The sequence below is a fragment of the Leopardus geoffroyi genome, chromosome B1, assembly GCF_018350155.1.
Source record: "Leopardus geoffroyi isolate Oge1 chromosome B1, O.geoffroyi_Oge1_pat1.0, whole genome shotgun sequence".
Taxonomy (NCBI): Eukaryota; Metazoa; Chordata; class Mammalia; order Carnivora; family Felidae; genus Leopardus; species Leopardus geoffroyi.
This window is the reverse complement of record NC_059327.1, coordinates 170,372,190-170,435,352: the sequence shown is the minus strand read 5'-3', so window position 1 is coordinate 170,435,352 and position 63,163 is coordinate 170,372,190. Positions and strand designations below refer to the sequence as shown.

The window sequence follows — 63,163 nt, the reverse complement described above, 5'->3', positions numbered from 1 at the left end:
GCTGCCTGCCATGCTGATTGATTTTGTGCTTCGGGGACACAATGTAGCCAGGCAGTGCTCTGCGGGTCCGGTCTTTCTTGGCATTCCCTCAAAGGGGTGCTTCGTGCTGGAATAGTGCCCCTGTGTCTGGAAAAGTGAGCCAGCATGCGCATGCGTATTGGTTCTCTGCAGTTTGACCCCTCCCCAGGTAACTTGCCTCCTACACTCTTCACACTTTCCTAACCATCCACCTCTTTGACCATCTTCCACCTTTTAATTTAAAGTCTTTACTTGTGCAGTCAGTGCCCAGTTGTAACCGTGGCCTCACCTCTTGAGACTGAGAGTTTTCGCATGTGGGAGCATCAACAGTTGGAGGAATTGGCTTTGAGCTCCAGCTTCACACATTCTCACCATGGATAGAGAAGAGGAAGAAATCTCTTATGTGACACCCTGATTTAATTTGACTGGTTTCCAATCTGTGCCTCAGTACTTTTTACAACTCACCAGGCATTCTGGCGTGCAGCAAAGGTTAAAAATATCTGCTCATCGGGGTGCCTGGCTGGCTCAGTCCTTGGAGTTGTTGTGTGACTCTTGATCTTGGGGTGGTGAGTTCAAGCCCCACGTTGGGTGTGGAGCCTATTTAAAAAAAATAGAATAAAAACCTCTGCTCGCACCTTGAACTTACACAGTGTTATATGTCAATTATATCTCAATAAAGCTGGAAGAAGAAGAAAAAGAACCTCTGCTCTATGCTGATGCATTGACAGAGTACTTGGGGTATATGAAGCCACAAGGCCAGGACCAGGAGGGTGGGAAGGCCAGTGGTGAATCATCTGACTTGGGCTCTCAGTTTGTTATAGTCTTCAAAAAAAAAAAAAAAAAACCCAAACCCTCTTTATGGTACCATTCATGTTTATTTTGAATAGTGTCTAGGAGCATGCACTAAAAGAGGAGAAAAGATGTGTGAGCTCAAATCCAGGCTCTGACATTTCAGTTTTGTGACCTCGGAGAAATCACTTTATCTCTCCTGGACCTCAGATTTTCGAAATCCAGCAATGGGAAGATGGTGACCTCTACTGCACAAGATTGTTGGAGAATCAAGTTATAATAATAACAGCTGCCATTCATTGTCTCTGTCCCTGGAGCTCAACAACCTCCGAGTACTTTGTGTGAACTATCTCATTTATGTCTTCCAAGATCCCATCTGAAGAAAGTCTTATGGGGAGACAGTGCATTGTAAAGTGCTTTGTAACTGGAAAATCTTTATGAATATATGGTATGATTATGTTGCACATGGTAGAAATACATATACGTCTGATTTGACTTTATTTCTTCCTTATGCCCTAAATTATTAGCTATTCACAGTTTTCCAAAACTCTCTTACATACATATTTCCCAAGGCTACATAACTGGAAAGTAGAGATACTAGAATTTGCATTTGACTCTTTTAACACTGAGATCATTGATCTTTCTGTTGTTATACCTGACTAGCTCCTGGTAAATGGCAAAGCATCGCATGCTTGAACCCAACTGTCCCTTAATTGCTTGTTACACAAAGTGTGATTCCTGGACTTGCAGCTAGGATCTAAAATCCAGAGAAGTTTCAAAGTTTACAATGTTTTATTTCATTCTGTCACTAAATATGGTTTCTATATTCTGGCAGTGGTGCACATCTATTCTAAGTCTAAATATCAATTTGGGGTATATGAAACAGGACCATTTATCTGAATGTGAAGTCCTTCAGACTCGCCAAATTGTGTAGCAGTAATTCTGAATTTAGAGACGTATTTCTTAACCAAGAAGCTGAGAGTTGTTCTGCTTTTACAGCTACTCTTTCTCTCACCACATTTTATTTTTTATTTTATTTTATTTTTTTTAAATGTTTATTTATCTTTGACAGAGACAGAGACAGGGGCAGAATGCGAGTGGGTTAGGGGCAGAGAGAGAGGGAGACACAGAAGCAGAAGCAGGCCCCAGGCTCTGAGCTGTCAGCACAGAGCCCAATGCGGGGCTCGAACTCACGAGCCGTGAGATCATGACCTGAGCCGAAGTCGGACGCTCAACCAACTGAGCCACCCAGGCGCCCCTCTCTCACCACATTTTAGAGGAGGCAGGAGATGGCACCTAGATGGCTCAGTTGGTTAAGTATCTGTCTTTGACTCAGGTCATGATCTCACAGTTTGTGGGTTTGAGCCCTGTATCAGGCCATCTGCTGTCACGGCAGAGCCTGCTTGGGATTTTCTGTCTTCCTCGCTCTCTGCTCCTCCCGACTCGTGTGTGTGTGTGTGTGTGTGTGTGTGTGTGTGTGTGTGCGCGCGCGCGCGCACATTCTCTCTCTCAAAAATAAACATTAAAAAAAAAAACCACTCTTGGTTATTATGTATGTACTGTGTACTTAAAGCCTTAGTTGTCCAACTAATTATCACTAGCTTTCTTGCACTTAAATCCTGTCCTGTACAGTGAATTCCACCTTCGTCCATTTCACTTCCTGGGGTACACTGGCCCCACATGTATCTGCCTGGTTTTAAGGCTGGATTATGACTGATACTTCCTCTTGCTTTCTCCTGTCTCTTGATCCATCTATCAAAGACAAGGAACAAGGACCAGGATTGCTATGTGGTTGTAGCCCTGGTAAAAGATTTATTGAAACTGAAACTAATTTAAAAGGAGATTTCTTTTTAAATTACGAATTGTATTTGTTCTTATTTCTGTCCTTGTTTTAAATGAACGGACTGCCCCCTGGTGGACAAGAACAGTTAGCTCACTCGAAAACTAGTGCTTTTGCTATTTCAGATGTCTGAATTATTTTCCTTCAGTTAATATGAATTATGTTCACATAAACAGTGGGAATTGAATTCATAATATGTCAAATGCAATAAAATACAGAATTCTAAGATTCTTCTAGGTAGTCTTGGAACATCCTCGAGTACAAGGATGGGCTCTTAGTCTTTCTATGGTAAATTTCCATTTTTCTGGAGTGACAGGGGAGTTGTGAATTCTAATTAGCAGGTTATCTCACAGCCCCTGTTATAGCTTTCATAGATTAACCATTTGCAAAACCTTGGTACATAGTATGTTGTGGAATACATGGACTGCTAAATGACAATTTCAGTAGTGTTGCATGATGATACTTCGATAACTTAAACCAAGGGCTTTAGGTAAGCTCCTTTCCTATGGGACAGGTATGTGTGTTATCTCTTCCATGCAAGTGAAGAAATGGAGCTGCCACACGGCTAGGAAGTGACAGAGCTGGAGTTTAAACCCTGGTAATCGGGCTCCAGAGAACATGCTCTTAAACCTGTGCCGAACGGCCTTGCTAACGAGTCACGGCACACTGCAAGGTGCCACAGGATCTCTCTTCTGAGCATTGTCGCTCATCAGACTGTGCTGTCACTGCAGACTTCGTAGGAGATTAAAATCAGCCTGTGGCAGACCCATCCCTTTTCCCTTCCTGCACTTTCTACCACCTTCACCCCTGTGACACCTCTCAAAGCATCGTACACACTAAGGGGTGCAATAAATATCTCTTATCAGTGAGCTTAGATGATTCAAAGTCTTCTTTCAAAAATCTCAGCTCTTGGTTTGTCACTCGTTTCTCTTTCACACAATCCTGGTGGATCCGACAGAAACAAAACCTGGTCATTTGGCTGTTCAGTTCAGGATAGCATATTAGATCCTTCACACATACTCACGTCACATACAGCACGTCCAGACCAAAACAGGCCTCATCTTAATTTGGCCAGGAAGTTTCATCCTTTCAAGGCAATTTCTCTTGTTCAAGTCAGTTGAACAGATCTACATTTTTATACGTAATACCTCTAAAGGGATCTTTGATGCATTTATTTATTGAAAATTACTGAACTCCCGTATGAGATCCGTACAACCAACTTTAGTATCCTGTGGGCTAAGCACCCTCCCAAGTGTTTCAGGCCTGAAGCACTCCTTTCCCGTGTGAGCCATGTTATTCCTGTTGAAACACTTGCTTCTGGCTTTGGGCTCTTACGGACTTGCTTGCCCACCTAGAGCATGGCGGCTGGGGCTACAGCTCTTTATCTCTTCCACGGACGGTTTCATGGCCTTGATCTTCCAAGAAGTCTGATGCCCCTTTTGTTGGTAGCAAGTGCCACTTCCTATTCAGAGAACTGAAAACATGTCCCCTTGCCCAGAAATGTGGACTTTTCCAATGCCACACTGTTTAATCACTGTCATGTCTGTCATACTGACACCACTCAGTATGCAACAGGCATTGCTAAAGGATGTTGGCTGTTGCACATACCTGGGAGTACTCCACAAACCAATTGTGTTTCTACACAACCATTCTCCCCGGAATCAATGAGGCTCTTGGAAACTGCTTTAGGACCCTGTATATAATCATATTACTTGAAAGATACTTTCAAAGAAAGGAGGAGAAGAAGGCTACCTCAGTGGCCTAAGAAGAATAAGATGGCTTCAAAATACAGTCTATTGAATCTACTAACACAGGCATGTTACTTTGTCTTTAAACTAAGTATTAAAGGAGCCAGAAAACTTCCTGCTTATCCCTGCTCCTGATAAAGCTTATTCTACATGGTATTTGGTTGGTTTGTAGTAAATCTAGAAAGAGAAAACATTCCAGTAGGCAGTACAACTTTTAAACGTTACATTTTATGCACATACAAAAAAAAATTCTAATAACTGCCAAGCTTGAAGTATTGATATAATTAATATAGACTTTAATTAAGTCTCTTTTTTTTCCCCCCTAAAGAAAAAAAAACTTATCATCTGCATTCACCCAGAAGCACATTAGTGGTTGAAATCAGACTGTCTGGGTGTTTTGGACACAAAAGAAACCTTTGAAAACTCTGATTGGGGCATATGAGTGTTAAGAGCCTCCACAACAGGGCCAATCCAAAACGTGCCACAGTCTTTCCATTCAGAGGGCATCAATGTGCCTCTTTAATGGTTTTTCAGAATCCCAGGAAATTGTGATTACATGGCATTAGCTTTTCATTTTCTAAAGAATAGATGAAAAGCATGAAAGTCCTCTTAACAATGTGAAGAAAAGTATTTTTGGTTCTGGTAAACTTCTGCTGTTCTCCGATAAAAACTACACAGAAAATGCCTTTAAGATACCACACAATTATACGTACAATTGTAGCCCAGTCGTGTGGGTGCTGGAGAGACTACAACCTTATTCAGCCTGAAAAAGACCCCCAAATGGCTATTGTTCTCCCTCCACAGTTGCTTAGTCAAGGATGGTATTCATCCCGGTGGTATCACGCATTTATTTTCCCTTCTCTGTTAGATGCTCTTATTTTTCCATGGATTTGGGGGAGGAAATAGTGTCAAGTAAATCATAGGTTTTGGTGGAAATTGACTTCATCTAGCTGACTCTGTATTTCCTATAAAGAGTAGGAAAATACACGGTACTCCATTATGTGTACAGATTGTGGAAATAACATTGACCTGGCTATATTTTATATGTACTAGTAGTACTTACTGAATATCAAGAAAAAATACTTGGAATAGGACCAGATTGTCAGTGGAGTCTAATGACATTTCCAGAAACTCCAATATTCCTTCAAGACCTAGGTAAGAAACCAAAGTCAAAATCACAGACTATTTTAGGGCAAGACAAGGATTGGGGCTACCATCACTCACATCGTTATCAATTCACTGTATTGTGAGATCATCAGATGATACAAAGTCTTTTCAATGACCTCAAAGGTTCTACACTTGTGCTCCTTGAATTTTAATGTGAGTAACAATTTCCTGGGTGACATTCAGATGCTCAGGCCCCCCACAAAGATTATGACTCATTGTATCTGGGGTGGACCCCAGGAGCCAGCATTTGAGCCAACATCCCAGATGATTCCTCAGGTAGACTTAAAGAATTAGTATTTAACCCTTTTTTAGTCCACTTTTAATAGTCACCTAACCTGAACCTGCAGATTGTCCCCACCTGTTGAAGTGCTTTTACTCATCTTGTTATTACTTTGTCTCAAGGTTTAGGTAAATATTTTTTTAATTTTCTTCCCACATAGTAATATAGTCATAAATGGCCACTCCACTGTCATCTGGTGGGGGAGGCTAAGAGGATACACCGAAATTCAACCACAGCCACACGTGCCTCAAAGCAATTCAAGTCAGAGTGGGTTTTCCTAGGCCTAGATGGCTGTTTAGATCAAAGAAAAAGATATATGCATCCCCCCCACCGACACCCTTTATCCATGTTGTATATCCTTGCTACTGAAAGTGTGGTCCACAGATGTGCAGCATTGATTGGCGTCCCCTGGGAGTTAGGATCTTGTGTCCCATCCAGACCTGTGGAATTAAATTCTGCATTTGATCAAGATCCCGTGCACGTGACAAGTGCCTATGATGAACACCCAGTTTTGGAAATGAATACATGGGTGGGTATGGATTTCATGGCAGCAAAATTAAGCATGCTCCAGAAAATGCCTTATCAGGATGACTAAGTAAGTTCTATGTACTAGGTGGACATTTTGCTTCTTCTTCCAGGATCACTTACTTGACGTTATCGCAAACGGTCAACCTGACCTCCACCTCCCAACAGATTTTTATCACTGTGGCGGGATTTCACCACACTGAGCTACTCTGCCTGGCTAGCCTCCCCGCAAAGCCCTCCAGAGGCTAGAAAGCACTTCAACGGACTCCACCAGCCTCTCCTATAAGCAAAGCCCTGGGGAAAGCAAAGCAAAGGGGCTGGGCAGAGGCGAATGCAAAGGAGAACCCGGAAAGCCTCTGCCTCTGGAAGACTTGTAAGTATTAACACAGTCTCCACACCACCCCGAGGAGTGTGTGGGAGGTCACTCGCCAAGTGCTGCACAACTAGGAAGACCACGCAGCTGGGAGGGGACTGAGGGCTGACTCCGCAGACTGCGCCCTGAACTTCCGCGCAAAGGAAAAGGCAACAGAGCTGAGAGGTGATTGCTGAGGATATGAGGGGACACTGAGCTCCAGCAACACCCCCATCTTCGTAACGAAGTTGACAAAGTCTCCGTCTCATGTGAAGTGTAACGCAGATACTGTTCCAGCCTCCAAGCCCCCACCCCTGCTCTGACCTCTGCACTAACTCCTCCGGGAAGGAGGTTCCGGGGTTTCCCCGGACCACGGGGTGCATTTACAAGCCAAAAAGTGCGAGGCGGGCAAGTGCCACAGAAGGTACAAGCAGAGAACTGTGGGGGCCTTGGGAGCCAAGAGAGTAGCAGTGCCTGTGAGGCAGTTAGGGACAAACGAATCTCCTTTTCAAAGTAATTTCCAGGCTTCTTGGAGGAAGCAGCCCTTGAGGCAGGCCGTGTGGGTCCTGCCGATCGCTGAGGGGCAGAAGGCCTTCCGGGCAGTGGGCACAGCATGAGGAGGCGAGGGACTGGCCACTCTACGTCCCAGCTGAGGTGATGGCTTGTGCTTAGCTGCTTGGAGGGTCAAGGGCAGGGACCAGTTACCCTCTCAGGCTCCTTTTGCTGTGCCATGTAATAAAGAGAGCAAATGTCTCCAGCCCATTCCTAGCTCAGGTGCTTGTTTCCCTAGGGCGGTAAGTCAGTTTTCAGTTTAGCCAGGGAGGGAGATATTTACCACCACACAGAAACCCCCTTGCTTGGTTGGAGGCCTCTCCTACATTTTGAAGAGGCAGCTACCCTGGAATCTGAAAATGTCAGTTACTCACTTTTGCAGCCTCTCTCACAGCTAGGCCGGGCATGCCATGGCCTGTCACTCCAGAAGCTGGAACCGAAAGCAGCAGAACCTGGGGAGAATCCTACAGAAGGTGTCACAGCACAGGTGACAGATACCCAGGGCAGGGGGAGAAGAGCTGTGGTGTCTGCTTTTAGCACAAGTGTTCCATGTTCTGTGTGGGAGGTGGGGGTGGTTCAAGGTTGTGGTATCTGGGCCCAGTATGGCAGCAGTGGTGGCTTCATGGGACCAGTTCCAGGACATGATCTGGGGCATTGTTCTAGCCGTGTGACCTCCCAGGCTTGTTCTTCAGGTGAACTGTTCAGTATCCTTTAATCAATTTCTTTTCTCCTTAAAAGAGCCACATTTAATTTCTCTTTCTCGCAGCTAAGAATCCTGACACTTCTGGTATGTTGGATGAAGAAGGGCATGACTCAAGAATTTCAGAACCGATGGGGCCCCTGGCTGGCTCAGAGGAGCATGTGACTCTTGATCTCAGAGTCATGAGGTCGAGCCCCACACTGGGGGTAGAGATTACTAAAAAAAATAAATAGATTTGCAAAAAAAAAAAAAGAATTTCAGAACTGAGTCTTTCCCTTTACGTAAAGACCAAGTAATCTTGCGTCGACTGAAAATTCAGTTATTACGTTGATTTCCCAAGTCATTTGATGACAATGTTTGTAGGTTGAAGGGAGGGCCTAGGGACCAAAGTTTGGGAGCCTATGATAACAGCGGTAAGAAGAAATATGCAGAGAATGAGGGGATCCCTATATGAAATGACTCAAATCCAAGGTGTTTCCTCCCACGGCCTTTGATGGAACTGTACAAGGTAGACAAAGGGCCCAGACTCTTTTGTTCAATTAAGGGAAAATTGATTGTTGAATTTATATATACATTTCGTACTTTTTTAAGCTCAAAATTTCTTTTTTTTTTTTTTAATTTTTTTTTTTAACTTTTTTTTTTTTTTTTTTTTATGAGACAGGGAGAGACAGAGCATGAACGGGGGAGGGTCAGAGAGAGAGGGAGACACAGAATCTGAAACAGGCTCCAGGCTCTGAGCAGTCAGCACAGAGCCCGATGCGGGGCTCGAACTCACGAACAGTGAGATCGTGACCTGAGCAGAAGTCGGACGCTTAACCGACTGAGCCACCCAGGCACCCCTCAAAATTTCTTTACATCAGCAGAATGGTATGGACTGGTGGGAATGAAAGAGGCACAACACAAAAAGTTTGTGTTTACATTCGCTGGAGGTGGGAAGAACTTCAGTGTGACAACAAAGAATTCTCAAGAACATCCATGACTGTTTCTTTTAAGGTAAGCTGCCAATTGAACCACACTGGCAGGAAATACCACCCTGTTACTGCCATCATGATTCCAGAAGGGACAGACTCCAAAATACGGCTGTAGATTTATAAACTGGATGAAACCGTCGAATTCGCTTCCTCATGTGGTGCAATTCATAACTTCAGTTGCAAAGGTGAAATCTTCAAGCAACTTGATAGAACATATCTTAGAGCAACATATATTTACTTCTGTCCCCTCTACTGTAACCCAAGCTCCATGAAAGTAAGGTCTTTGAATTGTTTCAAAGCACATGTGTTCCCAGCACATGGTAGACACTAGATCAAATTGTCCAGCAAGAAGAAAAGATCATACCCGGTTGGAATTCGTGAAGAAGAGGGGCACCAGGGTGGCTCAGTCGGTTAAGCGTCCGACTTTGGCTCGGGTCATGATCGCACAGTTTGTGAGGTCGAGCCCCGCATCAGGCTCTGTGCTGACAGCTCAGAGCCTGGAGCCTGCTTCGGATTCTGGGTCTCCCTTTCTCTCTGCCCTCCCCTGCTCATGCTCTGTCTCTCTCTGTCTCAAAAATAAATAAAAACATTTTAAAAATTAAAAAAAAAAAGAATTTGTGAAGAAGAGAGACCATATGTGTATATTACATATCATTTATTATATTAACCATATCTTTGCAACATATTCTTGTTAATGAATATTTTTAGGGGATGAGGCTTTTTTTTTATGTTTATTTATTTTGAGAGAGAGAGAGAGAGAGAGCACATGCAAGCGGAGGAGGGGTAGAGAAAGAGGGAGAGAGAGAGATTCTGAAGTAGGCTCCCCGCACTGTTAGCTCAGAGCCCGATGTGGGGCTCAAACCCATGAACCACGAGATCATGACCTGAGTCAAAGTCAAGAGCCAGAGGTCCAAACAGCTGAGCACAGAAGTGCCCTGAGGATGAAGCATGTTACATTATAGTCTCCGTTCCCTTCCATTTCCTGGTAAATGAGTGCTAACCAATAAGTCATACCTCAGTTAGGTATTCCTTACTCTGTACATCACTTCTCCTTTTAGCACTTCCTGTTTTCAGTATTTTGTAATTTTTTTTTTTTTTTTAAGTAATCTCTACACCCAACGCGGAGCTCGAATTTCCAACCCTGAGATCAAGAGTTGCCTGCTCCTTGGGGCGCCTGGGTGGCGCAGTTGGTTAAGTGTCCGACTTCAGCCAGGTCACGATCTCGCGGTCCGTGAGTTCGAGCCCCGCGTCAGGCTCTGGGCTGATGGCTCAGAGCCTGGAGCCTGTTTCCGATTCTGTGTCTCCCTCTCCCTCTGCCCCTCCCCCGTTCATACTCTGTCTCTCTCTGTCCCAAAAATAAATAAACGTTGAAAAAAAAAATTAAAAAAAAAAAAAAAAAAAAAAAAAAGAGTTGCCTGCTCCACTGACTGAGCCAGCCAGGTGCCCCCTGCCTGTTTTCAGTATTGAACAGAGAGGTTATTTGTACACAAAAGAACTTGACTTGGGCATTCTTGGATTTTCATAAACATCCGTAGAGGGCATATTCTATTTTATGACATGACAGGATGTGAAGAAACGTTTTAACTTCAAAAATGATTCTGGTAAAGTATAAGGCCTTAGAAACCTCTATGAGTCTCCAATATTCTCCCAGCGTTTGAAGCACGTGGTACTTCAAAGAAATCTCTTAGACTTTTCAGAGTGAGTGGTTTCCATCGAAACTGGCAACTCATTTGTGAGTCTGCAACCCTCCCCCTACTCTGCATAATTAATATTGTAAACAATGTTCATAACCTTCTTTGACATTGGAGTTGGGAATTAAATTTCATTTTAAATGTCTTAAATGAAAACAAAAATTTCATTTTAAATGTTTTCTGCGAATAATTTGATAGTTGATTCTGTAAATGTCATTTTTAATGTATGAAGAGCTGTTTCCCCAACAACCGCTCTGGCAATAAGCCACTCCATGCAGCAAATATTCTCTTCATTTTCTTGGATTAAATAAAACAACGTATTTACTTTCTTGGTTTGGTTTTTGCTCTCTGTGATGCACTTTGCTAGCTCTGAATTTTAAAAAGGAAGCATAAATTCTGATCACCTCCTGTTTTCTCACTGTATCTGAAAAAGAAAAAAAAAAGGATAAATACAAACTTAAAATAAGAAAATAAACTGCCTCTAACTAGTCTGTTAACAATTTCAGAAGACAGACCATTGTATTCATATTGCAGGGCTTTCGTAACAAAGTATTTCAAACTAGGTGGCTTAAAATGGCAGGCATTTACTGCCTCATACTTCTGGAAGCCAGTCTGAAATCCAGGCCAGACTATGCTTCCTCGAAATAGGAGAATACTTCTTCACCTCTTCCTAGCTTCTAGCAGTTTGGCAGATCTTTGGTGTCCCTTGGCTTACAGATGCCTTTTTCCAATCTTCTGTCTTTACATGGCATTCTCCCTATGTTTGTGTTTTTTGCATTGTCATTTTCTTTTTTTTTTTTTTTAATTTTTTTTTTCAACGTTTATTTATTTTTGGGACAGAGAGAGACAGAGCATGAACGGGGGAGGGGCAGAGAGAGAGGGAGACACAGAATCGGATTTTTTTTTCCAACGTTTATTTATTTTTGGGACAGAGAGAGACAGAGCATGAACGGGGGAGGGGCAGAGAGAGAGGGAGACACAGAATCAGAAACAGGCTCCAGGCTCTGAGCCATCAGCCCAGAGCCTGACGCGGGGCTCGAACTCACGGACTGCGAGATCGTGACCTGGCTGAAGTCGGATGCTTAACCGACTGCGCCACCCAGGCGCCCCACGCATTGTCATTTTCTTATAAGGCCAGTCATGTTGGATTAGGGGTCCTCCCATTCAGTATGACCTTACCTAACTAATTACATCTGCACCAACCCTATTTCTAAATAAGGTCACATTCTGAAATACTGGGAGGTTAAGACTTCCATGTCTCTTTTTTGGGGTGGGGAACATAATCCAATCTATAATACTAAGTAGTTTGCTATTAAAAATTCATGGATATTTGTATAGCTTCGTTAATGCCAATTTATTATTAAAAATATTTCTTAGAAGAAAATTTTGGTCTAGCAATTTGAGAGGAAAGCTTGCATACGGTTAAGCAAAATCCCAAGAAAAGTCAGTATCATGTTAGTCAAAATATATCAAGAGTGAGGTTTAGGGAACAGGTGGATATAGTTCTCTCTTCTCTGTTCATGACCACGCCATCAGATACAAATATTTGGAACACACATTTGGTACATGTGACTTTCCTGATTGCTACAGGCTGAATTTTGTCCTGCCCCAAAATTCATTAAGTTGAACCCTACCCACCCTGTGATAGTATTTTGAGATGGGGCCTTTGGGAGGTACTTAGGTTTAGATGAGATCCTGAGACCTCTTAATCACTCTGCGATGTTACCAGATAGAAAAGTTGCATATTCAAGAATCAAACCACTAATCTCTAAGCAACAATGTTTTTCCTCAGTAACATGGTTCTTTTTGGTAATGGTATAAACACACTCAATGTTGTAGCTAATAAATACAAATAAAAAGAAAAAGAAAAAGAATGTGTCCACCTTACAGAGTCAGGGAGCACCGATGGCTTGGAAGGACTTTCTGGACAATGAGCTGTAAGATTACCGTCACATCACATTGTGAGACTGAAAGCTTGACTCACCCTACTTCTCTTGTCCATAGTTGTCCCAGTTGTAAAAGGAAAGGGATTATGCTGGATGATGTTTGAGGACTCTTTTGTCTCTAGCATCCTGTGAATTTAAAAACTTTTAAAAATTTTATTTATTCTTGAGAGATAGAGACAGAGCACAAGCAGGGGAGGGGGAGAGAGAGGGAGACACAGAATCCAAAGCAGGCTCCAGGCTCTGAGCTGTCAGCACAGAGCCCAACGCAGGGCTCAAACTCACGAACCGCGAGATCATGACCTGAGCCAAAGTCGGACACTCAACCGACTGAGCCACCCAGGTGCCCTATCTAGCATCCTGTGAATTTTAAACATTATTAAGTATTGATGCTTTTCATGAGAGCAAGTGGTTGAATCCTAGCTCATTTTCTTTTTTTCTGTGTTGGGTTGTTTCAACCCTCTGAGATTTTGTAGTAGACCAGAAATATATTGGACTGTTTTTCCTGACATGAAGGAGTGCAGCTGGTGGAGTAGTTTGTGTCCCTGCCGGGGACGTATATCAAGTAGTTCACATTGTTGGGCTGCTTCTGAAGACATTAGGCATCTGAAAGAGATAGTACTAAAATCACTGCTAGGTCAAGACCAGACCGAGAGAAATTTCTTTTGAATGTGCAAATAAAACACATCATGTTTTAACACTTAAGATTTTTTTATTTTTAAAAAAAATTTTTTTCAACGTTTATTTATTTTTTTTTAGGACAGAGAGAGACAGAGCATGAACGGGGGAGGGGCAGAGAGAGAGGGAGACACAGAATCGGAAACAGGCTCCAGGCTCTGAGCCATCAGCCCAGAGCCTGACGAAGATTTTTTTATTTTAAAGAGAGAGAGCACAAGGAAGGGAGAGGCGCAGCGGGAAAGGAGAGAATCTCAGGCACCCCAAGTGTGGAGCCCGATGTGGGGCTTGACCCCATGATCCTGGGATCAGGACCCAAGCTGAAATCAAGAGTCAGATGCTCAACTGAGTGGCCCCTGAGCCCCTTCTGAAAGGTACTGAACCTACACTTCACAAAGAAGGATCCCTAGTTCTAAGGATCTGTCTAGCTACTAATCGGTCTGTTTCTATGAGAATAAATAGGTTAGGGGTTCCTGGGTGGCTCAGTCAGTAGGTGTCTGACTTCGGTTCAGGTCATGATCATACGGTTCGTGGGTTTGAACTCCGCATCAGGCTCTGTGCTGACAGCTCAGAGCCTGGAGCCTGCTTCGGATTCTGTGTCTCCCTCTCTCTCTCCCCTCCCCCACTCGTGCTCTGTCTCTCAAAAATAAACAAACAAAAAAAATTTTTTTAAAAACAACAAACAGGTTGGATAGTATAGACATGTGCTATCTCATTTAGTAGTCACTATTATATGCAGCTGGTGAACAATTAAAATGTGACTAGTACAAACTAAGCTGTGCTCTAGTATACATCGGAGTTTGAAGGTTTATATGAAAAAAAGAACGTAAAATATCTGATTAAAATTTTGTAATATTGATTACACAATGAAATGATAGTGTTTTGGATATATTGGTTAGATAAATATGTTAAAATTAACTTCATGTGTTACATTTTTCTTTAGTAGAAAATTTTAAATTCCATATACAGCTTGCATGTCTGTTGGACAACTCTGATTTATAACCTACTGTAAGGCACTTCAGTAAAAACAATATGATTACATTATGTGCTTGGTTTTGTTTTTGTTTTTTTTTTTACATTATGTGCTTCTTTGTTTTCTAAAGATTTCATTTTTTTTTTTAAAAGATGGGGAAACCATCTTTTTTTTTTTTTTTTTTTTAATTTTTTTCAACGTTTATTTATTTTTTTGGGGACAGAGAGAGACAGAGCATGAACGGGGGAGGGGCAGAGAGAGGGAGACACAGAATCGGAAACAGGCTCCAGGCTCTGAGCCATCAGCCCAGAGCCTGACGCGGGGCTCGAACTCACGGACCGCAAGATCGTGACCTGGCTGAAGTCGGACGCTTAACCGACTGCGCCACCCAGGCGCCCCTAAAGATTTCATTTTTAAGTAATCCCCACATGGGGCTTGAACTTACAATCCCGAGATCAAGAGTCGCATGCTCTCTTGATTGGGGCAGCCAGGCGCCCCACATTATGTATTCGTTAGGTTTTTCTAAAGTTTTTAATGTTTATTTATTTTTGAGAAAGAGAGAGAGCATGAGCCGGGGAGGGGCAGAGAGCGAAGGGGACAGAAGATCTGAAGCAGGCTCTGCACTGACACCCTGATATGGGGCTTGAACTCACAAACTGTGAGACCTTGACCTGAGCCAAAGTCAGATGCTTAACCCACTGTGCCACCCAGGCACCCCGTGTTTGTTAGCTTTAGTTTCACCCTACAAATGGATATTTGAAAGCCAATATTCTGCAGATGTATCTTACAAATATTCCAAATATCTTTCCCTCTAATCAACCCGAGAGGGCTTATGAGTTAGACAGTATTATTATTCCAAATATGTACAGACATACTGTTTAATGGATGCAGAGTTTCATTTTGGGAAGGTGAAAAATTCCTAGAGATAGATGGTTACAGGACGATGTAAATGTACTTAATGTCACTGAACCATACACTTAGAAATGGTTAAAATGGTAAATTTTATGTTATGTGTTTTTTGCCACAATACAAAAAAGTTTGACTAGACAGAATGGTGGAGACATAGGGCCTTGGATCTAACCTCTCTGATTCACACCCCTCACCTTCAGGCAGAGTATAATGAAATTATACTTTTAATTGAAGTGTAATTAACATACAACAGTTTAGTAGTTTCAGGTGTACATCATAGTGATTTACTATTTTTTTACATAAGAAAATGCTAAGTCTAGTTACCACCTCAGGTAGAGTACATCTGAGCAATTCTTAAAAACAAGGGTTTATCAGGTTCATGAAAATTTGCTAGAAGTACCTCTGTTGACGTTGCTAACCCAAGACATTCTTTTTTTTTTTTTTTTCAACATTTATTTATTTTTGGGACAGAGAGAGACAGAGCATGAACGGGGGAGGGGCAGAGAGAGAGGGAGACACAGAATCGGAAACAGGCTCCAGGCTCTGAGCCATCAGCCCACAGCCCGACGCGGGGCTCGAACTCACGGACCGCGAGATCGTGACCTGGCTGAAGTCGGACGCCTAACCGACTGCGCCACCCAGGCGCCCCACCCAAGACATTCTTTCACAGAGCTAACTTACATTCTTTCTAAATAGTTTTCTCTTCACTTTTCCTTTTCCTTCCTTTGCAAAAAGTATTTCCTGAGGAACTCTACTGTGTGTGGCACTATTTGGGAGATATCATGGAGAAAAAATGGCAGTATATATAGTAATTAAACATAAACGCTTGATGTAAATGCCAATTTTGTCCCCCTATTGTCTATGGGCGCATTAATTAACCTCTCTGTACCCTCAGTTTCCACACCTGCAACATGGGTACAGCAATACTACTCATTTTATACTATTCGTGCTGAAGATTTTGTTTGTTCCTCCAGATCCACTGCTCTGCTCTGCTCTGTTCCCGGCTCTGGGAATCTGACCTTTACGGACTGCATCGATAAACTTCCTTGCTCTTCGGCTTCCATTTGGATTTTGCCAGTGGGGATCCCTGGAGATTAGATCAGGGAGAAGATCCGAGGTAGGTAGGAAAAGAGAGTTTGGTTGTTTTGTTTTTGTTTTTGTTTTAATCCCCAGCTTCCTCCTCCTGTGGGTGCTGCAGAATGGCTGCTTCCCACAGCAAGCTGGCCTCTCCACAGGACTTCCTTTTTCTGAGAGACCACAAATACCCCTCCCTTTCTAGCAACAAGCCTAGGTGTTGTCACAGTCACATTAACCAGCTACCACTGAAGACATGAGCACCAAGAGAGGGGCAGTGCCTTTTGAATAACCCAGCACACGGTTCTGATTCTTCAACATTAGCAGATAGAGCCCAGGGAACATTTTATAGCGTGCAAAAGAATTTGAAGATGATTGGGGCGCCTGGATGGCTCAGTCGGTTAAGTGTCCGACTTCGGCTCAGGTCATGATCTCACGGCCTGTGAGTTCGAGCCCTACATCGGGCTCTGTGCTGACAGCTCGGAGCTTGGAGCCTGCTTCAGATTCTGTGTCTCCCTTTCTCTCTGCCCTTCCTCTGCTTGCTCTCAGTCTCTCTCTTTCTCTCTCCCTATCCCCCCTGCCTCTTTCCAATATAAATAAACATTAAAAGAAAAAAAAGAATTTGAAGATGATCCAGTCAGCCCCAGAATGAATGCTATAAAATATTTCTTATTAACTATCCTCTCTCCAATGTCTAGTATCTAGTTAGTGCTCCTTCAATATTTAATGAATAAATGAACAAATACTGAAAAAACAGCTCTGAATAAAACCAAAGAGAATAATGCTTAACACTGACTTCCATTTTATTTTTGTATTATATGCTCTCTGTCTACTTTTACAAGTTGTTCTTACTAAGCTTGCGGTTAGTGATCAAAATGTTTATTGCTGTATACTATGGATAACAATGATTTTGATGGAAAGGAAAATTTCTGATTGCCTTTAAAACTAGCTGGACTTCTTGTGATCTGTATTGAGTTTTATGGGTTTTTTTTTTAAGCTTCTACTGGAGAAATTTAAAGAATCTGAATTCTGTATTTTGATGTTGTTAATATAATTACTGAATTTTGTTCTTAATAAACTTATATAAATTGTTTAATTAACAAGAAGCAGTAATAAAAAATTGAATAAATAAATTTGAAGCTACCATAAAAGACAAACCTTATTATAGACATAAAGATAACAAATATGCAAATGTCACTTAAACTACGGAATATCAAGCTGGTGAAAAATTATGTAGCCAAAAAATTATGTAACAATGACATAGGAATTGCTGATTATATTGAGTGAAAAGACAATATAAACATTTTATGTATGAAAGATTATTACAATGTAAGAAAAAAAAATCCAACAAAAACTTAGGCAATAATAAAAGCCAATAGTAATCTGGATGGTTGTGCTGTGAATAACTTTTTTTCTTATTTTTAAAGTGTTTTTCCAGGGGCGCCTGTGTGGCTTGGTCGATTGAATGTCCGACTCTTGGTTTCAGCTCATGTAATGATCTCACAGTTTCATGAGTTTGAGCCCCAAGTGAGGCTCTGTGCTGTCTGCATGGGGCCTGCTTGGGATTTCACTCTCTCTGCCCCTCCCCTGCTCATGCACACAGGATCTCTCTTGCTTTCTTTCTCTCAAAAAATAAATAAACATTAAAAAAATAAAATAATAAAATGTTTTTCCAAATTTTCTAATATAAGCATATATTATTTTTATAATGAAGAATATTAAAGTGTAGGAAATCTACCCTTTAAAATACAAATAATTTTGAAAGCTTATGAAAAAATTGAAGACACAAAAATATGGAAAAAGATTCCATGTTCCTGGATGGGAAGAACAAATATTGTTAAAATGTCAGTACTACCCAAAGCAATCTACATATTCAATGCAATCCCTATCAAAATAACACCAGCATTCTTCACAGATCTAGAACACATAATCCTAAAATTTGTATGGAACCAGAAAAGACCCCGAACAGCCAAAGCAATCTTGAAAAAGAAAACCAAAGCAGGAGGCATCACAATCCCAGACTTCAAGCTATACTACAAAGCTGTAATCATCAAGACAGTATGGTACTGACACAAAAACAGACACTCGGATCAATGGAACAGAATAGAGAACCCAGAAATGGACCTACAAACGTATGGCCAACTAATCTTCGACAAAGCAGGAAAGAATATCCAATGGAATAAAGACAGTCTCTTCAGCAAGTGGTGCTGGGAAAACTGGACAGCAACGTGCAGAAGAATGAACCTGGGCCACTTTCTTACACCATACACAAAAATAAATTCAAAATGGATGGAAGACCTCAATGTAAGACAGGAAGCCATCAAAATCCTCGAGGAGATAGCAGGCAAAAACCTCTTTGATCTTGGCCGCACAACTTCTTACTCAACACATCTCCAGAGGCAAGGGAAACAAAAGCAAAAATGAACTACTGGGACCTCATCAAAATAAAAAGCTTCTTCACAGCGAAGGAAACAATCAGCAAAACTACAAGGCAACTAACAGAATGGAAGAAGATATTTGCAAATGACATATCAGATAAAGGGTTAGTATACAAAATCTATAAAGAATTTATCAAACTCAACACCCAAAAAACAAATAATCCAGTGAAGAAATGGGCAAAAGACACGAATAGACACTTCTCCAAAGAAGACATCCAGATGGCCAATCGACACATGAAAAAATGCTCAACATCACTCATCATCAGGGAAATACAAATCAAAACCACAATGAGATACCACCTTACACCTGTCAGAATTGCTAACATTAACAACTCAGGCAACAACAGATGTTGGCAAGGATGCGGAGAAAGAGGATCTCTTTTTCATTGTTGGTGGGAATGCAAGCTGGTGCAGCCACTCTGGAAAATAGTATGGAGGTTCCTCAAAAAACTAAAAATAGAACTTCACTATGACCCAGCAATTGCACTACTAGGCATTTATCCACGGGATACAGGTGTGCTGTTTTGAAGGGACACATGCACCCCCATGTTTATAGCAGCATTATCAATAACAGCCAAAGTATGGAAAGAGCCCAAATGTCCATCGATGGATGAATGGATAAAGAAGATGTGGTATATATATATATATATATATATATATATATACATATATATATATATATATATATATATATATACAATGGAGTATTACTCAGAAATCGAAAAGAATGAAATCTTGCCATTTGCAACTACGTGGATGGAACTGGAGGGTATTATGCTAAGTGAAATTAGTCAGTCAGAGAAAGACAAAAATCATATGACTTCACTCATATGAAGACATTAAGAGACAAAACAGATGAACATAAGGGAAGGGAAACAAAAATAATATAAAAACAGGGAGGGGGACAAAACAGAAGAGACTCATAAATATGGAGAACACCCCGAGGGTTACTGGAGGGGTTGTGGGACGGGGGATGGGCTAAATGGGTAAGGGGTACAAAGGAATCTACTCCTGAAATCGTTGTTGCACTATATGCTAATTAATTTGGATATACATTTTAAAAAATAAAAAAATTAAATTTAAAAAAATATATAAAATATAAATAATTTTGGGGTGCTTTGCGGCTCAGTGAGTTAAACATCCGACTTTGGCCTAGGTCATGATCTCACGGTTCTTGTGAGTTCGAGTCCCACATTGGGCTCTGTGTTGACAGCTCAGAGCCTAGAGCCTGCTTCAGATTCTGTGTCTCTCTCTCTCTCTCTTTGCCCCTCCTCTGCTCATGCTCTGTCTCTGTCCCTCTCTCTCTCTCAAAAATAAACATTAAAAAATTTTTAAAAATAAAATAAAATACAAATAATTTTCTTCACAAAAGGAAAAAAATATGTAGGCCACAGACAAATAAATGTAAAATTACTCTTTAGGACTTTGATCAAAAGGATAAATATAGGGATGCCTGGGTGTCTCAGTCAGTTAAGTGTCAGATTCTTGGTTCAGCTCAGATCATGATCTCACAGTTTGTGAATTCAAGCCCTGAGTCAAGCTCTGAGCTGACAGCATGGAGCCTGCTTGGGATTCTCTCTCTCTCTCTCTCTCTCTCTCTCTCTTGCCCACTTGCACACACGTGTGCACTCTCTCTCTCTCAAAATAAATAAATAAACTTAAAAAAAAAAGGATAAATATAGCACCCAAAACTGACTTTTTCAGGCTTCTAATGAGCTTACAAATCCCATTACATGAAAAATCCACAGTTAATGTTGTCCTCAGTGGGGAAAACCTGAAAACTTTTCCTCTATAGTCAGGAACAAGACAGGGATGTCCACTCTCACCACTGTTCATCATAGTGCTGGAAATCCTGGCCTCAGTAATCAGGCAACAAAAAGAAATAAAAGGTATTCAAACTGGCAAGGAAGTAGTCAAACTTTCACTATTTGCAGAGGACAGGATACTCTCTATATAAAAAACCCAAAACATTCTGGGGCGCCTGGGTGGCTCAGTCAGTTAAGCATTTGCCTTCGTCTCAGGTCATGATCTCATGGCTCATGAGTTTGAGCCCCCCTGTTTCCCTCTCTCTGCCTTCCCCCAGTAACACATGAACTCTCATTCTCTCTCTCTTGAAAATAAATAAACATTAAAAAAAAAGAGAGAGAGAGAAAGAAAGAAAACCCAAAAGACTCCACCAAAAAACTGCTAGAACTGATACACAAAATAAGTAAAGTCACAGAGTACAAAATCAACATACAGAAATCTATTGCATTTCTATACACCGATAATGAAGAAACAGAAGGAGAAATCAAGGAATCAATCCCATTCATAATTACACCAAACACATTAGATATCTACGAATAAACCTAACCAAAGAGGTAAAAGATCTGTACTCTAAAAAGTATAGAGCACGGATGAAAGAAATTGAAGAGGACACAAAAAAAATGGAAAAACATTCTAGGCTTATGGACTAGAAGAAGAAATATTGTTAAAATGTCTATATTACCCAATGCAATCCCTACCAAATCCCATTATTTATTTTATTATTATTCACATTTTTATTTTACTGCAATTTTATTATATTTAAAGCATAGCTGGATAGCACAATTTTGATCTATAGAGTTAGTGGCCAGCTACTCTGTGATGAAATAGCAAATGAAAAGGATTTGGATTTGTAATAAGGAAGCTTCTTGTCTTCGCTCTCTTTGTTTCTTCTAGACTACTGGAAATGTTGACCTTCTGGATTCAATAGGTAGGGTAACAAGTTTACCGGAAGCTGTTCTGTCAGAGCTGGTTGAGTGCTCCAAGGGAAAGGAAACAGAGCCAGGGTGGTTGCTGTATCAGACCAGAATACTCCAACTTCCCTGTGAAGATGAACCAGACGCTTTACGCTTTTAAGCAAAAATGCTTAACATTTTCACTTCATCTCGCAAAATCACTATTTGTGGGTCAATGACTGGAGGTAGGGGTTAGTTCATTGTTAACTTTCCTTTTAATTTTTACTTTTAAAAAAATTTTTTTTATAAATTTTTTTTTTCAACGTTTATTTATTTTTTGGGACAGAGAGAGACAGAGCATGAACGGGGGAGGGTCAGAGAGAGAAGGAGACACAGAATCGGAAACAGGCTCCAGGCTCTGAGCCATCAGCCCAGAGCCCGACGCGGGGCTGGAACTCACGGACCGCGAGATCGTGACCTGGCTGAAGTCGGACGCTTAACCGACTGCGCCACCCAGGCGCCCCTTAAAAATTTTTTTAATGTTTTTATTATTTATTTATTTTGAGAAAGAGAGTGGGGGGAGGGCCAGAGAGAGAGGGAGAGAGAGAATCCTAAGCTGAGAGAGAGGGAGAGAGAGAATCCATGCTGTCAGCGCAAAGCCAGACTCCGGGCTTGATCTCAAGAACTGTGAGATTATAACCTGAGCCGAAATCAAGAGTTGGATGATCAATTGACTGAGCCACCCAGAAGCCCCAGCTTTCTTTTTAAAAAGTAGATTGTAAAACTTCTGAAGTCCAGGTAGAGTAATGAACAGATGATCTTAGACAATTCCCTTGAATGGACTAGGATTCAAACTTGAGTTTCAAATGTCAGAAGGAAGTAACCCGATCTCTGACTTTCAACTGGTAGCTGTTGGAGTCCCAGCCAAGTCTATCTCCTGATCACGTTGAAATCTATAAGAAGATGGAAGAGATTGCAGTATACCATCATTTCCTGAAGCCCTACGATGTATCTCTAGTGTATACATTTCTATTTTTTCAATCTCTAGTACCTAAGCCTCTGATAAATTTTCAACATAAGGTACAATCATGACCTATAAATATTTATAAGCTAATAATTTATTTCATATGATGTATAAGATAAACACATGTCGAAGATTTTACGTAGCTCATTAAATAATGAGAGAACTGGGAAATCTGTTAAAATTGGTTCAAAGGTGAATTCAAAGATTTACAACTTCCTATAGAGTAAAGGAATGTTGAAATGGAAGGAAAAGTGGATTTTGCTACAGGAGTGGGTGGGTAGAGATGTCAAAGCAATCTCCATTTGGCAGAATTTATTTGCATGTCTATAGATGGTGGAAGGCAGAATAATGCCTACTTCCCCCACCTCCAAAATGGCATAATTACACCATTTCAATCATCCTTTTTTATCCAATGCTTTTTATATTTTTGCATTAAATGTATAATCCTCAGAACCTGTCAATATGTTAGGGAGCGAAGGGGAATTGAGTTGATACAGAGGGAATTAAGATTGCTAATCAGATGACCTAATTGTAGAGATTATCTTGGATTATCCAGATGGGTTCAATGTAATCACAAGGGTCTTTAAACGTGGAAGAGGGTAAGCAGGAGAGTCAGAGGGAGCTGTGACTATGGAAGGATGGTCAGAAAGATGCAACATTGCTGATTTAGAAGATAGAGAAAGGGATCCAAGAGCTCAGGAATGGGATGGACTTTAAAAGCTAGAAAAGGCAAGCAAATATAATTCTCCCTACAGCCTCCAGAAAGTAATGGTGCTCTGCAGTTACCTTGATCTTAGCCCAGGGGAACCTGTGTGGGACTTCTAGTTTCCAGAACTGTAAGAAAGTAAATTTGTGTTGCTTTAAGATGCCAAATTCATGGCAGTTTTTAGAAACAGCAATAGAGGGACACCTGGGTGGCTCAGTTGGTAGAGCATACAACTCTTGATCTCAGGGTCATAAGTTCAAGCCCCACATTGGGCATGGAGCCTACTTAAAAAAATAATAAAAAAGGCAAAGAAAAGCAGCAATAGAAAACTAACAAAATAGACAAAAACTAGTTGCCTTGCTATCAGTTATCTATGATTTATGGAGTATAAAAATAGCTCAGTCAAAAACAAAGGAAAACACGCTTACATATACATTCATGCATAGTTAAGATCTCATAGTCATGCTATATCTGCAGAGCTTCAGGGGCTTACTTTTCAGGCAGCAAATAAAGGTAGGAATGTACTCTTAATGAGATGAATGACTCAGCACTTAGCAATTGCAAAGATGCCCTATCCAACCTCAGGATCATTAATCACTGATGGAAGCAGAAATGAGCAAATTGATGACTTGATGGTTCAGTACAACCCCCCCCCCCCCCCGAAAACTGGGGAGAGCCAAATCATCAATAACTCCAGAATCAATTCTTGCTCCATCAGCCAATTTCTATCCAAAAGGAGTAATGGCCTTTTAGTAGCCAACTGCTTCAGCTTTGGGGGTGTGTTACAGCAAAATTTTCTTCCTTCAATTAAAATAAGCTGGATAACGGGAATTGATGTCCACCCTGAGGTAACTCTTATCAAGTCAAAATTGATTGACAGACATTGGGGGAGGGGGAGAAGCAAAAATATAAAAAGCATTGGATAAAAAAGGATGATTGAAACGGAACTATATTGTTTTTGCTTTCCTGGCATCCATACCTTGTTCTTTTCTTTTCTTTTTTTTTTTTTATTATTTTATTTTATTTTTTTATTTTTGGGACAGAGAGAGACAGAGCATGAACGGGGGAGGGGCAGAGAGAGAGGGAGACACAGAATCGGAAGCAGGCTCCAGGCTCTGAGCTGCCAGCACAGAGCCCGACGCGGGGCTCGAACTCATGGACCGCGAGATCGTGACCTGGCTGAAGTCGGACGCTTAACCGACTGCGCCACCCAGGCGCCCCTACCTTGTTCTTTTCATAGCAACAGGCATAGAGTTTCAGATGAGGCTGATCCCATACATCCTCCCCTTACTACTCCGTTCAGACAAGAGTGGGTGAATGACCTAAGCCTGGCCCATCTATCTTAACGATAGGTTAAGAATTTATGAGACCAGGGGTGCCTGGCTAGATCAACTGGGAGAGCATATGACTCTTGATCTTGGGGTCCTGAGGTCAAGCCCCACACTGGGGGTAGAGCTTACTTTAAAAATAAAATAGGGGCGCCTGGGTGGCTCAGTCAGTTAAGCGTCTGACTTCGGCTCAGGTCATGATCTTACGTTTATGGGTTTGAGCTCTGCATCAGGCTCTGTGCTGATGGCTCAGAGCCTGGAGCCTGCTTCAGATTCTGTCTCCCTCTCTCTCTGCCCCTCCCCCATTCATGCTCTGTCTTTCTCACTCTCAAAAATGAATAAATGTTTAAAAAAGTTTTTTTTTTAAATAAAAATAAATAAATTAGGAGCACCTGGGTGATTCAGTCACTTAGGCATCCCACTCTTGGATTTCAGCTCAGGTCATGATCTCACAGTTCATGGGATCAAGCCTTGCATCAGGCTCTGTCCTGTTAGTGCAGAACCTGCTTGGGATTCTCTCTCTCTCTCTCTCTCTCTCTCTCTCTCTCTCTCTCTCCCCCTCTCTCTGCCCCACCCCTACTTGCATGCACATGCATTCTCTCTCTCTCTCCCTCTCTCTCTCTCAAAATAAATAAACATTAAAATAAAATAAAATAAAAAACCCTTCACATTCAAGAACACTCTTTAAACAAAAAAAGAGGGAGCACCTGACTGGCTTAGTTGGTAGAGCATGCGATTCTTGATCTCTGGGGTTGCATAGATCTTACTTAAAAATAAATTAAAAAAAATAAGTGAATAAGTAAAAAATAATTTAGGGGACCAGACTGAACCCACTGAGAATCAAGCTTGGATTATTACAGTCCCTCTGGTCTTTTCAAAGTAGTTAATTACTTTGGCCCCATTTCCCCATAAGTCTGTTTGGGATTAATTTCTGTTACAGTCAAGAGAGTCCTGACTAAGACAAACATGTATATTTGGTAAGTTATCTCACTATTATTAAAGATAAAACTAAGACACATTAAAAATGTTAAGATCTTATTTGAGCAAAAATCAATTCGAATCAGGCAGTGCCAACCAAGCCAGAAGTGGTAACAAGTGTTCCATGATAGGAGCTAGGAGAAAGACTTTTATGGAGTAAAGGTAGAAGCAAAGCAAGGAAATTATTTTGATTGGCTATAGCTTAAATATTTGCCTTATTTGGAAAGTCAAGTTGGCTCTTTGCGATTGATTATCCTTAGATTTTGTTTTCTTAACCTTGAGGCATTTACAGGGTTCGGTTTTGGATTGCTCACTTAATGCTGATAAGGTACTAGAATCACCTTCAGTCTAGTGACCTCCTTGATTTAACACTAGCAAACATACTGATCAAGGAAGAAAGTAAAGATATACACCAGCGGGGAAAATTCCAATTGTTAAACAAAAAAAAAGGAAGAGGTGTTAAATATCATCTGTATATAACGTAAAACATAAAATGTCCAAGGAAAACTAAAATACTAACTCAAAAAGATAGATGCACCCCTATGCTCACTGCAGGATTATTTAGAATAGCCACAATACAAAAGCAACATAAGTGTCCATGAATGGATGAATGGATAAAGAGGAAGTCTCTCTCTGTCTCTCTCTGTGTCCGTCTCTGTCTCTGTCTCTGTCTCTGTCTCTCTCTCTCTCTCTCTCTCTCTCACACACACACACATACACACACACACACACACACACACACAGAGGAATACTATTCAGCCATTAAAAAAGGAAATCTTGCCATTTGCATCAACATGGATGGACCTTGTGGGTATTTTGCTAAATGGAATCTAAAACAAAAACAAAAACAAAACAAAACAAAAAAGGCAAATGAACAAACAAAACAAAACTCACAAAGAAAACAGATTGGTGGTTGCCAAAGGGGAGGTGGTATGGGGGTAAGCAAAATGAGCGACGGGGATCAAGAAATATAAACTTCCAGATATAAAATAAATATGCAATGGGCATGTAATGTACAGCAATGGTGACTATAGTCAATACACTGGTATTGTATACTTGAAATTTGCTAAGAGTAAATCTTAAAAGTTCTCATCATAAGAAAAACAAATTTGTAAATTTGTATGGTGACAGACAACTAGACTTATGGTGGTGATTATTTCCCAATGTATAGAAGTATCAAATCAATGTTGTATACCTGAAAGTAATAGAGTGTCATATGTGAATAATAATAATAATAATAATAGACTATTCAAAAAAACATAAAATGGTTTATGATACCTTACAAAGGAGAAAATGATAGATGTCACTGCATTCAATAGTCAACACTAACCACTGGAAACTCCTATATCTTGGCACAGTAGCTTCAGCTTCTTCCACGATGACTTCAGTATATTTTACACTGTCCCTAAGTTGCCTGAAACACTGTCCTGGAATCCACTTCAGGATCTATAGTTTCATTTGAAGCCCAAGAGAATAGCACAGGAGTGGAGAAAATATAGTCTTTGTGATGCTTCTGCTCTAGGGAGAAACAGCAGTAGAAGAAAATCTAGCAATTACTAAAAGTGAGCATCATTTATAAAAATAATCATAGTACAATCTGATAAGTTGTTACCTCCTTATTTTCATCCATTCAAAATAAATGATTTCTTCTTGGTAACATTTCTAGAACCTCCATTGTGTTCCATTTTCGTCTACCTTCAGCCTGTCTGAGAATGCACAAGAAGCAAAAAGCATGTAATGAAAGGAACTCGATTATTAGAATAAAACGATTATGTTGGTTCAGTCAGCAAAATGAAGTCAACCTACTAAAAAGAGTTTTAATGGGGAGTATCATCCTTCATAAATCAGGCAAGCAAACCATGAGCCATCTGGAAAGCAAGTTGGTTTGTGCCCTTTTCATTTATCTTAATTTAATAGCTTCATGGAGCCATGGCCAGGCAGTCTCTGGTTAAGCTTGGGGTCTAATGTTGTGGGACAGATCCTTCCTCCATATATTCACTTACTATTTTTATTTAGCTTTCAAAGGCAAAGGAAAAAATTTCAACACTATCAAAGGACTAGTATCAAAACATAATTTTAACATCTTAACATACTTTTTGAAAAACTCTAACAAGGGCGCCTGAGTGGCTCAGTCATTAAAATCTGACTTCAGCTCAGGTCATGATCTCATGGTTCCTGAGTTCAAGTCCCACATTGGGTGAGCTTGGGCCCCACTTCAGGTGGACCCTGCTTGTCTCTCTCTCTCTCTGCCCCTTGCTCACTTGCGTCCTCTTTCCTCTCCAACAAAAATAAAAATAAATAATTAAAAACTCTAACAAACTAATAATAGCAGATGGTATCAGAGACAAACAATCCAATAGAAACAGGCAACTGAAGAGAAAACCTGAATGGCCAATAAAATTGCGAAAGAGTGCTCAAACTCACTGCTACTAAGGAAAATGTACATTAGAACAAATATGATATACCATTTTCATACACATAAGATTTGGTGGGAACTAAAAATAACAAATGTTGGCAGGGATTAGGAATATTCTCATACTGTAACTACAACCACTAGAAGTAAATTTGCAACTATTTTAATATGCAAAGTTGAAGATATTCTGGCCTAACTATTCCACGTCTATTTTTATTTTTGTTATTATTATTATTTTTTAAGTAGGCTTTATGCCCAGCATGGAGTCCAAAGTGGGGCCAGAACCCATGACCCCAAGATCAAGACCTGAGCTGAGATCAAGAGTTGGCCAGTTATCTGACTGAGCCACCCAGGTGCCCTATTATCATTTTGTGTGTAAGCTCTGTCCCCACCATGGAATTCAAACACATATGACCCTGAGACCCAATGTCACATACTCCACTGACTGAGCCAGCCAGGCACCCCATATTCTGCTGTTAAATACTTATTCTAGATAAAATCTCATGCAAAGTTGTTCATTTCAGAATTGACTAAAAAACTTTTTTTTAATGTTTTTTATTTTTGAGAGAGAGACACACACACACACACACACACACACACACACACACACAGAATCCAAAGCTGGCTCCATGCTGTCAGCACAGAGCTAGAAGCGGGCCTCGAACTCAAGAACTGAACCATGAGATCATGACCTCAGCCGAAGTCAGATGCTTAACTGACTGAGCCACCCAGGTGCTCCCAGAATTGATTTTGAAGGTAAAAGACTAAATGTTCATGAAGATGCCAAACAAATTCATTTTGGTAATTCATAAATAGGATACCATAATGTAGCTAGAATAAATGAACTAAACCCAGGTGTAGTACCATGGTTACATCCTAAACACACTGTTGACTGAAAAAAGTAGATTCTAAGAGCATACATGAAGTATGGTACCATCTGTGAAAAATGTAAAAGGATAGAAAACTATACTGTATATTGCTTATTGCGCATGTACAGAGGTAATATAAATCTATGTAACAAAAGTATAAAAACATGAACAGTAAGAATATAGTGATTTCAGTGAAAAGGTAGCTCTGGATAGTTAGGATAATGGAATGGGGATGGGTTTCAACTGTATGTACTGTTTGATAAAACAGAAAAATCTGAAATAAATATGGCGAAAAATTAACTTCTGTGATACATGTACCCCTAGAAGTACAAAAAAGATTTTCTTTCTTTTTTTTTTTAAGATTTTATTTTTAAGTAATCTCTACACCCAACATGGGGCTCAAATGTACAACCCTGAGATTAAGAGTCACAGGCTTTACTGACTGAGCCAGCTAGATGCCCCACAAGAAAGATTTTCTGAAAGATGTACTGGCTTTAATATTTTTAATGAGATGAAACAGAGCAAAACTTCCATGTATCTGTTTTCCTAAAAAGTTATCTTTTTGGGAACTTGTCACACTGGTTCTCTCCACATTTTGAAAGGCATCCCTTGCAATCTTCTAAATCTTAATAGCTGTTGATTTTTCCAGGGCACCAAACAAAGGAACAATTTGAAATATCAGGTTAGATGTTGAGAAAAAATTACTCTCTGTAACAAATACTTTTGCAATTCATCTGATGTTTGTAGAGGAGGAAAAATTTCTTTTTTCCCTTTACCCATCTTAAGTTCATTGGCTGGTGCCCATGAAAATTAGACTGACAAAAGACAGATTAACAAGAGAAAAAGAAACAGAAGCTTATTAACATGTGAATGAAGCATACACAATGGGAATACCCAGAAAGGAGTAACTCAAAGAGATGGTTAGAACTTGGGCTTATGGAGTATCTTCCCAAAAGAACAGTAAGTTTTTAGAGAAGTGACCAAATGAAGAGGACTTTGAGTTTATAGGGTGACAAACTGGGGGAAGGTGAATGTATGGGAGATCTAATGAAAGATAAGGGCTAATTGCAAAGTATGTTATGTAGATTCCTTGTTGCCATCTCTGGGCTGATTAAGGTAACTTTTGTCCTTTCCAGTAGAGAGAGGGGGAACAACTTCATAAATTTATGTCCTATTTTAGGCAATAGGAGTAATGCAGAGAGCTTTCCTTTTTATCTGCTTCTTCTCAGGGGCCTTCAGCTTAAAATAATCCTTATATCAGGGGTGCCTGGGTGGTTCAGTCGTTTAAGTGTCCGACTTTAGCTCAGGTCACAATCTCACAGTTTGCAGGTTCAAGCCCCACATTGGGCTCTGTGCTGACAGCTCAGAGCCTGAAGCCTGCTTTGGATTCTGTGTCTCCCTCTCTCCCTGCCCCTCCCCTGCTTGTGTTCTATCTCTCTCTCTCAAAAATAAACATTAAAAATTTTTAAAAATAGTAATCTTTGTATCAAAGTGCCATATTTTGCTCCCACTGATTTTTTCGTTGTTTCTAAAAATATTGGAGGACCAAATTGAATTTCCAATTGATCATTAAATATAATTTTAGGTAATAAGCCAAAACTCATATAGTAATTTATTAAAACTCAGAAGGTATTACATTGTTATAACAAAATTCCCTACATTCTTTTCTTAACATTTTAATATGGAAAATTTTAACACAGAGATGAGATCAGAGAATAATAAACATTCATATGTCTTTCATCTAGATTAAATAATTATTGATATTTTGCTACATTTGCTTTTATGATCTCTATTGGTCCATCACCTAGATATACTGCTCTTTCACTGAGACTTTTGAATGTAATTTGCAGACACCCTGGAACTTTACTTGTAAATCCCATACCTCTCAAAAAATTAACAATAACCATGTAATGTCATCTAATATCCATCTCATAATCGAATGTTTATATGTCCCTCAGATTTCTTTTATTACAGTTTTTCAATCTAGAATCTACACAAACTAACATTTGGTTGTTTTAACTTTGTACATTCTTTTAATTTGAAATAGCTCTCCCATCTTTTATAATGATACTCATTTTTTTTAAGTTTATTTATTTTGAGAGAGACAGTGCACGTGGGATAGGGGCAGAGAGAAAGGGAGAGAAAATTCCAAGCAAGCTCCACACTGTCAGCACAGAGCCCGATGTGGGGCTCTAATTCATGAATTGTGAGATCATGACCTAAGCTGAAATCAAGAGTTGAAATCAAGAGTTGGATGCTTAACCAACTGAACCACCCAGGGGCCCCGATACTCACTTTTTAAAGAGGCCAGGCCAGTTGTTTTGTAGAAGGTCTCACATTTTATTTTTGTCTTACAATGTTGTTTAACTTGTTATTCTGTCTCCTTGAATTTCCTATAAAGTGAAAGTTAGGTCTAGAAGGGCTTGATTAGATTCAGAGTAAATATTCTGCCAAGAATTTCTTATAGGGAATGTTGTGAATATTGTATTGTATCATATCAAGAGACAGTGTAAGGATAACCCACTATATTTGTGATGCTAGATTTGATCTCCTAGCTTAGGTTTTAACTGCCAGGTTGCTCCTTGGGAAAGATTCATCTTTCCTCTTGTAATTGGTTAAAAAAAAATCTCTAGTATATAATGCTTTGGAAATGTGTCCCCGTCAACATTTTACCCAATGGGTTTAGCATCCACTGATGAGTCTTACTATTGTTAGTATTATTTCCTGACCAGTTATTAATGTTTTCATTTTAAAAATGAATAGTTATATACTATATTTTAGTTAAGAATATTTTTAAGACTATTGGGGTCCCTGAGTCAGTAGAGCATGAGACTCTTGATCTCAGGGCTGTAAGTCTGAGCCCCACACTGGGTGTAGAGATTACTTAAAAATAAAACCTTAAAAAAAAAAGGCTATTAACCAAAAGTCCTCAACCTTCTTCTATTCCTCATTGTTAAGTTTCTCACGTCTGCTTCCTTGAAACTTACGTCCTTTCAGAATGTAAAGTCATTGAATTATAAGAGAAGATTAAATAAATTCTCTAATAGAATAGGAATATATTTAGAGGTTTCAATGAGGGAATTTTCTGATGGGAAAAGGAGAGACTGGTGACAGTGGCACTGGGCAGCATGACTGAGTAGAATTGGAGTAGGCACATAGTGGTATGCTGGACCCAGCACATATTGGCTTGCAAGAGCTGATTGTTAAATTTTTCAGAATTTCGTGAGCTGGTTGTTATGCACAGCCATTATTAAAAGTTAAAGTGTATAAATTTACAGTGAGTTATATTAAAAATAGATAACAGGGGCATATGGGTGGCTTAGTCAGTAGAGCATGCAACTCTGGATCTCATAGTCGTGAGTTCAAGTTCCACTTTGGGAGTAGAGATTACTTTTTTAAAAAGGTAATAGGTGCGCCCCCGGGGGGGCTCAGTCGGTTAAGGGTCCGACTTCGGCTCGGCTGGGGTCATGATCTTGCAGTTTGTGAATTTGAGCCCCGTGCATCAGGCTCTGTGCTGACAGCTCAGAGCCTGGAGCCTGCTTCGGATTCTGTGTCTGCCTCTCTCTCTGCCCCTCCCTGCTCAGGCTCTGTCTCTCTCTATCTCTCAAAAACAAATAAATGTTAAAAATATTAAAAAAAAATTTTTTTAACGTTTACTTATTTTTGAGACAGAGAGAGACAGAGCATGAACGGGGGAGGGGCAGAGAGAGAGAGGGAGACACAGAATCCGAAACAGGCTCCAGGCTCTGAGCTGTCAGCACAGAGCCCAACGCGGGGCTTGAACTCACAAACAGCGAGATCATGACCTAAGCTGAAGTCCGACGCTTAACCGACTGAGCCACCCAGGTGCCCCAAAAAATATTTTTAAGAAAGGTAATAAACATTCAAAACTCGTAATTATTTTTACTACACTTTCCCATTATCTATGCCCTTGAGGTTATTTATGTCTATTGTATCTGCATTATGGAAATGTTATATGATAATGAGCTGTGCACATCTCTTTCCAGTTTCATGTTCAGTGACATTAAGCTAATAGTTTGAAATAGGTCATGGTGGCAGCATTTACAACATGGAAACACCAGCAAGCATGACAAATCAAGGCTATTTATTATTTTGTTGATTGTCTAGACTTAAAAGTTATGGTCAAGAATGGGGTGCTTATGAGGCTCAGTCTGTTAAGAATCCGACTCTTGGTTTTGGCTCAGCTCATGATCTTGTGGTTTGTGTGAGCAAGTCCTTGAATTGGGCTCTGTGCTGACAGTGCATGGAGCCTGCTTGGGATTCTCTCTCTCCCTCTCTCCCTGCCCCTCCCCGTGCATATGTGTGTTCTCTCTCTCTCTCTCAAAATAAATAAACTTTAAAAAAAAGTTATGAAGAGCTTGTTAATACGGATGAAACTTAAAAGTGTGTTATGTCTGTAGCTGTTAACATTGTAAACAGCAGTAAAAATTGAGTAAATATTCTTTCAGTATTCAAAAACCGTTATTCACTGCAGAAAAGAAGTTGATCACATCATTGTTGAAAGAGTGAAGTTTCAATATGTGTTAGTTGTTTGACTTTGATTTTATTCCTTAACAAATATATCAAATAACATTCACAGAATTATGTTGGTTCATCAATAGCGACAACATGTTGCTCTGGATACAAAAGTTCAGTAAAAATCAACAAAAGTGCTTTGTGAGAATCAATTGTTATATGCAATTTAAGCAGAGAACATTTGAGGTTAATATTTTTTAATAAGAGCATTTTTTTTTAATTTTTTTTCAACGTTTATTTATTTTTGGGACAGAGAGAGACAGAGCATGAACGGGGGAGGGGCAGAGAGAGAGGGAGACACAGAATCGGAAACAGGCTCCAGGCTCTGAGCCATCAGCCCAGAGCCTGACGCGGGGCTCCAACTCATGGACCGCGAGATCGTGACCTGGCTGAAGTCGGACGCTTAACCGACTGCGCCACCCAGGCGCCCCATAAGAGCATTTTTTTTAAGTAGGTTCCATGACCAATGTGGGGCTTGAACTCATGACCCCAAGCCCTGATACTGAGAGTCATATGCTCTACCCCATGAGCCAGCCAGGAGCCTCATAAGAGGAGTTTTTAAATCAATAAAACATATATTCATATATATATGTTTTATATATGTTTATATATATGTATATACATATGTGCATATACATATATATGTATATATGTTACATAAATATGCTTATAAATAATATATAATGTTTATTTATATATAATGTTTATATACAATATATAATATATAATAATATAATATATAATATATATTTAATGTTTATATATGTTTATTTATATATATATTTATATATAATGTTTTATATGTTTATATACGTATATACATACGTGTATATACATATATAGGTACATATATGTATATATGTTACATACATATGCTTATAAATAATATATATATAATGTTTATTTTGAGGGAGAGGGAGAGAGAGAAAGGGATGGACGCCTGACCGACTAAGCCACCCAGGTGCTCCCAAACATATATATTGCTATGGACTAAAATTCATGTGTTGAACCTTAACCCCAATATGAATAGATTTGGAGATAACACCTTTAGTAGGTAATTAAGTGTAAATGAGGTATAAGGGTGTGGCCCTACCAATAAAACTGGGTGGCCTTATTAAAAACGGAAGCGAAATAAGTCAGTCAGAGAAAAACAGATATCATATGATTTCATTCATATGTAGAATTTAAGAAACTTGACAGATGAGAAAAATAAGATAAAAACTGAGAGGGAAGCAAACTATAAGAGACGCTTAAATATAGAGAACAAACTGAAGGTTGATGGGGGTGGGGAATGGGCTAAATGGGTGATGGGTATTAAGGAGGGCACTCGTTGGGATGAGCACTGGGTGTTGTATGTAAGTGATGAATCACTGAGTTCTACTGAAGACAATACTACACTGTATGTTAACTAACTTGAGAATTAGATAAATAAATAACTAAAGGGAAGCAAGAGTTCTCTCCTTTCCCTCTCCTTACCAGGGAAAGGCCACGTGAGCACACAATGAAATGGCAGCCACTTACAAGTCAAGAAAAAAGGCTTCAGAATGAAACTTTCCTGCCAGCACCTTGGTCTTGGACTTTCCAGCCTCCAGAACTGTGAGAAATAAATTTCTTTTGTGTAAGCGTACAGTATTTTGTTATGGCAGCCCAAGCTTAGACACACACACACACACACACACACACACACACACACACACATACATACACACACTCCTGATAGGTACCTAAGTACTTGTAAGCACTGTTAGGGAATGATAAGTGCTATAAAAATATGGAGTAAATGATATATGAAGAGTGCAGTGAAGGTGGTGCTTTAGATAACCCAGGCTGTAGATCATGAGGACCTGAACTTGGGAAGTGACCTTAGAAAAACAGAAGTTTAGGGGCCTGGGTGCCTCAGCTGGTTAAGTGTCCTACTCTTGGTTTTGGTTCAGGTCATGGTCTCATAGCTTCAAGGATTCGAGCCCCACATCTGTCTCTGTGCTGGCAGCGAAGAGCCTGCTTAGGATTCTCTCTCTCTCTCTCTCTCTCTCTCTCTCTCTCTCTCTCTCTCTCCCTCCCTCCCTCCCTCTGTCTCCCTCTCTCTCTGCCCCTTTTCCACTTGCACTGTCTCTCTCAAATAAATAAACTTAAAAAAAAAAAGAAAAACAAGTTTACATGGCTTCAATAGGGCACCATTTGACTTGTCAGCTAATTGCCTAGCACCTGGACTGCCCATGGATATTGGATATTTCTCCTGTAGGTATGTGAAACATTCCAACTAATCCCCTGAGTTTTAGTTTGCTCCTCTGATCATCCTCTATCCTATTGCCAGAGTGATGGTTCTAAATCTCATGATATTACTACTTCTGCTTAAAATTGTACCATGATTCCCTGGATTTCAAGGTCAAGTACAGATCCTCTCCTTAGCACATCTGCCTACCCCTCTATCCCAAATCTTTTACAATCCACCTCTCCCTGTCCCACCCCTCCCCCAACACATACATCCCTTCATTCTGGTCATACTGAACTAGTTCCTTGACTCTGTCCTGTTGCTTCATGAACTTTCTGTTGCTCTATCTGGAATTCCCTCCCCTGTTTAGCCAACTTCTCCTTGTCCTTCAAAATTTAGGGCCAGAATTACCTTTTCCAGGAAACCTTCCCAGACCCTTTCTGACTTAGGTACCCTCCACTATGGCCTCTCTCCATATTACACAAGCACTATGCTGTGATTTCGGTTTGTCTTTCCCACAATCTGTGTCATATTCATTTTTTTACCCTCCATGCCAAGCATTGGGGCCTGTCACATAGCAGGTCTTGTTAAGTACTTGTTGAAAATTTTTATAATTAGGACCACAGGGCTTAGCGAACCTGCGGAGTTAAACAGCAAAGAAGACATTTCTACGGCTTCTGCATAAAAGAGCAGAGAGATTTTGGGGTTTGGACAGGGACAGAGAGGATCGTCTGGGAGCTGGAGAAGCGGGAAAAGTTGCTTCGCCACCCTCCCTTGTTAGCTTCCACAGCTAGAGTACAGGACAGGCGAAACTGAAATAAGAAAAACTACATTTCCCGTCATGCCTCAAGACACCCCTATCGGTTTCACCTCTTTGTCACCGCCTCTTCCCCACGGAAGTAAAAGGAGCACTTCCAGGTTCGGCAAGAACCTGGAGCCGGGGCTGTTAGATCGGCGCCGTAGGGTCTTGCTCCGAAGCTCCGCCTTCTCTCCGGTTTTTCTAGAAGCCCGGCTTTGCTCTTGGCAGTGTCGTACAGGTATTTTCCGGCCCCTTCGGGTGCTCCCAAGGCAGTTCGCTGCACCGGAGCGGGCGAAACTTTTCTTCTGTTGAGGTTCGGAGTTCCCTTAGGGCGCGGCGGGCTCGTTGCATGGCGCAGGGAAAACGGTTATCGGAGTCGTGTCCCCGTGCTTACATCCTTTTTCTTCCCTTACCGATTGCAGCGTCCGAGGCGCGTGTGCGAATCTCCCCATGGCAGAAACGGCCCCGAACGGCCCCCAAGGGGCGGGCGCAGTGGTAAGTGAGCGAGCAGGGTCTTCTGGGTTGGTTTAGAAGAGTTAGAACGGAGCAGGAAGTGTTGCTCAGTTCCGAGGCGTTTCAGCTCATCGCTTAAAGGGCCTGGGCTTAGTGAGTGAGGTGGGGGTAACGTAGAGAGAAGAGATCTTGAGCGAAGATGTGGAGGAAGCTACAAGTTTTCTGTTGGTAGCGACAGTGGGCTGGCCTGGAGCAGGTGACCCTCACCTGTATGCAAAGGAAATTGGGCCGCCTTGCCTCTTCCCCCCTCTCGGTCTCTAATTGTCCTAGGTTCCAAGGTTGAAGATGCCACCTGAGGTGGTGCCGTGACACAGGCCTCATTCTGCACAGGCGTGCTAGGAGAGAACGTCTCTCTGCCCGTTTTATGTCATTATATGGAAATTACGCAGTGAGGGGGGAGGGGTCTTTTTTTTTCTTTTCGTCATTTTATCCGTACCTTTTTTTTTTTTTTTTTTTTTAACGAAGAGAGATATTAGGCTTCTGTAAATATTTTATTCTTAGCATGCAGATCTGCTTAATAGTTATTTGTATTGGTCTCTAATTTTAAACACTATGAGTGTGTGAATTGAGCTTGTCTCTTTTTCCTTTTTAAACATTTTGCAGCATTTCCACTTATATACACAAATTTTCTTTTTTCTTGATTTTGCTGAGCCGTTTAAGAATTAGTTGCATACACAATGATGGCCAATTCATACATACTTAAGTATTCTTTTACATGACCACGATGCAGCTGTTGTGGCAATATTTGCAGTTAAATTTGAGAAATTTAACACTGATACATGTTGTTACCTTATTTAAAATCCATATTCAGATTTCCTCAGTTGTGTGTTAAAGTGTCTTCCTCCTCATCCAGGATTCAATCTAAAAGCATGCATTGCTTTTACTGGCCTTTAGTCCCTTTTAGTCCAGAATAGTTCCCTTGCCTTCTTCCTCTTGCCATTTTTGACTTTCAAGAGTCCAGACTTGTTCTGCAGAATGCTTCTCAAATTGAAGTTGTCTGGTTTTTTTTCCCCCTGGTCACTAGATTCAAGTTGAACATTTTGGCACGATTGTTGGTACATAAGTGATAGTCTGCCTTTTTCAGTGCACTATACATATCAAGAAGCATTTTATGTTGATTTATTCCGTCATTGCAGATACTAAGTTTGATTATTTGGTTCAAGTGGTATCCACCATATTCTCCACTGTAAAAATACTTTTTTTTTTTTGTAGTTGAAAACTATTCTGTGGCATGATACTTTGAGACTGTGTGAATAGTTTTTCCACCTAAGTAGATTTGTTGACTATAACATGGTTAGATTGTTGCCTCTTAAAGTATAAACCAATACTTTTTTAAACCTTTTTTATTGTGTACTAAAATAGAGATATATAAAGTATTCAAAATGAAACACAGAGACCAGTGATTTATTACAGAATAAACACCCTAAACAGTTTTGTTTTATTTTTTTTTTAAGATTTTATTTTTAAGCAATCTCTATACTCAACAAGGGGCTTGAATCCACAACCTGGAGATCAAGAGTCGCATGCCCCATTGACTGAGCCAGGTGCCCCTAAACAAATAGATTTTATTTTTTTATTAAAAAATTTTTTTGTTAATGTTTGTTTATTTTTGAGAGAGACAGGGACAGAGGTAGGCTGTAGAATCTGAGGTAGGCTCCAGGCTTTGAGCTGTCAGCACAGAGCCCGATGCGGGGCTTGAACTCATGAACTGTGAGGTCATGACCTGAGCCGAAGTTGGACGGCCAACCGACTGAGCCACCCAGGTGCCCCTAGATTTTATTTTATTTTTTTATTTTTTTAAGGTTGTTTTTTTTTTTTGAGACAGAGACAGAGCATGAACGGGGGAGGGTCAGAGAGAGGGAGACACAGAATCTGAAACAGGCTCCAGGCTCTGAGCTGTCAACACAGAGCCCGACGCGGGGCTTGAACTCACGGACCGCGAGATCATGACCTGAGCTGAAGTCAGCCGCTTAACCGACTGAGCCACCCAGGCGCCCCATGCCCCTAGATTTTAAAGAACATGTTGTAAAATTAAGTTTCAGTCTGAATATTTGTGGAGAAACTGAGTACAGTAAGCTAGATTCGTTCTTCCACTTGGCTACTTGTGATCATTTAAATTTAGAGGAGTCACAATGTAGTAGGTTTGGTTAGAATAAAACAGACATCTTTCTTTTCTTCTTTATTTCTTTCCATCTCTCCCTCTTTCTCTCTCTTCCCTCTTTCTTTCGTAGGCTCCACACTCAACGTGGGGCTGGAACTCATGACCCTGAGATCAAGAGTCAGACACTACCGACTGAGCCAGCCAGGTGCCCCAAAACAGGGATTTTTCTGAAATTACCTGCATATTGTTATAAAGACATGCAGTAAAACATCTTTGGATTTTAAAATGTACTTGCATTTTTTTCAAAAGCTTTTTATATAGTATTTCAAAAGATAATTAAGTTAGATTGCTTAGAGTAGTGTCTTTAGACTCCACATTAAGATTGGTAAATGAATTGTGAAATCAGCATAGTGGAAACACTAAGTATTTCTTAAACATTAAATAGAATACAAAATACCAAAATCCATCACACATAGGAAAGGTGATGTTTTGGGAAGCTTCTGTTTACTTGTATATCCGTGTATGTTTGTGTCGAACCTTGATGTAAAAATTAACATAGATTCTGTCAAAAAAAATGTAAAAGCCACTTAAGAATTTGAATACAAGACACATTTTTAATGAGAAATCAGATTTTAAGTTATTCGATTAGTGATAATGGATACATCTTTGGCAAATGCAGCAAGGGCAAAGAAAGATTGAGAAAAAATGGAGAATAAAGTGGTATATGGGAGTTTAATCTAGGGCCATTGAAACTGGGGTAAGATGTATGGGGCGGTTTCCAGGGGATGAAGAAAGTCATAAAATTGGAGAGGCAGGTGCTATTTAACATTTGACAGCCACATTTTGGACAGAGTATCTCAGGCCCTTCTTTATACGTAAGCAAATTATCCACAGGCCAGTAAGTTCAGTAGTGAGTGACTATTACCATGGTTTTACATTTCTCCTTTTGCAAGGTTCATTTAATTCAAAGTGGCTTTATGTAATGCCTTTTTACTCAAATCTTAAACCTACCTATTTGAATTTGAGATTTTTCTAAGAACAGACACTATGGTTCTCTTGAGAGCAATTAGTTCTTATTTAGCATTCTTTTAAAAGATGAAGCCAGTATTACAAGTGTTGAAGGAATACAGACAATTGTAGTTAAATTTCAGTTCAAAGGTTTCTTAACTAGTCTGTATTTTTTAAAATATCAATTATTTTTTTTTTTCTATTTAAGTACTTTGGTGCTTTCTGCATCAAAGCCATAAGGTGTTTGGATGTGTTACTGAGCGTATATGTGAAACAGCTGCCTTAAGAGTTTTCATTTTGATTTTAAATAATTGCTACAGGGCTGTTAAGACATTTTGAATAGGAGTAAAACTGTAATCTTCATTCTTAGATAATTTGCAGGTTTAGTTCACTACAATATTTTTCTTTTTCAATTTAGCAATTCATGATGACCAATAAACTGGACACGGCCATGTGGCTTTCTCGATTGTTCACAGTTTACTGCTCTGCCTTGTTTGTTCTGCCACTTCTTGGGTATGTATTACACAGATTTCTGCCTTTGATACTCAATTCAGTCGGTTTTTATGGACTACCTTTTATGTGGAAGACTTGTTAAACTGCAAGAGTTTCAAGGACAAATAAAATGCAGGTCTCCTTTAGGCACTGATAACCCAGTAGTAGTACCAACTGAAGGAATATTTTATATCGTGTGCTTTGTGAAAGTTGACATCAAGTTGAAAATCAGAAAGAAAATGGATGTGTGGGGATGAGAGGAGTTCATATTTTTTGCCTATTTGACACTTTAACTTAATAGGAGGAACGCCTGCTTTATAAAATTCAGTTGGGTATGTATATGAAGTGATGCTTCTGAGAAGGTATAGTAGGTTCAAGTAATTTTTTTCTATTGACATGGAAGAGGTTTAGGTGTTGTGCAATGATGATGCAATCCACAAAGGAGGAAGAGACATGGTAGTTGTTAAGTCTCATGATAACCTCTCCTCTGGTGATTTGCAGGTTGCACGAAGCTGCAAGCTTTTACCAGCGTGCTTTACTGGCAAATGCTCTTACTAGTGCTCTGAGACTGCACCAGAGATTACCACATTTCCAGTTAAGCAGAGCATTCCTGGCCCAGGCTTTATTGGAAGACAGCTGCCACTACCTGTTGTACTCACTCATCTTTGTCAATTCCTACCCGGTTACAAGTATCCTTTTTGTGCTTTCTTGATGAGGAAATCGCGTATGAAGCATATAGACGATTCTGATTATTTTTTGCAGTAGGGAAGGTTCGACAGTAAGGGGTTCCATGAAGCCTGGGTTGGTTGGTTTGTTGGCACTTAATTCGAATGAAGATACATTTGGTGTGAGAATTTCTGACTCTAAAATGTAAAGTCTAAATTTGAAGAGCTGGTGTGGGGATTTTAAATTTTGTGTCTTCGTTCCTGCCTCTTGTAAGCCTCTCTGTTGGCAATGGATAGTGTGAAGTTCAGATTAAAAGCACAGGACTGTGGAGGACTTATTTTAATATTTAAGGTTTTTTTTATTTGATTCAATCTTCTTTGGGAAAGTGCCCATATATCTTGCCGTAAAAAAGAATCCTCGGCTCTTTCAACTCCATGTGAGCTAGAAACAAATGGAAATTCATTAAGAAATAACCTATTTAAGAGAGAATTGGATAATTAATAAATACAATAAAAATACTAGTATTTACTGTGGATAGAGGAGAAAATAAGGACACATGGATAATCTTTGGAGCTAATGAGGATTAAAGAACTCATTTGGAATTGTATGTTTATACATTTCAAAAGTGTGTTGGGTGATAAGTGGTTTTCAAAAAACATGGGGGAGGGTTGGGGAGGAGGACTTTAGTATGTTTGAGAAGCACTGGATCAAACGGCCTTCAGTAGGTTTCTTTACCATAGGACCTTTGATCTACTAATGTTCATTGTGAGGTGAAAGAGTTGGGGGAAGGGCAGAGAGAGAGAGAGAGAGAGAGAGAGAGAGGGAGAATCCTAAGTACACTCTATGCTGTTACCACGGATTCCAGTGCAGGACTCGGACACATGAACTGTGAGATCATGAACTAAGCTGAAATCAAGTTAGATGCTTAACTTACTGAGCCATCCAGGTGCCCCAATACTAATCTTTATTTAAAAAAAATTTTTTTTCTCAATGTTTGTTTATTTTTGAGAGACAGATGTGAGTAGGGGAGGGGCAGAGAGAGAGGGAGACAAAGAATCCGAAGCAGGCTCCAGGCTCTGAGCTGTCAGCACAGACAGCTCCTGAACCCCGAGATCATGGCCTGAGCTGAAGTCAGACGTTTAACCGACTGAGCCACCCAGGCACCCCAATACTAATCTGATTCTTAAAAGTAGTTGGGTGTTATGTTAGTAAATAAAGATGAGCCCAAAGTCATATTACAAAGTTGTGTTCTGATCTTTGCATTTACATGGGTGATGCTGTCCTTGATGTCTAGCCATGATAGGTACTTAGGGTTTAACTTGTAGACTTTTCACCCTTTTTATTTTCTGAATAGTTTAAAAGTTACATTGAAAGCTAAGATTATGAATCTCTTCTAAGGATTTGTGAATTATAGAATGTTAGAAGTAAAAAACTGGTTAGAAGTCTGTAGCTTTGAGGTGCCTGGGTGGCTCAGTAGAGCATCTGACTCTTGATTTTGGCTCAAGTCATGATCCTAGGGTCGTGGGACGGAGCCCGTGTTGGGCTCTGCACTGGGCGTGGAGTCTGCTTAAGATTCTCTCTCTCCCCCTGCCCCCTGCCCCCTGCCCCGCTCACATGCACTGCCTGTTTCTCTCTTAAAATAAAAAATAAAAAAATCTGTAGCTTTGATGACACTTGACCTAGGAAATGAAGTTAGTGTCAGAGCCATGATTAAAACCCACATGTCTTGACTCTCTTCAGGGTTCTGTTTTCGTTACTTGCATTGCTTCTGCAGAATCAGGCTTTAAGTTAGGATATGTGTCAGAGTTTAAATTTAACTATTTAAGAACCAACAAGATTTTACAATGGCCTTAGAGAAGAGAGTTGTAGCTTTCATCAGTTCCAAAGTGATCTATGATTGATTAAAAAGTATACAGCTATATTGGGGCGCCTGGGTGGCTCAGTCGGTTAAGCGTCCGACTTCAGCTCAGGTCACGATCTCGTGGTCCGTGAGTTCGAGCCCCCCCCGTCGGGCTCTGGGCTGATGGCTCAGAGCCTGGAGCCTGCTTCCGATTCTGTGTCTCCCTCTCTCTCTGCCCCTCCCCCATTCATGCTCTGTCTCTCTCTGTCTCAAAAATAAATAAACGTTAAAAAATTTTTTAAAAAAAGTATAAAGCTATATATACATGATCTCTACTGAGAAAATTGGCATTTTACTTAATTCTTGTGTGTGTTGGGGAAGAATTGGTTAGGATGTTAATTTGGAGAGCTACTAGATGAGAGGTAGGATTTTTGTAAACCTTGGGTATAGATCACTGTCATCTTTGCCAGTTGGAAATTAGGGACCTTTGGATCTAATGAGTTATAGTTATAATGAATGAATTTGGTACTCTTTGTGTTACAGTAATCACAGTTTCCCATCACACCAAGCTTTCAGTTAATGTAGAAAAATATAATGGTTCATTTCCTAGAAACTGCAAATAATTTTTTTAAATAAGGGTAATTTAAAAATTTTTTTGATTTTTTTTTTTTTTTTTTTTTTTTTTAAAGTAAACTACCCCCAACATGGGACTTGAACTCATGACCCTGAGATCAAGTCACGTGCTGTACTGACTAAGCCAGTCAGGCATCCCAGAAACTGCAGATACTTTTAGGCTGAGTATTTTTGCCCTTCATGATGGATGAACAGTCTCTGTCATTTTAGGAAAATACTTGACAGTGTTTTTGCTCTCATTTTTCTTGACCTGGCAGAAATTGGGGTAATAAATAGGATCTTTTGAGCAATTTTCATTTTTCAAAAAGCTGAATGAAAGTTGTATATTTATCCATGACATAAAGCCAAACAATTGAACTCAAATATGTTTGTAATTAAACTGATGAGACTTTGAATTAACTGTACACAACCCCAAATGCACACTTTCTATTCAGTACAGGTTGAGAACACATGGCTGTACAAGCTTCATAGGTACGGTATCTTGAAATAATAGGGATCTTGTAGGAAAGAGATAATGGGGATCTTATAGGAAAGAGATAATGCAAGATCTTTAGTTGAGGAAAATTGGTAAGTCATTTTTAAAGTTTTATTTTTCATTTTTATTTTACGTGAACTCTGCCCCCAACGTGGGGTTCAAACTTAGCGCCCCGAGATCAAGTTGCATGTTGTACAGACTGAGCCAGCCAGGTACCCCTGGGGAAGTACATTTTAAACTGTTCCCCACATTCTTTCCTAAGCAGTTTTGATGAGGAAAGCAGTACAAAGACTGTCTTTGAATTTGAAGGCAAATTCTTTTGTCCAGGATGGCCTTTGTGGAATTAAAAGCTGTCATATTTAAGGCTTTGAGGTGGCCTAGATTTCAATTTAATTGTTTACAATATTTTATTATCTAATAGAAAAGGAAACTTTTATCACTTTAATTTTTTTCATAAAAAAACTGAGCTTTAGAAACTGAAATTGTTTACAGATTAAAAGCTTCATTTGGTTGCAAAGTGTATCAGTAAAACAAAAGCCACCGCTGAAGTCATTTTTGCAGATGCCATTTCAGATCTATATTGGGCATAATACCAAAGTACTTAATAAACATTAAATTTTTTCCTTAATTGTTTTCTTCAGTGAGTATTTTTCCTGTGTTGTTATTCTCCTTGCTTCATGCTGCCACATATACGAAAAAGGTCCTTGATGTAAGTAAAGCTGTGGTGTTTTTTGACTTCTGGATTGCAGACTGTTGGCATGAATTTGAGTTCTAAGACATTTTGGCATTTGTCATAAAAGTTTCCTCCATTCCCTACAAACTTGTAAATTATTAGTGATTTGAAAGTTTTAAGTTTGAAATTTTGTATTTAAGTTTCACAAAATGCATTTTGTAGGTAAAGGATTGTATTGCAGATTACCCCCTAGTTTCCAGAGGAATTTCTCAAGTTTGAAATAGACCTTTTTGTTTAAAGAAAAAAAAAAAATCTATCTTTTAGGTTTGGTAAGTTGTCAGAGATCTCCTCTTCTGTCATTGTTTAATTTTAACATACCTGGTAAGTAGAGTGTGTTGAATATCTTTTATGTTAATATTCAGAACTAAAATATTCCTAAAATATTTTCTTATTCCTGGATTGGAACATTAAGCCCAAGTTAAGTGTGCCAGGCAGATTGACTGCATATGCACTGACATTTGAATTAAAATATACAAATGTTTGCCTTGTGTTGACAGTTTTCTTTTTTTTCTTTCTAAAAAAATTTTTTAATGTTTTTTATTTGTTATTTTTGAGAGAGAGAGAGAGACAGTGTGAGGGGCAGAAAAAGTGGGAGACACGGGATCTGAACCAGGCTCCAGGCTCTGAGCTGTCAGCACAGAGCCCGATGTGGGGCTTGATGAATTGTGAGATCATGACCTGAGCCGAAGTCGGACACTTAACCGACTGAGCCACTCCAGGCATCCCAGCTGTCTTCTTTATTCCTGTAGTTCTTTGGTCATAGTGGTAATTGGGCTCTGTAATTTCTGCCTTTATTTAGCTAAGGAGTCACAAATACCTTAACTGTATTACTAAGTAGTAAGATTTTGTTAGACTGGTTAGATAGAAATAACCACCATTTTTGTGTGTGTGCAATAATCTAGTCTTTTTTACAAAAAATAAGGCATGAAAATGACTTACTACTAAAGTTGTCTTTGTAATTTTTCAAATACACAAAATACAGCAATGCAGGAAAATACACTAACTTTTACCTTATTTTGCAAACTTTCATATTACCATTTCCAAAATAATTTTCTTTTAGTTGTTTTGCCTGTTGGCTATACTGTTTATCTGAAGAAAGAAAATAACTGAATAATCAAAAATGCTGTGAGGGGTGCATGGATGACTAGGCCGGTTGAGCATCCGACTTCGGCTCAGGTTATGATCTTGCAATTTGTGGGTTTGAGTCTCGCATCGGGTTCTGTGCTGACAGCTCAGAAGCTGGAGCCTGCTTCAGATTCTGGGTATCCTCTCTTTCTCTGCCCTTCCCCTGCTCACGCTCTGTGTGTGTGTGTCTGTCTCTCAAAAATAAACATTAAAAAAAATTTTTTTACATAAAAAAATGCTTCATTATTTCTAATGTTTGTTTTCTTACGTTTTAGGCGAAGGGTTCAAATAGTTTACCTTTGCTGAGATCTATCTTGGATAAACTAAGCGCTAATCAACAGAATATTCTGAAATTCATTGCTTGTAATGAAATATTCTTGATGCCTGCTACAGTTTTTATGCTTTTTAGGTAAGAATAAAAATACATTGGTTTTGGGAGGCAGATGACTAAGTGTTCATAATAAATATAATAACTCAAATTTTATCCTGTTTAAATCTGTTCAAGATTAATATTAGCAACCATTTTTCTCATTTTATTATAGAGAATCTGAGACATTATGGTAAACTTAGGAACTTGTCTTATCATTCCTTGTGATTTACCACTTAACACTTTGAAAATGAATTTAAGAACCACTGTCTTTGAAAGAGTCTTGGGAAGCCTAGATTAGTGCATTCTGCCATTATTTAGATGATTTTTCTTCTAGAAAGATTGCAGAAAAATTAGTCTGGTAGTAATAGTAGCCTAATGTCACTTTCGTGTTTTGTTTGTATTTTAATTATACAAGTAATGCATGAATAAAGAAAGTTGTCCTGTTAAAAATTAGAAGATCAGACTGATATTGACCCTTCCTATCAAGATTCTTGCATTTAAGTTTTAAAACTACATTTCTGGGGAGATGGGTGGGGGAATGGGTAAAGTAGATGGGAATTGAGGAGTGCACTTGTGATGAGCACCGGCTAATCACAATAATTAATAAATAAATAATGAATGAATGAATGGGAGGATAAGTTTGGATGACATAAACTTTGGTTACCAAGTCAAAAGTTTTTCTCTGTCTCTGTTAGTGTTTTTCTTTGTTGTGGAAAAAAGTGACTAGTTTCAAAGCCAAATTGGGAAAAAAATAATTTGAATTGGGGAAAAAATGAAACTACATTTCTGCCTGGATTGTTGCTTTTTCAATTTTTAGTTTCTCTAGTAGTAGGACATTATAGATAAATGCTAAAATATCATTTGACTATGAATCCTTGTTGCAGTTCTGTACTCTCCTTCTGGTATGTGTATATGCATGTAGTACTTTTAAATGTTTCTACAGATACATAGAAAATGCATATTATGGGTGTGGGGTTTAGTTTTTATTTTACACCAGAAGTGCCATAATGCCTCATTTGTCTGCATCTTGCTTTTTTCGTGACCTATTTATGTTGATGGATACAGTTCTGGTTTGTTCCGTTTAATGGCTTTGTAGTGTTTGGTCATATTAATAAACTGCATTTTATTACCTGTTTCCCCTATTAATGGGGAAACATTTGTTTCCAAATACTTGCTTTTCCAGATATTGATGCAGTAAACTTACTTTTTTTTTTTTTAAATTTTTATTTATTTAAGTAATCTCTACCCCCAACATGGGGCTCAAATTGATGATGCTGAGATCAAGAGTCACATGCTCCTACAACTGAGCCAGCCAGGCGCCCCTCTTTTTTACTGTTCTACTTATACTTTTGTGCCAGTGTTTTCTCTAAACCAGAAATGATTTTGTTGAGGATGCACTAAGTGCATTTTGTATTTATTAGACCATGCTAGATTGTCATCTAAGATGTCTGTATTATGTTTTCCATAATATTACTAATTTGAAAAAACTTATTTTTGTTTATGAGATACTTCATTTTAGTGTTCATTGCCTTTAACTAGTGAGATTTTTGCATGTCTGTTTTTTTAGCAATCTATAAGCTAGAAACAAAGTTTTACAGGTTTCTTCATAAATACGTCTGTTCTTTTAAGTAATGTTTTTCTCTGGAAACTCCAGGATCCCACATGTTGCTCAGGTTATAGGGTCACAAGCTAGATAATATAATCTAAGTAAAGTCTGGAATAGCACAGGGGAAGACTTCTTATTCAGTGTGGGGGATTTGGACTCTAATTGATATAATCATTAACTTAGCCTTTTGAGCGTTGATTTTGCACATATAAAAAACTTAAATTTTAGGGGTGCCTGGGTGGCTCAGTCAGTTAAGTTTCTGACTCTTGATTTTGGCTCAGGTCATCATGATCTCATGGTTTGTGAGATCAAGCCCAGTGTCAGCACAGAGCATGCTTGGGATTCTCTCTCTCCTCTCTGTCTGCTCTGCCTCGTGCTTGCACATGTGCATGCCCTTTCTGTCTCTCAAAATAAATAAATAAAGTTGGGGCGCCTGGGTGGCTCAGTCAGTTAAGCATCTGACTTCAGTTCAGGTCATGATCTCGTGGTCCATGGGTTCGAGCCCCGTGTCGGGCTCTGTGCTGAGAGCTCAGAGCCTGGAACCTGCTTAGGATTCTGCATCTCCTTCTCTCTCTGCCCCTCCTCCATTTGTACTGTCTCTCTTTCTCAAAAGTAAATAAACATTAAAAAAAATTTTTTTTTTTAAATAAACTTAAATTTTTAACAACACTTAAATTTTAAAACAAAATGATTTTAATTTTTCAAGATTGTTGTAAAAGAGATGAGAATTTACCAGAAATATTGGAGGAATCACTTTGTTTTTCTAAAAAATTAAAGTAGGGTATACGGTTTTATTCAGTCACTAGTAGGGAAAGCTAGTGATGCTCTAAGTATGTCACTTGCATTTAACACAAACTATAAAATTAAAAATAATTTAAAATCATTATTCCTTAGATGACCCCTTCATGATAGAAGCACAATGTAAATATTAGAAGGCTTCATTAAGTTGCTTTTTTCACAGTGTTGCTTCAAGCTTTATATTTAAAAATGAATGTAAAAAGTCTGTGAGTTTGGGGCGCCTGGGTGGCGCAGTCGGTTGGGCGTCCGACTTCAGCCAGGTCACGATCTCGCGGTCCGTGAGTTCGAGCCCCGCGTCGGGCTCTGGGCTGATGGCTCAGAGCCTGGAGCCTGTTTCCTATTCTGTGTCTCCCTCTCTCTCTGCCCCTCGCCCGTTCATGCTCTGTCTCTCTCTGTCCCAAAAATGAATAAACGTTGAAAAAAAAATTAAAAAAAAAAAAAAAAAAAGTCTGAGTTTACCTCATGTACACAAATATGCGTGTAAAGAAAGATAAAAGGAAGGTCCTTGTAGCTTTATTTATTTGTTAGTAGAGAGTTTGTTACATTGTAGTAATGCATAAGATGAACTGCTTGAATCTGTAAAAAGAATGAGGTAAATTTATGTGTTATGAAAGGGGATGGTCTCCAAGATATAATGTTAAAAGTTCGTTAAGAATTGTGTAGGGTGTTCCCCTTTTTATATTTTGGGGTGTGTGTATTTAAGGGCATATGTATGTTTTTTTTCTGCTTCACTTTCTTCATCTTTAAAATGGGAATGATAATGTCACTTCCATATTATAGTAAAGTGGATTCAGTGAATTGTAAACTGAGCACTGTATTAGTGTTGGCATTATACATACTTGTGCATGGAAATTTCTGGAAGGATATTTTAGAGACTGAGCTGTAACTCTGAGGAAGAAGCTAACTTGGATGATGGAACATTTGTTTTTCATTGAGTTTTCTGTATTTTTTATAGTATGTGTTTATTTCAATTTGAAGAGTTAAAGATTTGTCACTGGATTTATTGGGGAAAATGGATGTAACACATTTAGTTCAGTGCTTAGTTTGTAATCACGTAAATTTGTATTATGAAAGTAATATCACAATTTAGAAGAAAAGACAAAAATTAACTTTAAAAAGCCATATTTAGCATCTTTATTTCCTCAAAAAAAGTTTTAAAATACCATGGTAATAATACGTATAGTTTTATACTCTGCAGTCTTCAAAGTTGCTGTATTGTTCTCGTAATCAAGATTTTAGGTAGTTGCATCCTAACTCCATCAAGTAAAGATGATATACTTAGCTTTGCTACCTAACTACCCACATTAGGTTGTTGATACATTTAGTTTGTAGTTATTTGCAGTGAATGTCTTAATGCAGATAGTTTTTCCTGGGAAAAAAATTCTTGATTTAGAATTTCATAAATAAGTATATGGCTCTTGGGTATTGTAATTGTGCTTTTTAACCAAGAAAAATAGTTAGTATAGGCTATGTAAATTTACTAGAGACCTGTATAATTACAGGTTTTTTTGTTTTGTTTGTATAAAATGAACCACTTTTCATTTACTGTGTTATAAAGTTTCACAGTTTGATGATCAATTATTAGTGGTAATTATGGAAGCATACATTTTCTGATTTAATAGCTTTTAAACTTTTTAAAAGTAATACATAAATACATGTTTGTAAAAATTTAAACAATAACATTTACTTTTTACCAATCACTTACATTCTTGTATTTCCTTTTTTTTTTTTTTTTTTTAAAGTAAGCTCTGTGCCCAACCTGGGGCTTGAACTCACACCTTCAAGATCAAGAGTTGTATCCTCTACTGACTGAGCTAGCCAGGCGCCATTCTTTTATTTCCTTTTTAAGAATAACTTTGATTTAGACATGATAGATATTATCTTGACCATTTAATGAACGAAGACACATTCCTCAATTAAATTGCCTTTAAGTTTTGAAAGTATATATATGAATTGATAACGTATATTTCTTACCCTTGTATTTGTTTATTTCAGTGGTCAAGGGAGTTTGCTCCAGCCTTTTATCTACTATAGATTTCTTACTCTTCGGTATTCCTCTCGAAGAAATCCATATTGTCGGTAAGCTGGTGATTAGTTTAAATGTTTTATTTGTTGAGAGTACTGTGAAATATAGTATGTATAACTTTTAAGAGTTATTTAGCTTTTATGTTTAGAAGCAAGTGTTATTTTGGTAAATTTAAGTTCCAGGCCTTAGTAGGGTTGGTAAGTAGACCGGATTTACCTTGACCTCCACTAAAATAGTATTCAAGTTTAAGGAATTTGAAGATGTTTAAGACATGAGTCCCAGTCTCAAGGAACTTCCCTAATTGAAGAAGCAAAAGCATGCATCAGATAATAAGGAAACAATAGTTCAGGATACAGTGTTCACAAACCATTGTGATGAATTGTTACGTTTGCTTTGTCATATCAATAGTATAGTCCAAGGTAAGGAGAAATCAATGAGCCAGAAGATAAAACAGCCCATCAAAGTTTCACAAAACAGAGATTTTAATGTGCTAAAGAAGAATTAAAACCTTTGAATAGTCATAATAGGTAAGCGCATTTTAGGTAGGAAGAGAGTAAGAGCACAAGTTCAGAGACAAGAAAGAACAAGCCATGTTTAAGGGGCATTGAATAGAACTGTTGGACTATAATGGAGATTCTGAATGGTGAGTGGTTGCAGCTAAGATTAAAAAAGTATAAAAAAAAAAAAAGGGAGGGGTGCCCAGGTGGCTCAGTTGGGTGAGTGTCCAACTTCGGCTCAGGTCATGATTTGCAGCTCATGGGTTGGAGCCCCGCATCGGGCTCTGTGCTGACAGCTCAGAGCCTGGAGCCTGCCTCGGATTCTGTGTCTCCCTCTCTCTCTGCCCCTAACCCACTCACATTCTGTCTCTGTCTCTCTCAAAAATAAACAAACATTAAAAAAAAAAAAGGTATATTGGAGCTATATCATAAAACTTCTTGGATTTCAGGATAACAAGTTTGGAATTTATCTTTTAGATGTATGGGAATGATGGTTTGGGCATGATTGTATTCTTCTGATAGCTTTGTGCAAAATAGTTTAGAGTGGAAAAATTGAGGAAGCAGGGAAATATTTTAATGAGTCACTGTAATGTTCAGGAATGGAGATGTAAATGATACAGTTAGTTATGCATGATGATCTCAGAAATTAGAGTAAATCTGAAATGAGTAGCTGTCTTCAGTAGTTTCTTAGATCTGTTACTGAGAGACTAATGTTAACATAGTTTTTGTTTTTAAATTTAAAGTAAATTTATTGTGTGGGGTGCCTGGGTGGCTCAGTCAGTTAAGCCTCCAACTTTGGCTCAGGGCGTGATCTCACAGTTCGTGGGTTTGAGCCCCACGTCGGGCTCTGTGCTGACAGCTCAGAGCGTGGAGCCTGCTTCTGATTCTGTGTCTCCTTCTTTCTCTGTCCCTCCCCACTCACACTCCAGCTCTCTCTCTCTTTCTCTCCTCTCTCTCTCTCAAAAATAACATTAAAAAATAAAATCAGGGGCGCCTGGGTGGCGCAGTCGGTTAAGCGTCCGACTTCAGCCAGGTCACGATCTCGCGGTCCGGGAGTTTGAGCCCCGCGTCAGGCTCTGGGCTGATGGCTCAGAGCCTGGAGCCTGTTTCCGATTCTGTGTCTCCCTCTCTCTCTGCCCCTCCCCCGTTCATGCTCTGTCTCTCTCTGTCCCAAAAATAAATAAACCTTGAAAAAAAAAAATAAAAAAATAAAATAAAATAAAATCATTGTGTAGTAGAATTCGTCAGAAATACAATGAGTGTATTAGCACAATCCCTATTATATTTTCACAAGCGAAGTAAAAAGAACTGAAATTGAATGCTGGTCTCCATCATTCTCCAGGTGTGTAACTTTAGGCAAGTTATTTAAATTTTAATTTCTTCATTGGTAGAGAAGAACAGCTCCTGGGGGTGAAATGAAGTAATGTTTTAAAAGAGCTTAGATTCTGTTATATATATTTTTTTAATTTTTTAATTTTATTTAAATCCAAGCTAGGTAACATATAGTGTAGTAGTGGTTTCAGGAAGATTGTTATGTTCTTAATACATCGTTTATTTTCCTTTTTCTGTGATTCTGATAGTCCTTTGAGGGGCTTTTATACTCTGTTAGTGTCTTACAGTACTTCCTAAAATAGAGCTTACTTCAGACACAGATTCTTTTTTTTTTTTTTTTTAAGTTTATTTCTTTATTTTGAGAGAGAGAGAAAGAGGGCATGAGTTGGGGAAGGGTGGGTAGAGAGAGGGAGACAGACCATCCCAAGCAGGCTCAGTGCTCAGTGTGGAGCCCAGTGTGGAGATTGATCTTACAAGTGCGAGATCACAACTGCAAGATCACGACCTGAGCAGATAATCAGGAGTCGGATGCTTAACCGACTGAGCCACCCAGGTGCCCACAGACATAGATTCTTAATGAGTCCCTAGTCACCAGCAAACCTTCAGTTTTTCTTTTCTTTTTTTCTTTCTTTCTTTCTTTCTTTCTTTATTTATTTTTGGGACAGAGAGAGACAGAGCATGAACGGGGGAGGGGCAGAGAGAGAGGGAGACACAGAATCGGAAACAGGCTCCAGGCTCCGAGCCATCAGCCCAGAGCCTGACGCGGGGCTCGAACTCACGGACCGCGAGATCGTGACCTGGCTGAAGTCGGACGCTTAACCGACTGCGCCACCCAGGCGCCCCCAGTTTTTCTTGATTCCATGAGTGTTTGTCCTTTTTCTTTCTGGTTCATGTGTTCATTTCAGATATTATCTTCGAGTTCCCTGCCCTAATATCCACTTTTCATCAGCAGATTTTTCTCTGCTTCTTTATACCCTCTTCATCTCCCATTTTCTCCACATAGCCTTAAATTGGATTAACACACAGATTTAGAAGTGTCCCGTGGGATAAAAAAGGAACGGATAGCAGAGGATCCAGGTAACGCAAGTATGCGTTAATAAACATTTTCAAAGATCTCCCATAAGCACGTAAAACAAATCAAAACAGTAGAAAGGTAATGGGAAATATTTGAGCTTATAAACATTGATAAACATCCTATAAAACTATATTTTCTATGCTACACTTTTTTTTGTTAGGGATTTTGAGACTATATTTGCCAGTTGTACATACTCACTCACGATACTCATTCTCAAGTTAGTGGTTTCAGTCCTTTGTAGATTGGCCATCCACCAGCCACATCTGACTGTATGAATACAAATTAATTAAAACCCATAAAATTTATAACTCTGTTCCTGAGTCATATTAACCAGTTTCACGTGCTTGAAAGCCAGTGTGACTGATGGTCACTGTATTGGACAGCACAGATGGACATTTCATCATCGCTGACACTTCTGTTGTCAGTGCTGCTCCAAAGGAGCTCTGTGACTTGGTATAGATTATGCCAGAGACAGAGCCAGGAGTGAAAGAACTTGCCTTGTGACTAGAACAAGCCATTGACCTCTTTAGGCCTCATCTGTAATCTGAGAGGTTTGACTAGAGTATTTTCAAGGTGCCTTCTAGTTTTATTTGAGTTATTTATTCAGAAGACAGTGATTGTGTGTTGGTGATAACAAGTTTATGTAGGATTAAAGTACCTGCTTTGTAGAGACTTGGAGCTGAGTGAATTACACAGCTGAGTAGGTCAATGTGATGATGACGGCTCTGTGAAAGCTCAGAAAACTGAGGGAGGCAGATGAGAATTCACTGAAGAGGTGGTAATAGAAGTCAGGTCTTTTGAAGTCTGAGTTCTGGTACGTGGGTGCCTGAGAGGGCATGTTGCTTGAATTAAGAAGTGTATAGGGAAGTCATGAAGATCTGTGCCTAGAAGGGTAAGACAGGGACTAGAGCATGAAAGGTTTGGATTTTATTTCAAGAGAGGAAGAGCATTTGAAGTTCGTATTGTGGAGAGTTTGGGAACATGATACAATCTGATTTAGAAATATTCCAGAAGATGTATTACAGGCTCCCCAAGAAGACAAAAGGACTGATTTGGAGACTGTGATTAGTCCAGAGCCTGAACTAATTCCGTGGTAAAATAAAAAGGGGATACATTTGAAAGATACTTAGGAGGTAGGAAGTTAGGGGTTAGGGAAGAAGACCAAGATAAGGAAGCCCTCAAGTTTCTGGCCTGGGAACCTAGGAGAGTTGTGTGTAATGGGTCTTTCCCAAAGATAGACACAAGAAGGGCAGGTGTTTGGATAAATGTGCGTCTTTCCAAATTTTCTTCCTGCTTTTGTGTAAGAGCATGTTACATCCTATTTAAAACGATTTTTACTTTTTCCTAACCAGCAAAATAACCCTGAAGATACAGGAAGGTAGAACACAATTGTCTTTATGTAGAATGAGTCAGCACATAAGTGAAAATTCAAAAATGAATAGTCAAGAATTACTTGTGATGATTCAAAATCTCTTAAAAATTACGGTTCAGCCAACATACATGATTTTGTGTCTGCTAGCGTGTACAGTACGTATGTGATGTGTACAGTATGTGATCAGGGGTCCTCTGGAGGTAGCAAGCACAGTTAAAAGTCCACAACCTCTTTGGAAATAAATGTACAACATAACTGGGATATAGGAGTCATGGCAGAGAGTGGGAGGAGATGAAGCAGAAATTTCAATTAAGACCAGGAGGGTGGGGGTACCTGAGTGGCTTAGTTGGGTAAGCGTCCAACTTCAGCTCAGGTCATGATGTCATAGTTTGCAGGTTCAAGTGCCACATTGGGCTGTGTGCTGACAGCCCGGAACCTGGAGTCTGCTTCAGATTCTGTGTCTCCCTCTCTCTCTGCCCCTCCCCCACTTGCACGTGCGGGCGCTCTCTGTCTCTCTCAAAAATAAACAAACATTAAGACTAGGAGGGCATTAGATATTAAGGAGTTGGACTTCAGTCTGAAGGTAAGTAAGCTGGTTTGATGAGTGGAGTGATCCAACTGGGAAATGGCCTTCATTGAACGTCTTCTGTGTTGTCTCATTTAAATAATCACACCATGACTGACTTCAGGAAGTACATACTCCTATTTTATAGATGGGAAAGCTCTGAGAGGCATTACGTGTAAGGCAGTAGTTTAAGGAAAATGGTAGGTGGGATTGCCCATGGTATATAATTTTCACTTCCTTGCTCTCTTTTTTTAGAACTAGTTGAGTTTACCTAAGGTAATATGAAGATGATGTGACTCTACTATTAAGAAGATACAAATCGCTCCTAATCCCAGCCCTCAGAGATAACCATTTATTAGGTGCTTTTGTTAAATGAACTCCCTCAACCCGCCTCCCCCATACACACAAACAAAAGACACAAATGTTGATTTTCAGAATTTTATTTTGTGTATTTCCTACACATTGTAGTTCTTTTACCTCAGATTTTTTTTTTTTTTTTTTTTTTTTTTTTTTTTTTTACTGTTTTATTTATTTTTGAGACAGAGACAGAGCATGAATGGGGGAGGGTCAGAGAGAGAGGGAGACACAGAATCTACCAGACCGACGCCTTACCACTTGGCCACCGCGCCCTGGGAGACACAGAATCTAAAGCAGGCTCCAGGCTCCTAGCTGTCAGCACAGAGCCTGAGGCGGGGCTCGAACTCACGGACGCCCAGGCGCCCCTACCTCAGATTCTTTAATGGCTGTGGGAAATGCCTTCATCAGCATTTGCTTTGTATTCTTTTTCCTTTGGTTTCTGAAAGAAAACTATTTTATCTTGCAGGACCTTGTTCAATGAACTGAGGATTGTTGTTGAACATGTGATAATGAAACCTGCTTGCCCACTGTTTGTGAGAAGACTTTGTCTCCAGAGTATTGCTTTTATAAGCAGACTGGCACCAACAGTTGCGTAGTCTAACATCCAGCTAAGTTATATATAATATAAATAAGCATTATTAGCAGTTGGTACTTCTGCTAGGGGTTGTTAATTCCAGGTGTAAAACTGACCTCAGTCTAATTTACATAATTTACATAAATGCATATCAATGGAAAAGTAATCATTTTTCTGGCATGTTAAATCAAGCCTTTGAAAAAAATTCCCCGAGAAAATTTTACTCTTCTGTGTTGTTAATGATTAAGGAAGTTTCTATCATGTGATAAATGTATCAAAAATTTTTTTAAATGCTGCTGTGCCTTTATCATGAAGTACATTTATTTCTCTTGTAAAAGTAGCTTTAAAATTTCTTTCAACCTAATGGGTACCCTGAATTTATATCTGGCATGATTTCATCATGGTAATATTAACATACATGAATTCATTATATTTTGAGACAGTATTCTTTTGCCATTCAGTAATTTTGGTTGATGATTTTAAAAGAAGCATTTACCACTGTATTTAATTTCAAATTGTTACTAATTGATTTTGTGCTGCTTTGTTAGGGTTTATTTTGGATGTACCATTATGAGAGAAATTCTGCATGCATCTTACGCTCTGACCTTCCAGAATTTTATTTCCATAATTACTTAATGTGGCTTTGAATATTTTTTAGAAAGGCTGAACTGTTAAGCTTATTAGCCAACTGGGTAAATATCTGGGGTCACAACTGTTTTACATTGGAAAGCAGTAGTTCCACAGCTTTCCTTGCAGAGATCCATAAAGTCACCTTTCTCAAATAGGAAACACTTTTACAAATGTGGACATGTAGAATATTAGCGTCAATATAGTTTCTAGAATTACCTAGATGAGACTCTTGACTGCCAGTTCTCTCGGTTTCTTAGGCTTGAATTTAACAGGCAGTGGCAGCAGTTCAGATGTGTTTTGAAAGGAATGTAACTGGAGATTGAACATATGCCTGTGCCTGGTGTCTGTTCTGAAATAATAATGAAGATTATCCTGTAGACTACATACTTACCCATGAAATCTGATTTAAAAGCTTAGATGGAGAGGTTTATAGGTAAGATAATTGGTTGGGGATGGGGCTGGAGAGGACTTGTGGGGAGGGGGAACAGTGTGTATTTTAATTTCGTAACGCATAGGTAAAATTGGGAGTATAATATGTTAAATCCTGTTTGTTGAGCTGCCGTCAACTTCTTTATAAAATTCATTCTGATCTTTATTACTGTTGCATGATTGGGAATGTTTAAGACACTGCAAAAATTTTAGTACACAGTAATGGTTTTTGTAACCAGTTTTCTTCTGTCTGCACGTAATTGGATTTCTCAGATAAATTCATTAGTAACTTGTCAGTAACAGTTTTCAGTTTATTCAACTTTCCCATCTCTGGAAATGTGAGGTCTACTTGATAGCTCAACTGTAGCCAACTTTTTTTGTATTTTTGTAATATTTATCTACTAAGTTAGAAAAGCAGCCTCATGAAATACAGTTGATTGAGTGGATGGGTGGGTGGGTGTGTGGCTAGCCTCATTATCATTCTATATATAATCTGATGGTTTTAAGAACTAATTTTCTAGAGCAATAAAGTGGCTGTAATGTTAAGTAAACAGTATATTATGATTTCTAATGATGTCTTTAAAAATTAAGTCTTGAATTATATCAAGAAATTTTGGCAGCTGAAGGTATATTTATTTTTAAGTTACTAGTTTTTTGTCTACAATTTTTTTTTAATCTGGAGATAATTTTAGATTTATAGAAGAGTTAAAAAAATAGTACAGAGAGTTCTTGTCTACCTTTCACTCAGCTTCCCCTTATCCTAAATCTTACAACATTTATCAGAACTAAGAAATTAGCCTTGGAGCAATACTATTAAAGTATAGAACTCATCAGATTTCACTGTTTTTTCCATTTATTAATTTTCTTTTAATGAGCTGTTTTTACTCTGATTGTCTTTTACTTTTAATGACCAATAAGTATGCCTTTGAGTTTTTCCTCTTCAGTTTGGAAATTACTGTTGGTGAAAAAGATTTATCTAAAGGAAATGATTTCATGTTGGTCTTAACAAAAAGAATTTTAACAGTAAAACTTATAATTTAGAACATTCTGTGCTTTAAAAGGTGAGCCTTTTAATCACATAACAGGATTCTATTTCTGATATGCTCATATTGGACTGTTCTTTAAAGGAAGGCTTGATTTTTAAATAAAATATTCAACTCATGAAAAAGTAAATTTTACATTGAGCATTACTAGATGTTTAGTTTGCATGAGCTTGTAGCTAGGAATTCTGCAATATGAATATGTAGAACCAACTGATTTGGCATCTGAAATTACAGCATAATATGTACACCTATCAAATTAAAATTAAGGAAATAAAGTAGCAGTATATGGAATGAATGAAGTAGGAGAAACTGTAGCATAGGTGAACCTGTTTTTACTTCCAGGTTTGAAAAAGTTGCATTAACATCCAGAATATCTAATTCTTTAGGAAGTGGTGTGGTGCTGTTGTCCTTCTAGCACTTTTTGAATTGAACCCTCTTGGACAGGTAGAAGCCTAACACAAAACCTACTTTTGTTAGAACAAGAATTCTGTGTTCTTTTTGTTTATTTGATTCCTCATGAATTTAAACTCTGTTTTGTAATCAGTCCAAAGAGAAATTTCTTAAATCATAGTTTGTATTTAAATTTTCTTGCAATACAGTTCACCAAAGTAGATGCTCCTGGAAGTAAGTAAGTAATTAAATTTACATATTTAGAAACTTCCCTTACAGGGAAAATTCAAGGCATGCTGATACTATACCAGAAGTTAGGAAAGACTTAGGAGGTCTATTTTATACTCTGAATTGTAAAGCTGTCTGAATACTCTTTCTAAAAATCACGATGAAAAATTCTGAGTAGGCTTGTATGTTTAGTATATGAATATTAATCATTTTGGAAAGGAAAATGAGTGTATATGTAGTAAGATAAGTGGAACCGGGAGACTTAGTTTTTTTTTAAAGTTTGAGATCAGAGTGAATGAAATTAACTTTGAGGGATTGTGGTTAAAGACTCCTATTTAATCCTGAGGAATTTATTTTGATTAATATAGTGATTGTGAAACACTTCTCCCACTCATGCCCACCCAAATCCCCCTAGGATCTGCTAGCCTCAAAGCTACCCAAATTTAGACTAATTTTGATTCTTAATTCTGTAATGAAAACCTCAAAGGAGAAAGTAACCACCGACAGTTATGTATATATATGATCAGTAGGTGGCACTCTTTCCTCAAATAGCCCCGCCCCCACAGTTGTTTCACAGCCCCTGTTGGAAGGTTAAATGCCACCCAAAGTGGCCTGTAAAACTAAGGACCCGAATTCCATGGCCCTTTTTAATACGTAATTACCCAGAACTCAACAAATATTTTCCAAATATGAGTACATTTAAAAAATAATTGAGATGTTGAAAAGCTGGAAGTAGTACCCTGTTCATGTTTGCTTTCTGGCTAAATGATAATATAGGCCACAATTGGGAGTGGCCTTATTCAGGTCATGGGCTCTGTTTTGTTTTTTTCCTTACAAAGAGTGCCTAAATCAACCTAAATACACCAGTTATAAAATTGTTCTTTTTGTTCGTTCACCTTCACTGTCAGGTGTGTAGAAGAATGGTACTTAAAATTTTTCCGTGGTCATTTTGTAGGTATACAAGGTATATCCAGTTCAGCTTCTTAAAATTTAGAGTTTTCACAGTAATATAAAAGCATATTGAGAATTTGGGTTATCGTATCAACAGTGGTACCTAGATTTGTAAATTCAGTTGCAGAGACAACTGGTTTCTCTGTAAACCTTGTTGGAATTTCTCTAGGATTAGGAGAAATCTGCACAGGCTAAATGACAGTGTAGTTCAGTAGGTAGTATACCAAAGGCATGTGTTTATAAATCCAGGAGGTCCTTTCCAGGGTTTGTTTTAATGAGCAGTCCTCTTCTAATATTCAGAGAGGAAAGTTGTTATTGGATCTGGTATCAAGGATAAGAAAGGAGCTGCTAAAAGTTTGGAAGGATTCTTGGTAGTAATTATTCTAGGACATGTGTATCTTCTAAGGTGGTATTCAGGTGGATTCTTAGAAGGAACCCCGTTTTTCCTGTGTGAGGGATTAGCTCTGGAGTGCTCTTTCTCTGGTGCAGTGCAAATAGGACAACTGACTGCATTGAGTTTGAGCTGATGTGACAGGAGATAAAGTACAGTATTTTTAAAATCTGAAGGAGATTGTTTCTTAGAAAAGTGATAAGAAGAAAATTGAAAGATACTTCTGCTGGAATCTAAAAATTAACTCCTGTTAGAGGAGAAGAAAAGGCTCAAGAGTTGGTTCACATTTTCCTTTATAGACTTCTTAAAGCCAACTTTTTGATAGGCTCAGTCCTTTTAAACTAACTCTTTGTTTTTCTTGGTTCATGACAGTTGGATTCCAAATTTTCTTTTGTACCTTTAAAATAGAACAATTGCTTTTGACAGGAATTTTTGCTTACATATAAGTTTGTAAGTTGAGACCAAATGGGCAAAGTGTTGGGCAGGTAACATTTGTAATGTGTTTATATTGGAACAAATGTAAAAGGGTTACAAAGATTAGAAAGAGTCATAAAGAACTGCTTGATTTATAAATGCAGTAGTTCTGGTGCTTCATATAATGGGATATATTGAACTAAAACATTTGTATATATAGTATGTCAGCATTTCTTAGTTACTTCTCTTGAATCCATTTTTAATATCTGATACTGTACAGGTTGGGGAGTTCTACTCTTCAGGCCAATACTATCCAGACTGTGTAAATTTATAAAATAAATTGAAAAATTCATCATTCTCCTATATTCAAGACCAGCGCACATAAATGCTAATGTAGGGCTCAGAGGGGAAATATATTTCTCCTGAATATTTGAGAAAATGTGAAGTCCTTTCAAGAAAATCTAATAAACATAATAATCATAGCCTGCTGACACTAAGGAAAAAGGACCTCATTCGCTCTTTCTTTTATGCAGCGATTTACTGGTCCCTACTGATTTCCAAATTGGATCACTGTAGTAAATTATCTATGCTGGTACCTGTGAAAGTAAGCCCTGGGATCCATATTTGTTTTGTGTTCTGCTTAAATCAGCAAGAATGATAAATTTGATGGTGTGAAATTGGAAGTGTCAAGGGCTTTCTTTGGTGATTGAGCAAAACGATGTCTCCACTTTAATTTATTGTGACCCTTTTTCACTCTATGTGCTTTGTATATCTAATATTTATTTCAATACAAATTAAATTCTTGTTCCTTCATCTGTATTGTTATATACCTAAGATTTTATTGATGTAAAAAATCAAATTGTGTAATAAAAATCTCTCTGGATTTAAGCAGATTTGAAAATGTTATGTTGCAAAAAAACATTTACAGTTAGAATTCAGCTTTCCATTGCGCTTCATTGCCTTATTGTTAGAGTAAGGTGAATTTGAACATTTCTTTTGTCCTCAGCTCATCACAAATAATAGAAATGCTGTAATTTTGTGGTCTAAGGTAAAACTGGAAAAAAAAAAAAGAAAAATTGTAGTGGATCTCTCAACTGTTTGCTTGTTTCTGTACTTTTTTGTGTAGTGAAATTTATAGCCTAGTGGGTAAATTATTTATATAACCCTAACATTATGTACAATATACAACATAGCCAAAGTTCTAAATCAACACATGATAACATAGAAGAATGTATTTTCCTTCTAGGTGTGTAGAATTGGCAGGTATTTTTTGTGGCAATTTAAACTACTTGTACTAAGCAAAACGCTGTACAAGTCAGTAGTTTATGGTATTTTTTTGGTTGAATTCTTCAAATTTGGTTCTCTACAACCATTACGACCAAGAGTTTCAAGAGTAATAGGCCATTTCATTTAAATACCAAACCAAAAACCCTCAAGACAAAGAATTGAAACTTGCAGTGAACTGGAATAAAATAGATGTATTTTTTCATCATTAACTCATAAAAGATACAGTTGTATATGCAGATTTCTCTGATCTGAAAAAATAGTCCTTGATGCTGTGAACTACCAGATTCATGTTTTACAGTTCACTTTAGTAATATCCAAAAGCATATAGTTCATCTTCTGAAGTGTGTAGAAATTATCCTTTTTTATTCCCTTATCTAAAAAGCTAACTTTCCTTTTGGGGCTTATAGTACTTTGGGCTTATTTTGAATTAATATTTCGTATGTGAATTTCATATTCCTCTTTCCCAAGGACAGTCCTCAATTTAAAAAAAGCAGAAGATGGGGCGCCTGGGTGGCTCAGTCGGTTGAGCGTCCGACTTCGGCTCAGGTCACGATCTCGCGGTCCATGAGTTCGAGCCCCGCGTCGGGCTCTGGGCTGATGGCTCAGAGCCTGGAGCCTGCTTCCGATTCTGTGTCTCCCTCTCTCTCTGCCCCTCCCCCGTTCATGCTCTGTCTCTCTCTCAAAAATAAATAAACGTTGAAAAAAAAATTTTTTTTTTAAATTAAAAAAAAGCAGAAGAACATTTCTTTTTCTTTTTTTTTTTTTAACGTTTATTTATTTTTGAGACAGAGACAGAGCATGAACGGGGGAGGGGCAGAGAGAGAGGGAGACACAGAATCGGAAGCAGGCTCCAGGCTCTGAGCCATCAGCCCAGAGCCCGACGCGGGGCTCGAACTCATGGACCGCGAGATCGTGACCTGAGCCGAAGTCGGACGCTCAACCGACTGAGCCACCCAGGCGCCCCCAGAAGAATATTTCTTAATCAATATTGGAACAGGGTACCTGGCTGGCTCATTTGGTAGAGAGTGCGACT

The 63,163-nt window shown here is 38.9% G+C and overlaps 1 protein-coding gene and 1 long non-coding RNA gene across 5 annotated transcripts; one reads left to right on the top strand and one right to left on the bottom strand.

Moving 5' to 3' along the window:
- Nucleotides 1-10,835: 10,835 nt before the first annotated feature.
- Nucleotides 10,836-36,394, bottom strand: LOC123596057. Of its 2 annotated transcripts, none has more exons than XR_006711503.1 (4): nt 36,281-36,394; nt 26,993-27,086; nt 26,659-26,898; nt 10,836-11,057 (listed from the first exon to the last, which is right to left on the bottom strand). It is a non-coding gene; the product is annotated as an uncharacterized LOC123596057 (long non-coding RNA). The 2 variants fall into 2 exon arrangements; XR_006711502.1 differs by having other exon boundaries at nt 26,659-26,893.
- Nucleotides 36,309-61,731, top strand: TMEM33 (transmembrane protein 33). Of its 3 annotated transcripts, none has more exons than XM_045474220.1 (8): nt 36,309-36,447; nt 36,632-36,704; nt 40,250-40,344; nt 40,825-41,012; nt 44,579-44,646; nt 46,071-46,204; nt 50,565-50,648; nt 56,260-61,731. In XM_045474220.1, the coding sequence occupies exons 2-8, from the start codon at nt 36,660-36,662 to the stop codon at nt 56,387-56,389; spliced, it is 744 nt and encodes a 247-aa protein (XP_045330176.1). In that variant the 5' UTR covers nt 36,309-36,447; nt 36,632-36,659; the 3' UTR covers nt 56,390-61,731. The 3 variants fall into 3 exon arrangements, with proteins under 3 accessions (XP_045330176.1, XP_045330177.1, XP_045330178.1); XM_045474221.1 differs by having other exon boundaries at nt 36,333-36,522; XM_045474222.1 differs by lacking the exons at nt 36,309-36,447; nt 36,632-36,704 and adding an exon at nt 39,024-39,110.
- Nucleotides 61,732-63,163: the final 1,432 nt, after the last annotated feature.

Bases quoted from the DNA above. Each gene is read 5' to 3' on its own strand.
- TMEM33 (XM_045474220.1), top strand. From the start codon at position 36,660: ATGGCAGAAACGGCCCCGAACGGCCCCCAAGGGGCGGGCGCAGTG. The intron at 40,345-40,824 runs GTATGTATTACA...GGTGATTTGCAG, and splicing joins TTTGTTCTGCCACTTCTTGG to GTTGCACGAAGCTGCAAGCT. The intron at 46,205-50,564 runs GTAAGAATAAAA...TGTTTATTTCAG, and splicing joins ACAGTTTTTATGCTTTTTAG to TGGTCAAGGGAGTTTGCTCC.